General features: G+C 41.1%; 1 protein-coding gene across 1 annotated transcript; it reads left to right on the top strand.

Moving 5' to 3' along the window:
* The first annotated feature begins 30,157 nt into the window (after window positions 1–30,157).
* Window positions 30,158–64,268, top strand: LOC130863632 (ubiquitin carboxyl-terminal hydrolase 38-like). Its single transcript, XM_057753789.1, is given in 11 exon segments — window positions 30,158–31,839; window positions 33,344–33,431; window positions 33,433–33,474; window positions 38,537–38,666; window positions 41,008–41,109; window positions 46,644–46,802; window positions 49,584–49,777; window positions 55,054–55,147; window positions 57,522–57,628; window positions 59,237–60,602; window positions 63,119–64,268. Coding segments are annotated over 11 exon segments (3,240 nt in total). The 5' UTR covers window positions 30,158–31,043; the 3' UTR covers window positions 63,281–64,268.
* Window positions 64,269–64,851: the final 583 nt, after the last annotated feature.

Raw genomic sequence — 64,851 nt, 5'->3', positions numbered from 1 at the left:
TCTGGGCTCTTGGTCTTGCCATAGTTAGGGTCTGCATTGATGTCCATGGTCCATGTTGCCACCAGAGGGCACAGGGATGCCTAGGGTCTAGACCACAACCTTTAGTCTTAAGTGTTCAGGGAAGGTGCTACCACTGGGGCCATGCTGATCTGAGTGACCAGCACTGCCCGCTGGGGCCATGATGTCATTCAGAAGGGAAGGTGCCAAGGGCCATGTCTGGGTAAGTGGCTCTACAGCAACCAGGATCTGAGTTGATGTCCCTGGCCCCCCATTACTGCTGAGGACCATGTAGGTGCCTGGGGTCTGGTCAGCCACCTGAGACCGTGTTGGTGTCCGAGCATCATGCTACTGTCAAGGGCCGTGTCTGGGTCTGTGGTCCTACTGTGACTGAGGTCTGTGCTGATGTCCATTGCCCGTGTTACCACAAGGAGGTGGGGTATGTGTGGTGGGGGTGGGGGTAATGTCATAGGAACCAAGTATGTTGAAATCTGAGATTTGAAAGCAGTGCTGAGTTGGCCCCACTTCTCACTGGCCCTAGGATAGCTGTCCCTTCCCCCACAATCAAGAAAGATGGCCCCACCCCTAACCACAGGCAGGCACCATACCCGGGCAGCACTAGCACTGACCCTGTTAGTGGCGGTGCTGGTGAGCCGGCCCTGAGGGCATGAGAACAGCAGAACTGACCTCCTCACAAGTCTGCCATGTGGTGGCATAGGTGAAGGAAAGATGCCTTCTCCTTCCCCTTGCTACCTGAGGCAGACTAGAGAGCTGTCACCCAGGTCACAAGAGTGGGAGAACTAGCTTTTCCCCCCTCGCCAACTGTAGCATACAGGAGAGCAGACCCTGTACCCTGCCAGGGCAGCAAACTAGAGCTAACCACGTTGTCTGGATGCAAGTGAACCCTGAAAGCAGGAGAGCTAACCCTGTCCCACCCCTGAGAGAAAGGGCCCTGCCCCTTGCCCTGGGCAAGACAGTGGATGGCCCTTGGTGGTGTGAGTGTGGGTGAGTAGCACCCAAGGGCCCTGAGAGCAAGAGAACTGGCCCTGCTCCTTGTTGCAGGCTGCACTGGGCGGACTGGCCAAGGCAGTGCTGGAAAGCTCACCTCGGTGGTGACAACTGGGGAAAGCTGGGAGTTGGCCCACACCATCTCCACCTCTTCTATGAACTATTGGAGCATGTGAAGGGGACGAGCCTACAGATCGAAAACAGCAGCATCTCCGTGACACAGGAAAACGGGATATCCAAGAGGAGCCCCAGTGAGAGCCCACACCAGCGTGTAGTAGAAAACAGAGGCTAAAGAGAGTCTAAAGAGAAAAATTTCACAATTTTTTTTGCCTGAAAACAAGAATCTTATTAGGTAATTGATGGAGAGTTACTTTTATTTAATAAAGAAACTGCCTTGGCCCATTTATAGGCCAGCCCTTAGGTGGGTGGAGTAAACAGACAGAATGCTGGGAGAAAGAAGTCGAGTAAGGAGTCGCCATGATTCTCCCACTCCAGACTGACGCAGGTTAAGATCTTTTCCTGGTAAGCCAGCTCGTGATACTACACAAAATATTAGAAATGGGTTAGATCAATATGTAAGAGCTAGCCAATAAGAGACTAGAACTAATGGGCCAGGCAGTGATTAAAAAAATACAGTTTCCGTGTAATTATTTCGGGGCATAAGCTAGCCATGTGGGCAGCTGGGTGCCGGGGACGCAGCCCCGCTCCTCATATTACAACAGAGTGGTGCCCAACGTGGGGCTCAAACCCACGACCCTGAGATTAAGAGTCACATGCTCTACCGAGTTTCCGTGTAATTATTTCGGGGCATAAGCTAGCCATGTGGGCGGCTGGGTGCCGGGGACGCAGCCCCGCTCCTCATATTACAACAGTTAATATCATCATCACTAAGGCTAAAAAGGCACGGTTGCTTGGTGGTGGGTGTGCAGGTGCATACACACATGTAGCATTCATGTGGGTTTTACTTGCTGTAAGTAAAATTAAGTCCTGTAGATTTTGGTAAAGAAAGCCCAGTTAGTGGTGGCCTGAGTCCATTTTCATCCCATTCTGTTCTGCAGTGGCGTGTTGTTTTTCTTCAACTCTACAAACGTTCATCAAGCACTCACTAAATGCCAGATGCTGTGCTTGGAGCTGGGAATACAAAGGTGAACAGAAACAAATATTACCCTTCCCCTTTTGTTCTCCCAGAATGGGACAGAGCACCACAAATCTAATAATCATAAAAGAAGTAGAAAACATCAAGTAGAAAGGTGAGGGACACAGTGCTGTAAGAAGGCCAATTTGCCAAAAACATCAATTTGCAGAAAACCAATTTGCCAAAAGTCAATTTTCCAAATCACTGAATTTCCTAACAGACAACTCTGAAAGTCAATTTGCCAAAAAGCCAGTTTCTAGAAAACCAGTTTGATGAGAAGTAGTCTGCCAGATCATTCTTACACCAAAAGATCAGTCACTGAACTGCTGACGACTTTTGAGGAATTCATTTCATAGTGTTGACGCATTTGTGACTGCTCTTTAAGCCGGAGTTTGACTGTGTGTCTGGAATGAACGTCAGTTTCATGTTTTCACACTCTCCTGCTGCCCAAGGAAACGGCATTCCAATGTGAGCGTCTCTTTCACTGCAGCTCACCATCTGGGGTCTGGCTCCTGCCAGCTATTGACACTGCCAGAAGGGCAGCTGCCCCAGCCATCCTGGATCAGGATGATGAACTAATCTGCAGATTGAATGTGGCTAAATTGTTGCCAGCAGATTGGTTATTTGTGAAACTGACTCTGAACTGTTTCTCAGTGAAAATGCCTGAAGCCTGTGTTCTGAGGGCCCACAACAGACGTCTTAGACACAAGAAGGCTTCATTAATGGAAAAATAATAGCTGAACTCAGATGTGAAAAATACATAAATCCGAACAGTGGTGGCATATACCTTTAATCCCAGCACTCAGGAGGCAGAGGCAGGCTGATCTCTGAGTTCAAGGTCAGTCTGGAGTGAGTTCCAAGACAGCCAGGGCTACACAGAGAAACCCTGTCTTGAAAATCAAAACAAAACAAAGTACATAGAAACAACCAGAAGAAAGGAACACAGGACAATGTCCAAACAAAAGCAATAACATAAGAAACGACAGTTTGGTAGGGGAATCACTGCAGTAAGATCTGCAGAAGAGACACTGGGTAGAGAAGAATATGCACTAGGAGCAGATCCAGCCAGAGGCTGTGACAGCTCCTGTCTTCTAAGGTTGGAATCCTTGATGTATTTTAAGTAGGAAAATGACACCGTCGGTTTTATGTTTTGAAAAGATCACTACTATAGATTTTAAGTGTGTGCTTATATAGGCTAATCTCTCACCTACAATTTATTTATTTTGATAGTCTAGGAGAGAGATGCCAGTATTCAGGCAAGAGGATATGGACAAGACAGAACAAATTATATTAAATCACCTGCCAGTTCGGAGGAAGCAAAAATCACATTGGTTATGGAGGGCTGCACACGTGGGTGAGGACTGGGAGTGGTGGATGGTTCCTGTAGTCTGGTTTGCACAGCACTGAAGACTGGGAGTGGTGGATGGTTCCTGTAGTCTGGTTTGCACAGCACTGAAGACTGGGAGTGGTGGATGGTTCCTGTATTCTGGTTTGCACAGCACTGAAGACTGGGAGTGGTGGACGGTTCCTGTATTCTGGTTTGCACAGCACTGAAGACTGGGAGTGGTGGACGGTTCCTGTATTCTGGTTTGCACTGCACTGAAGACTGGGAGTGGTGGATGGTTCCTGTAGTCTGGTTTGCACTGCATTGAAATACTGTTGCTAAGAGAACTCTGGAAGAAAACCAGGCTTCAACAGTATTTTAAACAATAAATTGCCACATACATTCTTATTTTATCTAACTTTTAGAATACCTTCTCTCAAATTTTAAGTTATTGAAAGATTAAATGTGAATTTGGTCAAAGATGGTTGATACAATGTAGTTCTTCCTCTCTACTTGTATTCAATAAACTAATTCTTTCTAGGGTTTCTTTTATTTGCTGACAATTTCATACATGTATAAAATGCATCTTGATCGTATCTACTGCAAACTCCCCCTCCCTGACACTGCCCATCATCCCCATGCTTTCCTTTTACCATAGCCCACTAAATACAATTGGTGCCCCTACCTGCTAGAGTGTTAGCTAATCCTGTGGCCGTGCTCTTTGCTGGTTGTCACAGCTGTCGTGAGTCACACCCGACACCTCCCATCTCCCTGCTCTTAGGTTCTTCCCACCCTCTTTCCCATGATGCTCTCTGCTGTGTGAGGGTTGACATAGCCATCCATTTAGGGTTGAGTTGCTCTTAGTACTGCAACTTTGAAATGTTGTCCATTATAGAAAGGAGCTTCCCTGGCCAGGATTGAGAGCAGCACTAATCTGGGGGTATAAACACAGATGTCTGGAAGGCAGTTTGACAACATACCCATTTAGCAAAACAACAGTAATAGCTTCCCTGGTAGAGTCTATGACCTCATGAGTCATAGACTTTTGGCCAGGTTTATAATTTCAGGCATGAATTCTTTCCCATGGAACAGGCCTCAAATCTTACTTTAAAAAAAAAAAGTTCCTTGACACATTGGTGATTCAGGTGAGCATTGTTTAATTTCCAGGTGTTTGTGACCTTTCTGAATTTAGTGCTGCTGTTGAATTCTAATTTTAACCATGGTGACACAATAAGATACATGGGGTTATTCTGATTCTTTTGTATCTGTTGAGGTTTCCTTTATTATCCAGTATGTGGTCAATTTTTGAGAAGGTTCCATGGAGTGCTGAGAAGTACATTCTTTTATGTTTAGATGGAATGTTCTATAGATGTCTTTTAAGTCCATTTGAGTCAAAACATGTTAGTTCTCTTATTTGTCTATTAAGTTTCTGTCTGTATGACCTGTGCAGTGTTGAAGTCTCCCACCATTAGTGTGTGGGGTTTAATGTGTGATGTTAAGTTTTGGTAGTGTTTCTTTTGCATATGAGGGGAAGAAATAAAGGAAGAAATTAAAGACTTCTATAAATTCAATGAAAATGACCACATAACATACCCAAATTTAGGGGACACAATAAAAGCAATATTAAGACGAAAGTTCATGACACTAAATAGCTACATAAAGAAGTTGGGAAAACATCCCACAATAGTGAGCTAACAGAACACCTGAAAACTCTAGAACAAAAAGAAGCAAACTCACCTACAAGGACTAAATGGCAGGAAATAATCAAACTGAGAGCTGAAATTCTATTCAGTTCCATCTCTGCACCTACCTAAGATCTTCCCTATCAACAGGCCAAGGCAGTTTCTTTATTCATTAATGGTAATTACAGCACATAGAGAGGACTCCCAAATCACCATCTTCAATTTCTTTCCTTCAACATTTAAAGTTCTTATCATACAAGTCTTCCACTTGTTTGGTTAGAGTTACTCCAAGATATTTTATGTTATTTGTGGCTATTGTGAAGGGTGATGTTTCTCTGATTTCTTTCTCAGCCCATTTATCATCTGTGTGAAGGAGGGCTACTGATTTTTTTTTTTAGTTAATCTTGTTACATTACTGAAGGTGTTTATGAGTTGTAGAAGTTTCCTGGTAGAATTTTTGGGGGTCATTTATATAAACTATAATATCATCAGCAAATAGTGAGAATTTAACTTCTTCTTTTTTGGTTTGTATCCCCTTGATCTCCTTTTGTTGTCTTATTGCTCTAACTAGAACCTCAAGTACTATATCAAATTGATATGGAGAGTAGACAAACTTGTCTTGTTCCTGATTTCAGTGAAATCAATTTGAGTTTCTCTCCATTTAGTTTGATGTTGGCTGTTGGTTTGTTGTATATTTTCTTTATTATGTTTAATTATGTTCCTTGCATCCCTGCTCTCTCCAAGATCTTTATGATGAAGGGGTGCTGTATTTTTTTAAGAATATTTTAAAGATTTATTTATTATGTATACAACATTCTGCCTCAATGTATGCCCACACGCCAGAGGAGGGCGCCAGATCCCAGTACAGATGGTTGTGAGCCACCATGTGGTTGATGAGAATTAAACTCAGCATCTCTGGAAGAGCAGCCAGTGCTTGTAACTTCTGAGCCATCTCTCCAGCCCCGGGGTGCTCTATTTTATCAAAAGCTTTTTCAGCATCTAATGAGATGATCATGTAGGTTTTTTTCTAATTTGCTTATGTGGAAGATTATATTGATTTATTTTTGTATGTTAAACCATCCCAGCATCTCTGGGATGACGCCTATTTGGTCATGGTGGATGATTTTCCTGATGTGTTCTTGGATTCAGTTTGCCAGTATTCTATTGAGTATTTTTGCATAAATGTTCATGAGTGACATTGATCTGTAATTCACTTTCTTTATGTGGTTTGGTTATCAGGGTAATTGTAGCTTCGTAAGAAGAGTTTGGCAATGTTCCTTATGTTTCCATAGTGTGGAACAATTTGAAGAGTATTGGTATTAGTTCTTCTTTAAAAATCTTATAGAATTCTGTACTGAAACCATCTGGTCCTGGACTTTTTTGGTTGGGAGACTTTTGATGATTGTTTGTATTTCTTTAGCAGTTATAGGTCTATTTAATTTGTTTACATGGTCTTAATTTAATTTTGTTAAGTGATATTTATCCAGAAAATTGTCCATTTCCTTTATGTTTTCCAATTTTATGTTGTACAGGTTTTTGAAGTATGACCTGATGATTCTCTAGATTTCCTCCATATCTGTTGTTATGTCCCCTTTTTGTTTTCAATTTTGTTAATTTGTATATTCTATCTCTGTCTTTTGGTTAGCTTGGATAAAGGTTTGTCTATTCTGTTGATTTTCTCAAAGGACCAACTCTTTGCCTCATTGATTCTTTGTATTGTTTTCTTTTCTATTTTGTGGAGAAGATGGAACTGAATGCTGGGAGGAAGAAGGGAGAATCGGGGAGATGCCATGGATCCACCACCAGAGATAGATGTGCTGGAACTTTACTGGTAGGCCACGACCTCATGGTGATAAACAGATTAATAGAAATGGGTTAAATTAAGATGTAAGAGTTAGCCAATAAGAAGTTAGAGCTAATGGGACAAGCGGCGATTTAATTAATACAATTTCTGTGTGGTTATTTTGTTTCCGGGCAGCTGGGACAAACAAGCAGGGCCCCTTTCCAACAAGACAACACCAGAAAATGGAAAGATCTCCCATGCTCTTGGGTAATCTCAGTTAAGTCATTTATCTTTTATTTTCTGCTTCTATTTTCAAGCCATCTAAAGAGGCACCGTACAGGGTCTTAATACCCTACTTTATGACATTTCCCATCCTTAATATGGAACAGGTTTTTTCTTTTAATATTACTTTACTCCTTAATGACTTCCCAGGTGTCTTACCAAGTCTGATAATTTTTCAGTTTGTCCACTGCTGGCATGATTTCTCTGTCTATGTGGTCATGGCTCACATTGGGTGCCAAATGTTTTTTGTTTGTTTGTTTGGTTGGTTGGTTTTTCGAGACAGGGTTTCTCTGTGGTTTTGGAGCGTTTGTTTGTTTTTTTAACTAAGCCTCTGTCCTTCCATTTTATCAATAAAGACTCAGGAGCCAGATGCTGGGGTGAAAACCTGCTAGCTTAGGGAGTCAGAGAAAGCACTCATCTGCCTCTTCTTCTGTTCTCATCCCAGAAAGAGAGTTTTCTCTTACCCATCTCAATAAAAAGTTCCTCCAACTGGATGTCCCTCCCTTCTACTTCCTATGTGTCTATCTGTCCTCTTGACTTATTTTTACCCACAACTGTTTTTTTCCTGTCAGCTGGCTGTTTGCTCTGCCTCTTGACCTATGGTTGATTTTATTTCCTGTTCCTTCAATAAACAATGAAATATCGAGGTTCACAGTGTGACCAAATATCCTGCAACAATTTGACCTAAAATTATATTTGGAAAAGAAATAGGCATGCTATAACCTTAATTACATAAATGATTACTATATACCACTGATCACTCAATTAGTTTTTAATCCCATTTTATTCACTAAGGACATTCATCTAAAAATCTGCAGATTGAACACTGAGTCATATTTCCAAGGATTTCAACAATCCAAATGATACTGAGCATAAAATGATTAAGCAAAAAATACCCTTTAAGGTATGACAGGAGAGATAGCTCAATGGTAAGAACACTTGCTGTGTAGCCAGACCACCTGAGTTCAAATTCCCAGCACTAATTCAAAAACCCTGCATGACCGCATGTGACTGTAAAACCCAGAGGTACAGATAGGCAAATCCCGAGAACTCACTGACCAGGAAAAATGGTGAGCTTCACTTTCAGTGTGAGATGCTGTCTCAAAAGTATAAGACTGAGAGTGACAAAGGAAGATGCTGATACCATCTGTGCTTATATACATGTACTCACAGTATTATGCATCAGTAACACACACACACACACACACACATGTACTTACACCATACAATAAAAAACAGCTTTAAATAAACTTTAAGAAAACAAACCACCCAACTGAAAATGCACCATGAATCAGGGCAGTTCTCAAAAGAGTAAGTACAAATGGCTAACGAACCTTTATTAACTGTTCAACATCATTGGCCCCTGGGGAAATGCAAGTTAAAGCCACTATGAAATTCCATGTAACTTCAGTCAGAACAACCACCACATATGCTGGTTGGGTATAGGGAAAGAGGAATGCTTAATCACTGTTGGTGTAGCGTGTGAATTTGTGTAACCACTACTGAAGTCAGTATGAATGTTTCTGAAAAAGTTAAAAATAGTTCCATGCATTTACATTTAATTTTCATTATGTTATTGTTTTTAAACATCTGAGTAATGCTCTATTGTTTAAATGGACCACATTTTTTTCATCCATTCCTCAGTTGGGGGACATCTAGATTGTTTCCAAGTCCCAGCTATGATGAATAAAGCTGCTGCGAACATAATTGAGCAAGTGTTCTTGCAGCATGGTAGAGCATAATTTGGGTTTATGCCCAGGAGTGGTGTAACTGGGTCTTGAGGTAGATCAATTCCCAGTTTTTCTGAGAGACAGTCATATTGATTTCCAAAGTGGCTGTACAAGTTTGCATTACCACCTGCAATGAAGGAGTGTTCCTCTTACTCCACATCCTCTCCAGCATAAGCTGCCACTTTTGGTTCTTAGCTATTCTGGTAGAGATAAAATAGAATCTCAGACTCATTTTGATTTGTATTTCCCTGGTGGATAAAATGTTGAACATTTAGGTGTTTCTTGGCTATTTGAAATTCTTCTCTTGAGAATTCTCTGTTTAGATCTGACCCTATATTTTAATTGGATTATTTTTTGTGTCCAGTTTCTTGAGTTCTTTATATATTTTGAAAATCATCCCTCTGTCAGAGTAAAAAATTCTCTGGTAACCCAGATGCAGAAAATGGTATGTACGCATTTAAATATGTGTTATATTAGCTGTGAAATAAAGGATAACAATGTTACAATCCACAAACCCAGGGAGGCTAGGTAACAAGGAGGGCTCAATGGGAGATGCTCAGATCTCCCTGGAAAGGGAAAATAGAAGAGATTTCATGGGTGAAACGGGAGCAGGTGGAGATGGGAACGTGAGCCGTCAGGTTGGGGATGGATGGAGACAAACAGTACTGAAAGAGATGACAAGAAAGGGGACACATTTTGGAGTCAGGTAGAAAAATGGTGCAAGGAAAATTCCCAGGAATCTAGAAAAAAGACCCCAACTAAGACTCTTATCAATAGCAGATACGGAACCTGAACTGGCCATCTCCTGTGACCAGACAAGTCTTGAAGTGAAGGGATTGGGACACCAACACAGTCATATAGCCTTTGACCTACAGTTTGTCCTGCCTATGGAATGTGCTCGGCTAAGGGTGGAACAGAGATTGTAGGAGTGGCCAGCTGGTCATGAGAGTGGGCCCACCTCTGACACTGTCTGGAGTGCCAGGACCCAGAGGCTGGAGGGCCCAGAGGCTTAGGATAGAACCAAATATGATTAGAGAAAGAAAAAAAGTCAATGTAATGATGCCTAACAATATTCTGATGTATTCATAGGTTGATGTCTAGTTCAATTGTCGTGGAGAGGTTTAATCCAATAACTGATGGAAACAGATACAGAGACTCACAGCCAAACATTAGGCTGAGTCCAGGGATTCATGCTGAAGAGAGGAGGGAAGGACTGATTGTATGAACCAAAGGAGCCAAAAGCATCACAAGAAAACCCACAGAATCAATCAACCTGCACTCATATGAACTCACAGCATCTGAACCAACAACCAGGAGCCTGCATGGGACTGACCTACGCCCTCTACATAGCTGTGCCAGTTGTGTAGCTTGGTCTACTTGCAGACTCCTAATGCTCGGAACACAGCTGTCCCTAGCACTTTTGCTGGCTTTAGGCAACCTAGTCTTCATGCTAGATTGCCTTATCCAGACTTAATGCAATGGGGGTTGAGTGCTTAGTGTGCAGCTTGATATGCCATATTTGTTGATACCATGGGAGGCCTGCCCCTTTCTGAACAGAAACAGAGGTGTAGGTGGGGGAGGGGAGAGAAGAGGAGGGAGGAGGAATCTCAAGAAGAGGAAGAAGGGGAAACTACAGTTGGGATATAAAATAAATTAATGAATTAAAAAGATAAAAATAGAACTATAATATGATCCAGCTATACCACTCCCAGGTACATATCCATATGTAAGCGGACTCCATATCCTCTTACGGAGAAACTTGTATACCCATGTTCACTGCTGCTCTATTCACAATAGTTAGGAAATGGAATCAACCTAGATATCTATCAAATGATGGGTGGAGAATGAAGATACAGTGTATATACACACAGGATTCTATTCAGCTGCAAAACAACACAATTTGGGGGAACATATAAAACAGGAAAATACACTAAATATCTTCACCAAGTAACCCAGGCCCAGAAAGAGAAACACCTCATGTTCTCCCTCATACATAAATACTGGTTTTGAAATCCGTATTTTTAAGTTAGACCATCTGTGGAGCCAAGGAAACTAGATAGTTATGAAAGGGAGAAGAGAAAGGTCTAAGAGGACAGGGACAGTAGGACACATATGATATGAAGGTAGAGGGGGAATACTGGAAGTTAAGTTGAAGTAGGCATGAAGTTGGGGAGGGGTAAGGAAGAGTGGAGGTAGGTTAACCAAAACTTAAAAACAAAAGAAAGAAGAAATGTCCTTGAAGCTGATTCAAGTAAGCAAAAGGTTATCTACAAATCATATTTTGAAAACATTTGTGATGGCCATGTAGTTCAATGAATTTATGTTTTCAGTCTGGATACCAATCTAAAGCAATTTTTCCTACCAAAGAGCCTCTGAGGTTGCAGAAAACAAGGCAATCAGGTGTGTGGCACTTGTATGTGAGAAAGTCTATATAAATTTCAAGTGATTTCCAGAAATAATAACAATGACTTAGAAGATGGTACATAATACAAGTTTCCATAAAAATAATACCACCATTCATGGCTTATTTGCAATGGATCAGAACCCTCTTAAGGAAGATGTGGAGAACTTGGGAGAGCTAAGATGAGTGCTTGTTAAGGACAAAATGGAAGTCAAACACAGTAGACCATTGTGAAGAACTGGTTCTCAATTTTGTATATCTGACTGCAGTGTACAAAAATGCCTATGTGGTGTTTGCCTAAATCATAATGCACAGGATCTCCTTTGTTACACATTGTTAAAAAGAGCTCAGGGCGGAAAGGACCTGTTGGAAGAAATGCACCACTATAGTGTGTAGTCCCAACAATAATCCTAGCCCAGGCCATTTCTCACAGATGATTCGGCAGCAAGCAACACTGAGAAATAAAGTTTTGTCTAAGATATAGGTCAGGCTTGCTCACTACTTCCTCTAAAAGCATCGGAGTGTCTAGTTCGGTGTTGAGCTCTTAGAGCACAAGCTCCTGCTGGGGCCTTGGCACCACTCCCACAGGAAGGAGAGGCAAGAGGAAGTTTCCAGCCCAGAAGATGCATCTCCTATCAGTGTGGATGGATGATTGATGAAACAGAACCTGGTTAATCTGTTACCTTGAAACACAGAAAATCAAATCTTAGACGTGACAAATTCTGTTTTTAGTTGCAATAAAGATCCCAGAGTAGACAGCCTGAGGCAAATGGCACATTATGTATGACAGGTTTTAAATTTCTACTAATTTCAAAGATTTTCATTCCACAAAATGCCTCCAACAAGAGCCTCTAAGGTGATCACTAAGGAACCACTCCTGTGCCTCCAGAGGTAAGTTAGCATTCTTTTCCCAGAGAATTTAGACAGTGTTTGGTATCTGTCAATTTATAAACTATTATTGAACCATTGTAAGATCCTTACAGACAGACAAATCAGACAGTAATAAGGTTGAGTATAAGAATAACGTGTGTCTGTGGAGAGAAAGTCAGAAAGAAGAGAGACATGCCACAGGATATGACTGAGAAAGCAAAAACTTCACGAGATGTACAGAAAACACGGAGTTAGAATTAACAAAATTGAGAAAAACAACAGTGAAACCATTTTCCCACTGGAGAGAGGAGAAGTGAAGAATGTAGCCTTCACTGTAGTGAGAACAAAGGGAAGCAGAAGTAGGATACTTGAGTTCTGAGGCACAGGAGATGTTTAGAAGAGCAATGAGAACACCGTTCATGGAGATGACCTACACCAATGGCGTAACCAGACGGTTGGCTTGACACTATTAGAACATTCTGAAATTAAACGTGTGTAACTAGCTAAACTGTGGAACTGAATTTTATGATAATTTAACCAAATTAAGTAATGTTTATGTCATGTACCTACAGATGAGCTCAAACACATCTTTCTAGAAGGCCTCTTATTCACCTTATACTTACTATACCATAAAACATTAAGGCTACTGTAGTACACATTGTTGATAAGAATCAGAAAAAAATGACTCACTTAAACTAGAATTTTTGTCTGCTACAAGTCAAGCTAAAGATGGTCAATTTATTCCTGTGAACTATCACTTTCAGATAATTTAACCAACTGGCCTACTTGTGCAGTATGGTGAGACAGAGAATTTGTTTGGGTTAGACAAACATATTATGGATTTTACACTATTAGAAGAGACAGGCTTTCTTCATCTTAATGACCAAGTACCTGTAGGTTATGCTCAAACTTTAATATGGTGTTATTATCTCTTTATCTCAAACAAACAAATAAAAGCAAAAAGGTACTTCTACCCTCTTTTCAGGAGCTCATTTGCAATAGAGAAGCTGTAATTGAACTATTGATATTTGTGATTACTGATACCTTTATTATAATCCTTTAGTGTCATCATTGCTCTCACAGAAATTTTGTCTTCAATAAACATCATGAATCCGCAGTTTTCTGAACTTTTCTTTTTTTTTTCTTGTGGTTTTATTGTTTTTAAAAATTCTTCTCTTACACATTATATCTCAACTGAAGTTTCCCCTCCCTCCACTCCTTTCAGTTCCTTCCCCCAGGTCCCTTCCTGCCCTCTCCCCCAGTTTCTTTTTTTTATTTTTTTTTATTTTTTTTCTTGCTGATTTTTTTATTAATTAATTAATTTAATTATTAAAGATTTCTGCCTCTTCCCCGCCACCACCTCCCATTCCCTCCCCCTCCCCCAATCAAGTCTTCCTTCCTCCTCAGCCCAAAGAGTAAGCAGGTTTCTCTGCCCTGTGGGAGGTCCAAGGACCACCCACCTCCATCCAGGTCTATTAAGGTGAGCATCCAAACTACCTGGGCTCCCACAAAGCCATTACATGCAATAGGATCAAGAACCCATTGCCATTGTTCTTCAGTTCTCAGTAGTCCTCATTGTCCATTATGTTCAGCGAGACCGGTTTTGTCCCATGCTTTTTCAGTCCCCGGCCAGCTGGCCTTGGTGAGTTCCCGATAGATCATCCCCATTGCCTCAGTGTGTGGGTGCACCCCTCGCTGTCCTGAGTTCCTTGCTCGTGCTCACTCTCCTTCTGCTCCTCCTTTGGATCGTGAGACTTCAGTCCAGTGCTCCAATGTTGGTCTCTGTCTCTGTCTTCTTTCATCGCCTGATAAAGGTTAATATTCAGGGGGATGCTTATATGTTTTTCTTTGGGTTCACCTTCTTATTTAGCTTCTCTAGAGTCACGAATTATAGTCTCAATGTCCTTTATTTATGGCTAGAAACCAAATATGAGTGAGTACATCCCATGTTCCTCTTTTTGGGTCTGGCTTACCTCACTCAGGATAGTGTTTTCAATTTCCGTCCATTTGTATGCAAAATTCAAGAAGTCATTGTTTTTTACTGCTGAGTAGTACTCTAATATGTATATATTCCATACTTTCTTCATCCATTCTTCCATTGAAGGACATCTAGGTTGTTTCCAGGTTCTGGCAATTACAAACAATGCTGCTATGAACATAGTTGAGCATATACTTTTGTTGTATGTTTGGGCATCTCTTGGGTATATTCCCAATAGTGGTATTGCTGGGTCAAGAGGTAGGTTGAACCCAACTTTCCTGAGAAACCGCCACACTGCTTTCCAAAGTGGTTGCACAAGTTTGCATTCCCACCAGCAATGGATGAGAGTGCCCCTTTCTCCACAACCTCTCCAGCAGAGGCTATCATTGGTGTTTTTGATTTTAGCCATTCTGACCGGTGTAAGATGGTATCTTAATGTTGTCTTGATTTGCATTTCCCTGATTGCTAAGGAAGTTGAGCATGATCTTAAGTGACTTTTGGCCATTTGAACTTCTTCTGTTGAAAAGTCTCTGTTCAGCTCAGTGCCCCATTTTATAATTGGATTGATTAACCTTTTACGGTCTAATTTCTTGAGTTCTTTGTATATTTTGGATATCAGACCTTTGTCAGTTGCGGGGTTGGTGAAGATCTTCTCCCAGTCAGTGGGTTGCCTTTCTGTCTTAGTGACAGTGTCCTTTGCTTTACAGAAGCTTCTCAGTCTCAGGAGGTCCCATTTATTCAATGATGTCCTTAGTGTTTGTGCTGCTGGGGTTGTACGTAGGAAGTGTTCTCCTGTGCCCATGTGTTGTAGAGTACTTCCCACTTTCTCTTCTATCAGATTCAGTGTGTTTGGACTGATATTGAGGTCTTTAATCCATTTGGACTTGAGTTTTGTGCATGGTGATATATATGGATCTATTTTCATTCTTCTACAGATTGACTTCCAGTTTTGCCAGCACAATTTGTTGAAGATGCTCTCTTTTTTCCATTGTATACTTTTAGCTCCTTTATCGAAAATCAGGTGTTCATAGGTTTGTGGGCTAAAGTCAGGGTCTTCTATTCTATTCCATTGGTCGACTTCTCTGTTTTTATGCCAGTACCAAGCCGTTTTCAGTACTGTAGCTCTGTAATAGAGTTTGAAGTCAGGGATGGTAATGCCTCCAGACAATCCTTTATTGTAAAAGATTGTTTTGGCTATCCTGGGTTTTTTGTTTTTCCATATAAAGTTGATTATTGTCTTCTCCAGATCTGTGAAGAATTTTGATGGGATTTTGATGGGGATTGCATTGAATCTATAGATTGCTTTTGGTAGAATTGCCATTTTTACTATGTTGATCCTCCCAATCCAAGAGCAAGGGAGGTCCTTCCATTTTCTGGTATCCTCTTCAATTTCTTTCTTCAAAGACTTAAAGTTCTTGCCAAATAGATCTTTCACTTCCTTGGTCAGAGTTACCCCAAGGTATTTTATGCTATTTGTGGCTATCGTGAAAGGTGATGCTTCTCTGATTTCCCTCTCTGCTTCCTTATCCTTAGTGTATAGGAAGGCAACTGATTTTTTGGAGTTGATTTTGTATCCTGCCACATTACCAAAGGTGTTTATCAGCTGTAGGAGTTCTTTGGTAGAGTTTTTGGGGTCGGTTATGTATACTATCATATCATCTGCAAATAATGAAAGCTTAACATCTTCCTTTCCAATATGGATCCCCTTGATCCCCTTATGTTGTCTTATTGCTATTGCTAGAACTTCAAGCACTATATTGAAGAGGTATGGAGAGAGTGGACATCCTTGTCGTGTTCCTGATTTTAGTGGGATGGCTTTGAGTTTTTCTCCATTTAATTTAATGTTAGCTGTCGGCTTGCTGTAAATAGCTTTTATTATATTTAGGTATGCCCCTTGTATCCCTAATCTCTCCAAGACCTTTATCATAAAGGAGTGTTGAATTTTGTCGAATGCTTTTTCAGCATCTAATGAAATGATCATATGGTTTTTTTCTTTCAGTTTATTTATATGGTTGATTACATTGATAGATTTGCGTATGTTGAACCAGCCCTGCATCTCTGGAATGAAGCCTACTTGATCATAATGGATAACTTTTCTAATGTGTTCTTGGATTCGGTTTGCCAGTATTTTATTGAGAATTTTTGCGTCGATGTTCATGAGTGAGATAGGCCTGTAATTCTCTTTCTTGGTTGGGTCTTTGTGTGGTTTTGGTATCAGGGTAACTGTAGCTTCATAAAAGGAATTTGGCAATGACTCTTCTGTTTCTATATTGTGAAATACATTAAGAAGTATAGGTATTAGCTCTTCTTGGAAGTTCTGGTAGAATTCTGCATTGAAACCATCTGGCCCTGGGCTTTTTTTGGAAGGGAGATTTTTGATAACTGTTTCTAATTCTTCGCGACTAACAGGTCTATTTAGATCGTTCACCTGGTCTTGGTTTAGGTTTGGTATATGGTACTTATCTAAAAAAGTGTCCATTTCTTTTGCATTTTCCAGTTTTGTGGCATACAGGCTTTTGTAGTAAGATCTAATGATTCTCTGAATTTCCTCTGTGTCTGTGGTTATGTCCCCCTTTTCATTTCTGATCTTATTTATTTGCGTGTTCTCTCTCTGTCGTTTAATTAGTTTGGATAGGGGTTTGTCAATCTTGTTGATTTTCTCCAAGAACCAACTTTTTGTTTCATTGATTCTTTGGACTGTTTTCTGTGTTTCTATTTTGTTGATTTCTGCCCTCAGTTTGATTATTTCCAGTCTTCTACTCCTCCTGGGCGCGTCTGCTTCTTTTTTTTCTAGAGCTTTCAGGTGTGCTGTTAAGTCCCCAATGTATGCTTTCTCCGTTTTCTTTAAGTGGGCACTTAGTGCTATGAACTTTCCTCTGAGCACTGCTTTCATCGTGTCCCATAGGTTTGAGTATGTTGTCTCTTTGTTTTCATTAAATTCAAGGAAGACTTTAATTTCTTTCTTAATTTCTTCCTTGACCCAGGTGTGGTTCAGTAGTTGACTGTTCAGTTTCCATGAGTTTGTCAGCTTTCTGGGGGTAGCTTTGTTGGTGGCTTCTAACTTTAATCCGTGGTGATCTGATAAGACACAGGTGGACACTGATATTTTTTTGTATCTGTGGAGGTTTCCTTTGTTTCCAAGTATGTGGTCAATTTTCGAGAAGGTTCCATGAGCTGCAGAGAAGAAGGTGTATTCTTTCCTATTTGGGTGGAGTGTTCTATAGATGTCTGTTAAGTCCATTTGATTCATTACCTCCAACAATTCTCTTAATTCTCTATTAGTTTTCTGTCTGATTGACCTGTCCATTGGTGAGAGAGGTGTGTTGAAGTCTCCTACTACTAGTGTGTGTGATTTGATGTCTGCCTTGAGTTTTAGCAATATTTCTTTTACATAAGTGGGTGCTTTTATATTAGGGGCATAGATATTCAGGATTGAGACTTCATCCTGCTGAATCGTTCCTGTTATGAGTATAAAGTGTCCCTGTCGATCTCTTCTGATTGATTTTAGTTTGAAGTCAGTTTTGTTAGAAATTAGTATGGCCACACCTGCTTTTTTCTTAGGACCATTTGCTTGAAAAACCTTTTCCCAACCCTTTACTCTGAGTAGATGGCTGTCTTTGTGGTTGAGATGAGTTTCTTGCAAACAGCAGACTGTTGGATCCTGTTTTTGTATCCAATCTCTTAGCCTGTGCCTTTTTATTGGTGAATTGAGACCATTAATATTAAGTGATATTAATGACCAGTGGTTGTTAACTCCAGTTATTCTTACTGCTTTTGGTAGAAGAGTTTGTGTGTCTCCCTTCTTTGAGTTGTGCTGTTGAAGGGTCGCTAGATGCCTGGGTTATTGTAGGCAGTGTTGGCAATGTTGGATTCCTTGGGTTGTGATTTTCCTTCTATTACTTTCTGTAGGGCTGGATTTGTGGCAACGTATTGTTTAAATTTGTTCTTATCCTGGAATGTCTTGTTTTCTCCATTGATAGTGAACGATAGCTTGGCTGGGTATAGTAGTTTGGGTTTGCATCCATGGTCTCTTAGTTTCTGTAGTACCTCTATCCAGGACCTTCTGGCTTTCATGGTTTCCATAGAGAAGTCAGGTGTAAGTCTGATCGGTTTACCTTTATAAGTTACTTGGCCTTTTTCCTTTGCAGCTCTTAATATTCTTTCTTTAATCTGTATATTTTGTGTTTTGATTATTATATGGCGAGGGGACTTTTTTTTTTGATCCAGTCTGTTTGGTGTTCTGTATGCTTCTTGAATATTCAAAGGAATATCTTTCTTTATGTTGGGGAAGTTTTCTTCCATAATTTTGTTAAAAATGTTTTCTGGACCTTTGAGCTGTGCCTCTTCTCCTTCTTCTATCCCTATTATTCTTAGGTTTGGTCTTTTTATTGTGTCCCATATTTCCTGAATGTTTTGTGATGAGAATTTGTTGGTTTTGGTGTTTTCTTTGATCAGTCCGTTTATTTTCTCTATGTTGTCTTCAGAATCTGAGATTCTTTCTTCTATCTCTTGTATTCTATTGATTATGCTTGTTTCTGTAGTCTCTGCTAGTTGACCTATATTTGCCATATCCAGCTGGTCCTCAGTTTGTGTTTTCTTCCTTGCTTCCATTTCAGTTTTCAATTCTTGGACTGTTTCCATTACCTGTTTGATCGTTTTTTCTTGGCTTCCCAGGGTATCATTTACGTATTTACTCATTTCTTCAAACTTTTTGTTATACTTCTCATCCATTTCTATGAGGGCGTTTTTTACATGTTGTTTAAGGGACTCTATTGCTTTCAAAAAGTCAGTTTTTTCCTCTTCTCCTGTGATAGGGTGTTCAAGTCCTTGTGTTGTAAGATCATTGGGTACTGGTGTTTTCATGTTGTTTTTCAGATTGTTGGGTGAATTCTTGCCTTGGCGTCTGCCCATCTCCTCTTACCGATGCTATCTATTGGGTTTGATTTAATTGTAGCGGGGCAATCTGTTCTCAGTGCAGGCTTCACTGTTTCTTGCCCGCACTATCCTGTATCCAGTGCCTCCGCCGCCCGGGCCTGCCTGCCGGTGCCTCCGCCACCTGGGCCTGCCTGCGCGCCGGTGCTTCCGCCGCCTAGGCCTGCCTGCCGGGCCTGACTGTCGGTGCCTCCGCCACCCGGGCCTGCCTGCACGCCGGTGCCTCTGCCGCCCGGACTTGCCTGCGTGCTGGTGCCTCCGCCGCCCGGGCCTGTCTGTGCGCCGGTGCTTCCGCTGCCTAGGCCTGCCTGCCGGGCCTGACTGCCGATGCCTCCGCCACCCGGGCCTGCCTGCACGCCGGTGCCTCTGCCGCCAGGACTTGCCTGCGTGCTGGTGCCTCCGCTGCCCGGGCCTGCCTGCGCGCCGTTGCTTCCGCCGCCTAGGCCTGCCTGCCGGTGCCTCCGCCGGCCGGAACTCTTTTCTGAACTTTTCTATCCGTGTGTGTGTGTGTGTGTGTGTGTGTGTGTGTGTGTGCGCGCGGCACTGGGGGTCTGAGTCCAAGGCTTCTTGCATGCTAGGTGAAGCAGTCTACCACTGAACTACATTCCTAGCCCTCAGAGTTTTCTAACCTGGTCCCAGATTCCCAGGTGGGGAGCTCGATATGTGCACCCCTTTCATTCTCCTTACCCCTAGTGATCTTCGTCATAATTACAACCCCAACTCAAACCACAACTCTGCTTCCTAAGGCAGGAAGTAAGATGGAGAGAATGAAGCAAGGAGAGAGGATATGAGGGAGAGAGATCTCAGAGAGAAGGACCGGGTCCGTGGTGTTAAAGGATTTGATTCAATAACATTCTATTGATTTTTTTTTCTCAGCCATACAAAATACTACATCACTCCATACAAAGGACTTGAGCTTCTATTGATTTTATAACCAATACAAATGGAAAACTGCATTTCCTGTAAACCTAGTAAGTCAAACTAAATATTTACATATCACGGCATATATATGTTACAATAAAGAAAATTTATAAGTAAACCTTGGCAAACATCTCTTTGAAAATTGATGTATGAGCATTTACCAAAAAGGACTTTCTTTTACAACAAAGGTCAATTTTTTTAATAAACTCTGAGTGTTCAGTGCTAGGACAGTGGTTTTTAGCTGGTTTCACTGCCCTTTGGGTGTGGACAACCCTTTCATAACAGTAGCAAAATTACAATTACGAAGTAGCAACAATATAATTTTATGGATGGGGGTCACCACAGCAGTAGGAAGGTTGAGAACCACAGAATATTTACTATCCCAAAGGTTACAAAGATATACTACACTGGGTGCTAGGTAATGTGCAAGAGAGTTGACTCTTGCCTATAAAGAGCTTTACCCTAGCACATAAGAAAGACAAATAAAACTCATAGAAATATAATTGCGGTAAATGTAGAAATACAAGACACTATGAGGATATTTTATAAAATAATTGGATATTGCATTAGTTTGGCAAAGTGTCCTCAGAAGATAGGTGAGATGGTCAGTTTTAACTGCCAGCTTGAATGGCTTAAGAAACCCCTAGGAAGGCTGGGCATGCTGCATATTTAATCCTAGCACTCGGGAGGCAGAAGCAGACAGACCTCTGGGAGCTTGAGGTCACCCTGGTCTACACAGTGAATTGCAAGACAGCCAGAGCTATGTAGAGAGACACTCCAAAAACAATTTCAGGAAAGAAACTCCTAAAGATTAGTAAAGTAAAGTATAGCTCAAACATATCTGAGGCATTTCTAAAGACTAAATCAAGAGGACTCTAACAAAGGGACCAGTGAAGTGTCGGCTTGATAATGTGTCATTACTAAGAGATGGTAAGGGATGGTAAGGGAGTGAAGCACCAGGCATGTCCCTGGAGCTTTATCTTACATCTTCCTATGCACCCTCTCTTTGGTTCTGGCATGTCATTCCATGATGATCTGACAAGGCACAGAGGGCCAAGTGAACAGACAGAAACCCCGACCTGTGACCTAACAAATCCTTCCTCCCTTGAAGTTATTTATGTCAGATATCTGTCACGGTGACAAAATAAAGCTAAACATGGAGCCCTCGGAGCTGACTCCCTGAAGGAGTTATAGGTGACATTATAGTTTGTTCCAATTTGTTTCCTCCCCCATTGTTTTGCTTGTACGTTAGCCACCAGACCCATTTCTGGTATTCGTCCAGTCAAAGGTCCTCTGTTTTCTGCTTTCATGTCACATGTGTTCCATTATACTCTTTTTCACCCCTTCCTACAATCCTTTCTTATTTTCTCTGTCTCTCCCTCCCCCATCCCCCTCACCCCCCACTCCCCCACAGAGAGAGAGAGAGAGAGAGAGAGAGAGAGAAAGAGAGAGAGAGAGAGAGGAGAAAGAGGAGGAGGCAGAGGAGGAGGAGGAAGCAGCTTACTCCATTCACACCTGATTTGGACTTTTCGATTCTGTTTTCCTCTCCAAAGAATCATCATTTAGCTTAAGCTACAGTCCTGCATTCCTCTGCTGCAATGCTGTTTCTGTGACACTCTCTCCCAACATCATTCCTCACAGATTTTAGCTCCTGGTCATAGACATGGCTTTAGAAGTAATTTCTGTCATAGTTTTCAGTTGACTTCAGTGTCTACCCAGATATGTAATATTCTGCCACCAGTGTCCTAACTTAATCTAAAGATTTTGGCCCTGCCCATCCTCAGCTCTCCTTCACCCCACCTCCAGCCACTTATTCTCATGGTCAAAATTCAACCCCTGCCATTCCCAATGACATATTAACTTGAAACACCCTATTTTCTAACCACCTTGCATCTTTCTAGCTTACTCCCTCTCATGGGAGCTACAGGAGTCGGTCTTCTGGGCCAACCAGATCTTAGGATTTATTGATTCCATCACTTTCTCACTGTTTCTCACTCGCTCATAGTCTTGCTAATGCCCTTTATAAATCAAATCATTTATAACCATCCCCTTACAGTTCCAGACTTTTTACTGCCTTCATCCTGTGCAGGAAGTCATAGAGTTGGCCTGGTCTAGCTGCTCTGAGAAGTTTGTGTCAGGATTTTCAAGTCCATGGCTTCTCTGGCACTGTGTGCTTTTCAGTTCCTGAAGAACTGAGGCACTCCCTTGGGCAGTGGAGCGTTGGGGCCACCTGTTTCTCTGCATTCATTAGAAGTAAATAAAGCATATAAAAATTTGACAGAACAGTTGGTCTTAGACATTAATCTTATGTACCTTGTATAGCTTGCAAATGTCATTGTATCCTGGCAATTACCAGTGTATTTTCTCATAAGCACATAAAAAGTTTGTTGGCTTGCAATAAACTTGCTGCAGCCTCAGGCTTGCTGTGACTTTTTGTAACCTATGCCTGGTCAAGATTCACTTCTCACTGGCCATATCAAGTAACCTTAGCCCAGTAAGTTAAGTGTCAGCACTTATAATCCTGCTTCCTCGAACTTGGCTACATCACAGATGGTTCTGTCCCACTTTCTACTTATTTCTTCTGTACTCGGATTTGTAAAGGCAAACATGGCTATATGCAAAGAAAACAGACAAGTCTCATTAACATTCATGATCTCTAACTTTGAATAGGGCCCTAAGACTGTCTAGGAATCATATGATCCACATCCAATTCCAGTTTTCATTTCTTTTAAGAACATTTATTTATGGGAAGCAGGTCCCACAGCACACCTGTGGGGAGGTCAAAAGCCAACTTTTAAGAGCCGGTTCTCTTTCCACCATGTAGGTTCCAAAGACACTGGGTGTTGAGACAAAGACTCATATAGCTCAGGATGGAATCAAATTCACTATGCAGCAGAAGATGATTCGAAACGCTTGATCCTTCTTCAGCCTCCCAAGTGCTGGGCTTACATGTGTCTAACATCACACGTGGCTCACAAACCAAATTTAAAGCCTGTTTGCTTCTCAGTCTGACTCTTCCCTGAATTTTAATGTCTTCAATTTCTAAATCTTTCAAAGTCAGTTTCTCTACTATTCCATACAACATAAACAAAAGCAAACAAAAAGCCACTTTTTACAATTATCCACAAAGAACATAAATCCTGTAGCATTAGTTATATTAATAAATGGCTTAACCTATTTGTATTTATTTTCTAACCATAATACACTGCAGTAAGTTCCTCAGTCGAGTCTGCTTGTGAGTGAGCATCACCTAGGGTGCTAAGAATTTCATACTTCTGAGATCTACCCCAGTTTCAAATTTAATTGACCTCTATTTCAGGTGATAGATCAACTGAAAATTGGCTAATTTTCAGATAAGGGCAAGAATAGTCCACAGAAGGGGAAACTGATTTCTGTTATGGACAACATTTTGTTCCCCCACAGCTAACTACCAAATCCGTATGTTGAATTTCTCCCCTCTGTGCAATCATATTTAGAAATAAAACTTTCAAAAGATAACTAAATGTGGCACTTAATCTAAAGACTAGTGTTCTTTTGTGTTTGTTCTTTTGTTTTTACTTTATTAAGTCTTTTGAATCGATTCTATTTAGCATACAAAATGGGTTTCATCACGACATTTTCACACACATACACACACACACAGAAAGAGAGAGAGAGAGAGAGAGAGAGAGAGAGAGAGAACATTTAACCATTTAACCCCCATCATCCTCCCTTGGCCCTACTCCTTTGCCCCTTCCCATCGTCCCCTTCCTCCCACGGACAGCTGCACTTCTACTTTCATGCAAACACACATGCATGCACTCTTTGAGCCCCTTCCTCTCCCCTCATAGTCCTCCTTCTACTCATATAGGAGGAAAGTAGAGTGGAAATTCTTCTTCCCCTTGCACACAAAGAGAAATGTTCATATGAAGACACACAAGGTGACAACCAGAAAGGGGTCTTCTGGCAACCTGATTTTACATTTGGAGCACTGGAGTTGTGACAGAATACATTTCAGTAGTTTAAGCCTCCCAGTGTGCGGTACGTTGTCATGGCATCCCAGTGTCTGTCTACATTATTCCTCACAATCGACAATTCCATATCACACAGAAGTAGGGCCCAGACACGCTGGAGTTTTTTTTACACAGAACTCTTGACTCTTTTTTAGCTTAATGGTGGGTAGAAACGAGAACTTTTATTCCTGGCCACCATGATTTAGTCATATGTTGTTCTTCAGCTATATATAACCAGATAAGGGCAAAAATTCAGTTAGTCCATTATCTGTGCATAGTCATGTTCACACTTGCTCTTGAAATTTGATTTAGAAAGCTCCAGCATCACCATCTCTAATTATTACAGGCTGTGGCTATATGTTAGGATGAATAACACAGGGTTCAGCAGGATCACCTAATCCTAAGCTCTGACCACTTACAAAGTGAGGCTGGATATGAGAGTGGGAGATCATTTTCTCCTTTTATTTTGAAGGCTACTACAAAGAATTACAAATATTGAGGTCCTTTGAACCCTTCTTTTCATTTCCTCTGGTGTTACACATTTTACCTAAATATAGCAGAATATGAAAATCAGGATACGGGTCTGATGTATGTACGTATAGTTACATGCCATTTCATCAAGATGCAGACCAGTCCGTCAGAGTCAACTGTGTCCTGCTCTACTCATGCCCACCCTCCTCTACCGTCCTAAACCCTAACAAACACCCACCTTTCATCTCTAAGAATATTCTTTGTGACAGTACTATATAAAAGGACCTACTGGGTGACCTTGGAGATTGCCTCTTTAGTTTGGAATAATGCCCTTGAGATCAGTCAAGTGGGTGCACCTATCAATAGTCTGCTGCTTTTTCTTGTTAATAGTCTATGTTTTGAATAAAAGTTTATTTATCCAATTTAACCATTCCATAGATTACTATTACACATAAAGCTACCGTAAGCATCTGCGTATGATTATTTTTATTTGAATACAAGTTCTCATTTCACTGATATAAATATCTTGGAGTTCAGCGACATGGCCATGTGATAACTGCACGCTTAATTTTGAGACATTTTTGAGGTTATGCATATGTCTGTGTGGAAGTGGAGGTGGGTATATGTATGTACATGTCAGGGATGGAGGTGGGTATATGTATTGCATGTGGGAGTGGAGGTGGGTATATGTATGTGCATGTCGGGGATGGAGGTGGGTATATGTATATGCATGTCGGGGATGGAGGTGGGTATATGTATTGCATGTGGGGGTGGAGGTGGGTATATGTATGTGCATGTCGGGGATAGAGGTGGGTATATGTATTGCATGTGGGGATAGAGGTGGGTATATGTATGTGCATGTCAGGGATGGAGGTGGGTATATGTATTGCATGTGGGGATGGAGGTGGGTATATGTATCTGCATGTCGGGGATGGAGGTCGGTATGTGTATTGCATGTCGGGGATGGAGGTGGGTATATGTATGTGCATGCCGGGGGTGGAGGTGGGTATGTATATTGCATGTGGGGGTGGAGGTGGGTATATGTATGTGCATGTCGGGGATGGAGGTGGGTATATGTATTGCATGTGGGGATGGAGGTGGGTATATGTATCTGTATGTCGGGGATGGAGGTGGGTATGTGTATTGCATGTCGGGGATGGAGGTGGGTATATGTATCTGCATGTCGGGGATGGAGGTCGGTATGTGTATTGCATGTCGGGGATGGAAGTGGGTATATGTATGTGCATGCCGGGGGTGGAGGTGGGTATGTGTATTGCATGTGGGGGTGGAGGTGGGTATATGTATGTGCATGTTGGGGATGGAGGTGGGTATATGTATTGCATGTGGGGATGGAGGTGGGTATATGTATCTGCATGTCGGGGATGGAGGTGGGTATGTGTATTGCATGTCGGGGATGGAGGTGGGTATATGTATGTGCATGTGGGGGTGGAGGTGGGTATGTGTATTGCATGTGGGGATGGAGGTGGGTATGTGTATGTGCATGTCGGGGATGGAGGTGGGTATATGTATGTGCATGTCGGGGATGGAGGTGGGTATATGTATGTGCATGTTGGGGGTGGAGGTGGGTATGTGTATTGCATGTGGGGGTGGAGGTGGGTATGTGTATTGCATGTGGGGATGGAGGTGGGTATGTGTATGTGCATGTCGGGGATGGAGGTGGGTATATGTATGTGCATGTCGGGGATGGAGGTGGGTATATGTATGTGCATGTTGGGGGTGGAGGTGGGTATGTGTATTGCATGTGGGGGTGGAGGTGGGTATGTGTATGTGCATGTCGGGGGTGGAGGTGGGTATGTGTATGTATGTGCATGTCGGGGGTGGAGGTGGGTATGTGTATGTATTGCATGTGGGGGTGGAGGTGGGTATGTGCACTATACACTGAGTGCACTGGATGCACACTGAGGCCACAGCCATTGGATCTGTCTGGAACTGGATGGAATTACAGGCTTCTGTGAGACAACCAATGTGGGGACTTCGATCCAAATGCTGGCAATATGCATTCTTAACTGCTGAGCCACCGCTCCAGCCACCATATTTAACTTTAAAAAGCTGCCAAAGAAGACAGATGTGGGAAGTATGCCTATAATTCTAGGACTTGAGAGGCTGAGGCAGAAAGATTACAAGTTGAGGCAAACCATGGTTTACATAACGAGACCCTATTTTAAAAACAAGAAAGGAAACTGCCAAATAACTTTTCAGAGGGGCTAAACCACTTTGTACTAACACCAATAATATAACCCTATTTTTCTGTATCCTACCCAGAACTGTCACCAATTCTAAAGTTCACGGCTCTGACAAGTGTGTTGTGGTACCTTAGTTTAATTTGCGTTGCTTTTGTGGCTAATGATACTGAATATCTTTTCCTATACTTATTTGTCGTCTGTATGCTCTTCTCTATTAAATGTTTCATATATTTTGATCACTCTTAGTTAGATTGCTTCTTTATATATCCTTTTTAGTGTTTCATATAGCCTGGACTGAGCTATATTAAAAAAGATAACACCAGCCGAGTGGTGGTGGCGCACGCCTTTAATCCCAGCACTCGGGAGGCAGAGGCAGGTGGATCTCTGTGAGTTCGAGACCAGCCTGGTCTACAAGAGCTAGTCCAGGACAGGCTCCAAAACCACAGAGAAACCCTGTCTCGAAAAACCAAAAAAAAAAAAAAAAAAAAAAAAAAAAAGATAATACCAAACTCCGGGTACTCCTGCACCTACCTCCTGAGTGTTGGTATTATAGGCATGTACCGCCATACCCAGGTTACCAAGTGCTGAGGCCCAGGGCTTAGTACACACTGGGCAAGCAAGCACTCTGCTAACTGATCCCCAGCCATAAAACTTTAAGGGGTAAGTTCAGTGGCAAAATATTTTCACATCGTCATACTGAAAGACCCTCAGTGCTGGGGAGACTCTCACTCAAGTCTCGGGATAACACGACCCCCCAGTAACTCACGAGAGACCGTCCTTGCTGCAGTCACACGAGGCTTTAATGATGAGATGAGACAGGAACCAGTGCACTGGGGCCGAGACTCATAACCCACGCGGGGGGAGAGTTCGACCCCGAGTGACCGGGAGAAGCGATTTTTAAGGGGAGAAACCACAGCCCAGTGATCCGGAATTGGCAGGGAGTGTGTCACAGAAAATTCTGAAAATAGCAGTGAAGATCACAAGGGGGCAACTCCCTGCCTCTCAGGACCACTCCCAAGGTCATAATCAGCTAGTTCTTTCTCAAGATTATTCTCAACATTACAACCTAACTTTATCTCCAGCTAGTTCCTGAAACACAGTCACTAACCGGCTAATCCTAGATTTCTGATTCTTCTCTTCCTGCTTGGATTTTTGGCTATTTTCTTCCTGCTGGGGAGGTCTGGATTTATCCAGGTCTTTCAATACAATTACCACTGCTGTTCGTTTCCAGAACTGTTTACCTAAGCAGAAATGAACACGCTCTAAACAAATATCCTGCTCTCTTCCCTACCCCTCTAGGAACCTCTTTCTGTCTCTATTGACTATTCTAGTTACCGCACATACATGGACTCACTCTGTATTTATTGCTTTGTGAATAGCTTCTTCGGTATGGCTAGTGTTCGTTCATGTACCAAAATTTCATTCTTTTAAAGCCAACTAATGTCCCTCTGTATGCATGTATCACATTTTACTTAACCACTCATATGTTCAGGAATAGTTTTCACCTGTTGGCTATTTTAAATAATGATGCCAGGAACACTGATGTATTGTTAGTCGTTGCTTTTAATCTTCCAGGTATATGCCTAGAAGTAGAATTAACTCTGTGCTTAAGTTCTTCATAAAATGGTGAATAGTGGCAAAGGCAGGCAGGCCCAGCACTTGAGAGTTGGGAGGCAGAGAATCAGGAAGTCAAGATAATCCTCAACTAAACCCTTCTGAGGGCAGCCTGGGCAAAACCAACAACCAATGTACAATGAATTTCTTTGCTGTATTTGTTTTCAAATGTTGCAGGAAAAACAAACTTTTCTCTGCGGCTTTATCTTCTACTTAAAGAAGTTTGAAAGCCATTCCTGGGTCTAGATCCAACCTCTTTTTCCCCATCTCTTCCTACAAACTGAATCTCCAGTTCCCATTCACTCCTATCACCTCTCAACTACAATCTTTAGTATTATGGAAATGGATGTGTTAAATATATTGCTGTGATCATGTCTGTAACTTAAAAGAAACACTAGAGTAAAATAGAAACAAGTTACTTCTTCTTCCTACTGGACACTATAAAGGTTTATAGAATAACCAACCATGGCTGATCTCACAGCTATATTACACAAGGTTGAAGGGAGCTATAATTAGGCAACATTTTCCAAACTAAAAGCCTATGATTAAAGTTTTTGGTTGTTTCCATACAAGGGGGTCAAATCCAGGACTTTGTCGGGTACTCTTACCACTTGGTCACACGCCCACACCTAGAATTTAAAATCTTTGGGACTTAACTTGAAAGGAACATGTATGATGACCTCACCTGTCCTTCCTTGCTGTAAAAGATCTTTAATGTAAACTTTATGGCACCGTCAAGTCCACTTTCAAAAGTGCCCTTTTATACAGGCACATATACACACTTCCATTCAACCTTACCCTCCAGGCTACTTGGGGCGCAGCTTATACACTGTGCACAGGATACAAAAGTTCAGAATGTATTTTTATCACAACCTTGTTTCGAATCATCGCTCAATGGATGAGCTACCAGTACTGTTTTTACTTTAGCAATCGTTTCATGGAGAAAATCCAGTCATTTAGGGACTGAAGCATGTCTTGACCCAACACGGTCTTTTCAAAAATTTCTGAAAACGTGTGCTTAGTCTTATACTTTTCTCACTTCCTCACCCAATGCTCTTCTCGAGTTTCCAAAACTTTCTCAGACCGAAGATTTTTAAATAAACAGGACTTCCTCAAATTTTCGTAAGCATTGTGACACAGGTCCTGATAGGGTAAAAGGTTCCTCCATTCTTGCCTTTGGCGCCGTCTTTGGCTTAAACTGAAACTACCTCCACCGTGAAAAGTCCTCTCTACCCGATTCTGTTCTAGAAACTCGGGGAAATGTTCCAGCTAAGTGCAAGTTTTGACTTCTGTTAAACGGTTTGCTTACTTTGCTCCCCCTGCCAACTGCTAACAAGGACGTAGCTTTTCTGTGTTCTTTGCCTTTAAAAGCGCATCCGGGCCCCTCCGGGGGAAGCGCTTCTCTCCGGGCAGTCGCCAGCGGCCTAACACAGACTCCCCATCCGGGGGTGCTCAGCAGTCTCTGCGTCCCCGGGTCCCTAAGTAGCAACACTGACAGAGCCGAAGTAAGGCGACAAGAAGCTGGAGAAGCGACGGCCTCCCTGGACTCCCAGACTATGACTTCGCCCTCCTCCAGAAACGCGAAAGCGGCCGCGTGATTTACTCGGCACCGCGGCGCCTGCGCGTCAGGGAAGGGGTGCGGTCTGGAGGGGAGGGGAGGAGCTAGATGGGGACGAAAGGCGGGGAAGGGGCGGGGCTAGAAGGAAAAGGGTCGAATGTAGGTAAAAAGATCGGAAGAAAGTGGGTGGGGCGAGGGCGGACCTAGCTGGGGTACCTCGCAGCTTCACTTCCTGTTTGCCGGTATTTCTGCTTCCGGGTCAAGGGTGTCCACAGCCTCCGGCTCCTCTCCCTGGCTGCTCGCGGTGCTCTCGGTGACAGCGCCACCTGACTCAGCCCGGGATGGCTTCCTTCTGCCCACCGGCGGGAGCCTGGACGCCGAGGCGCCCCTCATCGTCCGGCTCAGCCCAGAGTTCTGGGGTCCCGCCTGCTGAGATCGCCCGCGGGCCCGGCTAGGCTGCGGTGTGCGGGCCTCCGGCACCCCAGGCGAAGTGCGGGGACTGGCAGCCCTCAGGCGCCCCGGAATCGCCCGCTCCCGTCCCGGCTCGGATGGGCCCTCGCACTCGATAAATGTGGCTGCTGAGGTGGCGCTGGCGGTGGCCGGACCTGCTGCTGCTCGGCACTGAGTTCCCCCCTGCCGCGACGCTTTGCTGCCCCCCTGGGGCTGCCACCGCCAGCTCCTTTTCTACTGGACCTGGCCTTGCAGCGTGTCGACCATGGACAAGATCCTGTGATGGACTAGATGCCCAAACATCAGGGAAGAGTTGCTCCAGACACCATTCACATAACCACAAATTGATGCAAAAGCAAGAGGATTTTTATTCTGTCATGACAGGGTCCTTCAGGTTCAGGATATGAAGGACATCAATAGCTGTTACAGTTCATCTTTTAAAGCAAAAAGCCACAGAGACAAGGGGGCGGAACCTGTAGGTTGTTTTTTAACTTATTGGATTGGCTTATTCAAAAAGGCTATTACCAATAATTAGCTGGAGAGTGATTGCCAGATCAGATGAGGTAAAGGGAAACTTCTGAAGGTCACTTTGCCCCTTCCCAGGGACTAAGTCAAAACATCAGTAACTGAGTCAACACCTAAGGGTTATCATGCCCCTATTCAGGGAGATGGAAAGTTTCCAACATCTCAGTACATGCATGCATAGCTGTTATGTCCTTGGTTCCCAGGGGAGGTGGGGAAGTACTGAGAGTCATCAGAAATGGCTTTAGATTTTTCTTAAAGTTTTACATTCTCTTAGGGTTGAGGGGGCTTACAAATGCATTTAGAGTCTTTCACCTGGAGGGCCTGGTGAGTTCCTCGCATCCTCTGCCCCTCAAGCGGATGATTGTGCGGAAGGTGGTGGAGTCCGCGGAGCACTGGCTTGACGGGGCGCAGTGCGAGGCCATGTTTGACCTGACGACCCATCTCATCCTGGAGGGCCCGGACCCTTTCCAGCGACAAGTGGGCCACCAGGTGCTGGAGGCCTACGCGCGGTACCACCGGCCGGAGTTCGAGTCCTTCTTCAACAAGACCTTCGTGTTGGGCCTCCTTCAGCAGGGCTACCACTCACTGGACAGGAAGGACGTAGCCATCCTGGACTACATTCACAACGGCCTAAAGCTGATCATGAGCTGCCCGTCGGTGCTGGACCTCTTCAGCCTGCTGCAGGTGGAGGTGCTGCGCCTGGTCTGTGAGAGGCCGGAGCCGCAGCTCTGTGCCCGCCTCAGCGACCTTCTGACGGATTTCGTGCAGTGCGTCCCCAAAGGGAAACTGGCCATTACCTTCTGTCAACAGCTGGTTCGAACGATAGGGCACTTCCAGTGTGTGTCCACCCAGGAGAAGGAGCTGCGGGAGTATGTCTCCCAGGTAACAAAAGTGAGTAACTTACTACAAAATATCTGGAAGGCCGAGCCCTCCACGCTGCTACCTTCTCTGCAAGAAGTTTTTGCAAGCATCTCTTCCACAGGTAAGGGTCATTATTGCAGGAAAATATGCCTTGGAGATTCGACCCAAGGATTTGTGGAAATTCCTGGAAATCCTCCAGGAAGAGGCATTTTTGATGGAGAGCAAATCCAAACGCCTTATCCAAAACTTTATTCCACTCCACTGCCTTGTTCAGAATTGTACGCTGTAGCCGAAAGGTTGAGGAGCCTAAGTCCGAAGACCTTTGTCACTGAGCAAGTCACTTAATTACGCAGCCTCTGCTCCAGTTTCGGAATGCTTCCAGGCTGACAGCCATTATGGAAAGCTTCTAGTCATTACTGACTAATGGTCTCGTATGATGCTTACCACGTTGTTACTACTGTATGTAACTATTATCTTGTTGGAGTTGTTTTTCAGTGTTCTCATTTTTTAAAAAATCATGGGTCGTGCACAGTCCACTATAGGATTGTCTCAGCTTACTGTGTAGTGTTTCTAAAGTGTTGGCATTTTCACTCCGTAACATGTATGTAACAGGAGGTGCAGGTGGCGTGGAAATAGGTGTGAAGTATGACGTGGGCCGTTTGGCAGCCGAGGTGGATGCTTGTCTTGTCTTTATCGCCAGCTGCATCCTCAGAAACTGGAACGTTCAAAGGATTGTGCTTAACCTAAGAATTCTATGTGTCTGTCCTTGGAGGGGCTTTAAAATCTGTCAGTCAAATTGAACTTGTAAAGCTGCCCTCTTTATCTTAACCCGAAATGAGGGTCGAGTTTTAAAAGCTCATACAATGTAATACATTTATTATATACCAGGTCCATTAGCTTCCCCTCCCTGTAATTTTACTGGTAGTTTGTCATAGTTGTTAGATTTCTGTTTCACGTCTTTAAGCTGTAGTAGTGAAGCTGATCATCGTAATCCTGACATTTTTTTTTTTTTTTTTTTTTTTTTTTTTGGTTTTTCGAGACAGGGTTTCTCTGTGGTTTTGGAGCCTGTCCTGGAACTAGCTCTTGTAGACCAGGCTGGTCTCGAACTCACAGAGATCCGCCTGCCTCTGCCTCCCAAGTGCTGGGATTAAAGGCGTGCGCCACCACCGCCCGGCAATCCTGACATTTTAATGTAAGCAAAGTCAGCCCCTTCCCCTTAATTTCTACTCAAGATTTGTAAGTCTCCCTTAAAGAAGTATAGTAACTTCTATAATATTTCTTAATTATTTTAGAACCTCTGACCTAGATATTAGAATGATATATGACTGGTTGTATTATTTTTTCTAATTGCTACATGTCAAAACAGTATCTAAAACCAAAAAAAAGTACCATTAACAATGGTTATTGACTAACGTTAGCAGTAGTTCTTGTAATTCATTGTTGTCTCTCGAATGAGTGATTATTGCTATGCACTGCTAAATCTTTTCTGTGATTAACTTTCAATTCAGAGTTATAACAACTTCTTAGAGCGCCTTTCACTACAAGTGCGCGTGTCGTTTTTTTCCTTAAACTAGTTCACTTTGAGCCTCTTTGCCATGTTTACCTATCTTTCTAACTAAAACTAGATGCATCCTTTGAGCCCTCGGTCGCCTTGGCCAGCCTTATGCAGCATATTCCTCTGCAGATGATCACAGTCCTCATCCGGAGCCTGACCGCCGAATGTAAAAGACGCCAGTATGACCCAGGCTCTCTGCAGGTACTTTGTTGTGTATGCCAGATGTTAACACCCGAGAGGAGATGGTATTCTGCCTTTTTGTAGGAATAGTGAAAAACTTGGGGAAATTTCTAAAACTGAAATCATGAAATATATTGGTAGTTTCTCCAAATTAACTGAATGACTTATCTTTTTATAGCTCATCTGAAATTGTTTGGTTGGGTTTTTCTGGAATCTTTATTCCTTATCTTTTCCTGTAGACTTTCGTGTAGGGTGGTGGTTGTTATTGTTTGGTTCTGGGTTTGTTCCTTTGAACTAGGTAGGGATTTTATTTTCTTTCAACCGCCCTTGCCTCTTTGGATTTACTTTATCTTATGTGTGTGTTCTGCCCTCATATATGTATGTGTACCATATGCTTGGTGTCCGAGGAGGTTAGCTCCTGCAACTGGGGTTATGGATGGTTGTGAACCCAGTAGGTGTGTGCTAGGAATTGAACCTAGATCCTCTGCAAAGGCAACAAGTGTTCTTAGCCACTGAACCATCTCTCCAGCCTCTACCTTTGCTTCTTTGGAATTTGTTTTCTCTCCCATTTGCAAAAGTCTCCAGAACCTGTCATAAGTCAGGAAGTCCCTGCCTTGTCCTCAAACCTGCTCATTCTTCTCTGTGAAGTGCTACCCATCTGTAGTGCTTGTTCCAGCCCTTGTGTGCCTGTGTCAGGGACAGTGTTTTCTCTAATTGAGCTTTAGCCTCTGTTTCTTAGCTGCTTAATTTTGTTTCTTGAGTTTTCCTGTCTTAGCCTGTTCAGACAGGAGGTGAGGATTACAGTGGCTTCTGTCACTGTTGTTACAGTTACATGAACTGAGGTTTTTTATGTTGAGCACACAGAAAGTGCCATGCTCTCTACAACACAGACTCACCTAGCTTCTTCTTTGTGCTGTTTAACTTGTGGAACCAATTGACCTGTAACTTGTGCTTCTAATGTCTCAGATCATAAATCTAGAAGCAAGTGTAACTCCATTCTTTTCTTACTCTCTTTGACTAATATCACTAAGTCCTTTGACCTCTGTCTCTACCATTTGTGGAAATCAAACCTGTTTTGTTACAGTAGTCTTAGTCTTCTAGTTGGTCAAATGTAAATAGATTTCAAGACCATGAATAACATTCAAGTGTGAAACAGGCCAGGAGTCAGTGAAGCAATGGGAACTGGGGTGCATAAGCAACTTCTGAGAGAGAAAGATAGGCTTCAGCTCCAGGTGTCTGTCAATACAGAGAAACTTGAATCTGGCCTTGCCTCATCAGAATTTTCAAAAGAAGCCTGAAGTCAAACTGTCGGTGTAAAATTTCCTATTAATAAAGCATTGGGCCAAGTAAGACTGAAAGCTGGATGCAGTCCTCAAGCTGCCTTGTAAAAGTGAAAGTTGGTTTTATATTTCATAATTTATAATTAACTCTGTTCTGTTGCTTTTCATCATATTGCCTGTTTTAATGCTACAGTTTTAAAGCTGCATGTATTTCTCTGAGCTATAGGAATAAATACCCTTACTATAAACAATAGAATCCTAAGTACTAGATGGAAACCACACAATCACTAGAGGAGAGAGGCCAAAATACAAAGGACTGCCACAGTTAAAATTAAAGTACAACCCCAAAATTGCACTTTATATTCCAGAGTATAGTGCAGACATTGCTAACGCTGCTTGGTGATTGTTGACAGGTTTCCTGACTTTTCCTTCCAGTTCAGGGACAGAAAGCAGATCTAACCATAGATAACATTCTCAGTGCCTTTTATCCCTTACTAGCTATAGAGTATACTCAAATACTTGTCCCATGAGTGACTTCTGTCTTAATCTGTTTAGACTACTATTAAAAAAATACCTCAGACTGGGTATAAACAGCAGAAGTGTACTTCTTGTAGTCCTGATGGGTAGAAATTCTGAGATCAAGACATGGATCCTTCCACTTGTTCTTGCATGGTGGGAGGTGCAGGCGCACACACAGTTAGTATCTTCATCAGAGCACTCATCCAGTTAGAAGGGCCTTCATCGTGATTTCAGCAGGAGCCTGAGAAAGAGGCAGTGGAGATGATTATAAGATGAGAAACTAGAAGAGGACTCCAGGAAAAGGCTGATTAAATAAGTAATTAACAACAATAAAGAGCTACTATCAAGTGGATATTACTCCTTCTCCTTAGTCAATCCTCTCCTTAGACTGAGATGAGGGTTCTGGTCTCCTATGCACATGTTCTGCACTGGCAGTGCCGCCACCCACAGAGCCGAAGACAGGTGCGCACCCTACCTTATTTTCATGTGCATATTTCCACTTACACAAAAATGACTCGTCGTTTTTAACTTACTGGCATTATTTAGCAATATCTCAGATATTTTATTTGGGGGATGAGGGGAACAGGTTGAGACCCTGGTCTAGCCCAGGCTTACTCACTCTATGGTTCAGGCTGTCCTCAAACTTATGGCAGTCTTTCTGCCTTAGGCTCTTAAGTGCTGAGATTACAGATGAGCCACCATGCCCTGCTCACAGCTTTCCATTTTAGATTGCTGTGGATAGCTTTGTGCAGAACTTCCTCAGTACTAAAATTCTTCCACAGTATTCTACATTGTCAGTACTGCAATGCATTTATATTTATTATTTATTGTATTTATATTGATTTTATTTTTTACCTTGTGGGTGGCCATTTATGACTTGCAATTTTGCCATGTCATAAACAATGCTGGAGATATGTTGTTATACATTTGGGAGTGAGGGCTGCAATACTGTAGATAAAGCCCAAGGTCTTGCACATACTAGGCAAGTGCTCAACCACCATGACTTGTTCCCAGCAAGAGTAGACTCCTATAGGTCTTACTTCTTATTTTGCTTTGTTTTTTTAAAGATGAGTCTTGTTATGTATCGTTTTCTGATCTCTAACTTACAGAGCTCTGCTTGCCTCTACCTCCCAAGTGCTAGAATTAAAGGTGTGTGCCACCACACCCAACTTGGTTTTACTTTTTCTGCACCCCATCCCTCCGTGAATTGATAGTCTTGACTAAAGATCAGCTTGAGTTTCTGATCCTCCTCAAGTGCTGGGATTTATAGACACATGCCACCATGTCTGATTTATGAAGTGCTGATGATCAAACCCGAGGCTTGGTGCATGGTCAACCAACAAGCACACTACCAGCCCAACCATGTACTCTCCCCGAGCCTGTATATACTCGACAGAAATGCACATATGCCTCTTTCTTATTCTTTGTATAATGACTACAGATTTTTGTAAAAAGCAACCCTGCAATAGGTAGATGATAGAGTAACTGTTAGCAACTACTTCAATGACTTGTAGCAGTTATTGTTGTGAGAAGCCAGAAAAAGAAGAAAAGAAAGAAAATGTATGTAAGGAATGGAGGGCTCCCATGTAACAGGCAGTTAGTATGCATTGTATTTGGGATCCACACGGCACACTTTTTAGAACATTTACATCTGAAAAACAAAACAACAGTGTTGTGCGCTACTATAAACCCTTCACTTGGGAGCCTGAGACAAGAGAATTTCCACAAGTTTAAGACCAGCCAGGGCAACAGTGTGAGACCCTGTCTTGAAAGCCAAAAGAGAAAGACTGATGATGATCTTCCAGTCTTAAGATAGTTATATAAAGCCCATGTCAGTGCTTTTAACATGGTAGTGTTCTTTTGATCACAGTCTATATCCTCAGTATTTATGTATGACATTTTGTACAATCAAGGTGTTTATTGCTTGACAAACAGGATGACTCTGTGGGATAAATGTACTTGCTGTGCAAGTCTGACAACCTCAGTTCATTCCTCAGAACCCATGCTTTGTCCTCCTTGTGTCTGTCAAGGCATGCATTGACATACACATGATACCATACTCACCAGCAATAATAAATAAACTTTTTAAAAGAGAAACCCTGTCTGGAAAAAAAAAAAGATGCTAATTGCTCCCTGGGTTAATATTTGGTGGAGGGTTACATTCATGATGAATGTTTCCAGTGTTATTCATTCATTTAATCTTCAGAACAGCCCTGTAAATAAGCATATTTATAACCTAGAGATAAGAAACTAAGGAAGAGGCCGGGCGGTGGTGGCGCATGCCTTTAATCCCAGCACTTGGGAGGCAGAGGCAGGCGGATCTCTATGAGTTCGAGACCAGCCTGGTCTACAAGAGCTAGTTCCAGTACAGGCTACAAAACCACAGAGAAACCCTGTCTCAAAAAAAAAAAGAAAAAGAAACTAAGGAAGAGAAAATAAGGTGTTTAGATTCTGTCAACTAATAAATTGTGAATTGAGATTTTTTTAAACCAGTTATTCTGACTCTAGAAACCTGTAAAGTTATTTTTTTACTCTTTATTAGTATCTAATCCATCTAAATAGATTACTCCATCACTTACATCAATTACATAGCCTGGCTGCTTTCCAAAGTGTTGAACTAGTCTTTAGTGTGCTGTATATCTAGCTTTAGGGGAAAAAAAGCCGTATTACTTTATCTTTTTCCTGTTGAACTGACTTGATATAAGGAAATACGCAGTAATAGAAAATCAGGTCATTAGAATATTTACACAGTGCTTTTTATGATTGGCGGTTCTCCTTGTTGTCTTTGTGTGTAGAATTTTGAAAGAGGTAGAGACACTTGCACCAGGATTCAGAATGTAGGCTCTTTAATGGTATGTTTCACATTACACTACTTAGCAAGAAGCAAAATCTTAGTTAATATTCATGCATCTTATTTCAGACGTCTGATTTTAAACTCCTTATAACAGTTACTATTGAACGAGTGATATATATATATATTCATATATATATATATATATATATATATATATATATTCCTGTATATATATGCCTATATATATATATGTTCCTATATAGTGTCGATTTGAAATTTGACAGTTATGAGAAATGGTCATTTATAATAAAGTCTTTCATGGGAATACATTGAATAAAGAAACTGTCAGCTTACAAGACTGGAAAGTGCTTGAAGACAGGCCACAGTTTGAGTTACAAAGTGAATGGGTATCAGTTGTAACTCTTGCTGTTCCTGAATGATGTTGAAAATATTTGAAATACTGATAATTATGTCTTCCTTCACTTTTTAGAATGATTGACTGGCTATCTTGGCCATTGGCTCAGCATGTGGATACATGGGTAATTGCGCTCCTGAAAGGACTGGCAGCTGTTCAGAAGTTTACTATTTTAATAGATGTTACTTTGCTGAAAATAGAACTGGTAAGTCGAAGTGGATCAGCCCATCGGAATGCATAGATTTCCGAGTGTGTTCCTAGTTTGGGTTTTGTTTTAAATAGGTTTTAGGGGGCAAAAGCCATTGCCATGTAGGGAATAGTCAATTGAAATTAGTTTGTTCTGTTCAAACTTTTAATGTGAAAACAATCCACCTACTAGCCCTTTTTTGTTTGTTTTTCCGGGTTGTTGTTTGTTGTTGTTAATGATTATGATGGTGTTTTTATCTTCTGCTTCTCTGAGACTGTCTCACTACAGAGGTCAGACTGACATCCAACTCACAATCCTCCTGCCGTAGCCACACACATAGAAAGGTTATAGGAATTTAGCACCATGCTCGGCTCCCATGAACTCTTAAATCCAAATCATCAAACTTCTAGCACTGTGCTCTACCTAACTGCCTTCTAAGATTCTACTTCATGTTTTGCTAAACCCAAGACACAATTGATCACCACATTTTTTGTGTGGGGTTTTGGTTTTTCCATGGTGCTGTGGATCAAAGTTAGGCAACTTCCATCTGATCCACATCCTGAGCCAAATCACTCCCTCATTAAAACTTTTTAATTCCCAGGACACTGTGCTCTCTTGTCTCTTGTCTTTTGCTGGGGTATCAGTCTCCTAACTTTCTTTGGCCCACTTTCTCTCTTAATTCATGCTTAAGTGTTCTGCACCATGCAGTAATCATGGGTGCTCTATGGCTTTAAATAAAGTGTCCAACTTTATGACTGACAGATTTATATTTCATTTCATTGTTTGCCCTTGAATTCCATGTCCATTTTGTCTTAACTACTGTTCTGTTGCTATGAAGAGACACCATGACCAAAAAAACTCGTATAAATGAAAGCACTTAAGTGAGGCTTGCTTATAGTTTCAGAGGGTTAGTTCATGTTCATCATGGTAGGAAGCAAACAAGCGTGGCTCTGGAGCAGTAGCTGAGAGCTTAATGTCCTGATCTGCAGGCAGAAAGAGAGAGAAGGAGAAAGGGAAAAACACTGGGCCTGGCATGGGCTTTGAAACCTCAGAGCCCACTCCCAGTAACATTCTTCTTCCAGCAAGGCCACACTTCTTAATCCTTCTAATCCTTCTCAAGCAGTTTCACTCCCTAGTGACTAAGCCTTTGGGGCCATTCTCATTCAAACCACCACACATTTATTCGGTTATCTATACTCAGATCTTTCTCTTTATTTTCTTCTTTTCTCTTTTTGGGGGGAGGGGGTGTTTTGAAGTCAGGTGGTTGTTTTTTTTCCCCATAAAGGTTTTTATTGCAGCAAGGAAAGCTAAACCATATTCCAAAGACATAGGTGTTAACTAACTCAAGAAGTGAGTAGCCTATCTATCTATACTCAGAAATATTAAACTCAGCTTATCCACAGTCTTCCAATTTTTTCCTTCCAAACTGGTCCTCTGCCTCTTCATAGATAGCTATCTCAAAGAGCTTCCCCTCCCTTAGGCCCTAGTCTTTGACGCAACCCTTACCACTCTTTATTGACTCAACCACTGTCCTACAAATTCTAACTGCCTTTAAATAATAACCCAGAAACCTACTACCAATTTTAGCCAATTACATCACTATTATACCTTGGTCCAAAGTTGCCATCATCTCTTGTAGCACTGATTGCAGTAACTTCCTTGCTCCTGCTTTTGGTTCCTTATAAATGTTGCACAAGAGCTCCATTTGCTGTCCTTTCTTATCCCATTTCTCACTTCCAGTGACATTGTCCTCTGTGGTCTAACACATCAGTCTGGAGAACCTAGGGCCTTTGCAGTACTGTCTGCCCTGTTTATAAATGTTCTTGTTCTAAGTGTCTGTGAAGCTGATGTCCCTTCAGTTTCTACTCAGATGTTGTCTTTTTCCTGGGGCATTTTTAACCTCTATAAAATGACAAGTTCCTTTGCTACCCAATGTTTCCTGGTCACTGTGTTCTACTTCATATTTTTAGCATTATCTATGCTTATTACTTTTTGTTATCTAGTAAATGTCCTCTAACTATAAGTCATATATGACCTACAGTACCTGGAACAGTGCCAAACAATTATAGCTATTCAGTATCTATTGATAGAGTAAGCTGAATGAATAGTGACTCCGTAGTAAATATGCTTATTTACATATCTGAACATATTTTCACTTAATGGGGGACTTTTGAGAATTGTTTAGATCGTTACATTCTCTTTGACTTCAGTCCTATTATACTTCATTTCTCTCCCACAAGGTCTAATAATGTGTTAGGATAGGGCTTTAAAGGAAGAGGGAGATTCACATACATGACTGTCAGTGAGGGAAGGCTAGTGCTTTTCCTGTGAACTCTGAGAATACTCTCTCATTCTGCAGGTTTTTACTTGACTTTGGTTTCCTCTTGTGAGACCTGGTGCTCTTGCAGTTCTCTCTCATATGCTGCTTAGTTTTCAGCATTCTCCAGAGGCATTCCATTTGGTAAGTATGACACAAGCTCTCTAAATACTTGTCAAAGTAGAACTCACATTATAATGGAAAGACTGTAGGTTAGCTTTATAGTATTTCATGTAACTATAAATTCTTAACAAATTGAGTTTGTAGAATATTCTGGCAAAGAGTATATTTTCACAAAGTTTTGTGCTTCACCAAAACTGGTCCACTCGGAGCATCACCTGCAACTGGAAGTTGCTGCTGCACGGGAGCCATCGATGCAGGGGCCTTCACACATCAACAGTGCAGGATCGGTGTGGCATCAGTGCTGGCGGTGGCACTGGAAAGCACGAAGAGTTGAGTCCTCCGTCCACCAACGCCATCTTTCACAGTAGTCACAATTGTGCCTGCCACCCAAAGCAGCTGCTTGCTGGCTTTGATCTGATTGCAGCTGTCAGTTACTGCAGATGAGGAGTGACAACGTGTTTTGGGGATCCATCTGCCTCAGGAGATTTTCACGTGGTTATCTGCATTCTCCAAGGTCTGCTCATGTTTTACAAGAGTAGAAACTCAGAGCTGGGCGATGGTGGCGCACGCCTTTAATCCCAGCACTCGGGAGGCAGAGGCAGGCGGATCTCTGTGAGTTCGAGACCAGCCTGGTCTACAGAGCTAGTTCCAGGACAGGCTCCAAAAACCACAGAGAAACCCTGTCTCGAAAAAAACCAAAAAAAAAAAGAGTAGAAACTCAGCAGCAGCATGCACCACCTTAGGGACCCTAATCCACCCTGACAAGTCAGAGAAGTCATGCAGAAATGCAGACTTCATTCCTCGTGGCTGTGTTCAGCTAAAAAACTGCAGTACCACCAGCTCATACAGGCTACCCAGGGCCTCTTCCTTTGGGGGAAACCCACAAACTTTGTTTTAAGGAAACCGTGGCAATAAGTCATTTCATTTGATATCTGGATGAGTGCTTTCTGTAGTTTCTGTTCTCATTGTAGTGAAATTGATGGTGAAACCATAAGCTTGTTTATCAGATGAATCTCAATTTTTAGTTACTTTACTAGGCATATAAACAAAATGCTTCAGCAGAGAAAACATCTGTCGCTGTCTTCTGGCATCATCATGTGCAGGTCCTCTGAGAAAAAGGTTCTTTTCGAAGTTCTGGGAAATGAACTATTGCACATTGCTTTCTACATTGACTCCATTCCTTAATCTCTAGTTAATCACTTAGGCCCTGCTATAAACCTATTTGTTTTTATTGTTGTTGTTTTGAGACACAGTTTCTCTATTTAACAACCCGGGCTGTCCTAGTTCAAACTCACGGCGATCCACCTGCCTCTGCCTCCCTAGTGCTAGGAATTACAGGTTGTGTGCCACCACCACCCGGCCCTATTCTTTTCCTTGCAATTTGTTTTAAAAAAGTGCTTTCTTACATTTTGTATTTTTTTTCTCTTCCATTTCTGAAAAAAGTGAGTTAAAATAACAAATTTTTGATTTTGAAATTTTAGCTTTTGAATTAAAGTAGTTTTAAACCATCCTATTTAAGAAATATCTAGATTTGAAATTGAAAATTTTTGATCTGACTTAGTAAAGCCTGAAAATCGAAACTTAATACTGTGTAAGTACTCTACAAAGTTCAACTACAAACATCTTGGCGATCTAGTAATGAAGTGTGTGGTAGTTAAATTAGCAGTGACTCCACATGATTCAGTGAAGAATTTTGTGTGGGGGTGAGTGTGAGCGGTAGCCTGGGATGAGCATCATCAGTCATGCATTACATTTTGTGTTTAGAAATCCAAGCATAAACCAAGAAGTTCTGATGTGTATCGTTAGAGGCTAAGCTGCTTTCCATATACTTTCTGTAAAAAGAAAAATTTGTTTTACACCGATCTGTGATGCATAGTTAAAATGGAGAAACAAAAAAATGTAGTTAGTAATTTAACATGTCATATGTATTCCTCAAGTAGCAATTATGTTTAATGAGTCTTACAGTAATTTTTAAAGGCATTTAATTTGACATGTTCAAAAAAAATCTCACTCTAGGGGGACTAGAGAGATGGCTAAGTGGTTAAGAACACTTGTTGAACAACCCAGGTTTAGTTCCTAGCACCCACATAATGACTCATAAACATCTAGAACTCCTATTCCAGGAAATCTGACCTCCGGGATATGTACACATATGTACATACATGCAGGCAAAAAATTCATCTACATAAAATGAAATAGAAGGCAGCAGCCTGCTTGTGTGGCCGTCTGTGTTGGTGTGAAGGACTGTGTCTTATTTCCATGCAGGTGACAAGTGACCATTTAGGAGGTCATAGGACACAAAACTGTAAACTGGTTTTAAAGACCAAATCTGCACTAGAAGAGCTTTGGAAGAATTGAAACTATGAAATTCATTTTTAAAATTCTTAGCTTTCATCTTTCTCTCTTCACCTGTAAAGAAACACTTTAAAGTAATTTTGGATTTCAGACTAATTTAGCAAGAAAGTAACAGATTTTTACAGACTTATCACTGAGATGTGTTTAGAAATACAGAGATGAGGGCTAGAGATATTCTCAGTGATAGAGCATTCCTTTAAGATGTAGGAGTCCCTAGGAAATGTTTAGCATCCTTAGTCATCAGAGAAATGCAAATCAAAACAACTCTGAGATTCCATCTTACACCTGTAAGAATGGCCAAGATCAAAAACACTGATGACAACTTATGCTGGAGAGGTTGTGGGGAAAAGGGAACACTCCTGCATTGCTGGTGGCAATGCAAGCTGGTACAACCCCTTTGGATGTCAGTGTGGCGATTTCTCAGAAAATTAGGAAACAACCTTCCTCAAGACCCAGTAATACCACTTTTGGGTATGTATCCAAAGGATGCTCAATTGTACCACAAGGACATGTCCTCAACTATGTTCATAGCAGCTTTGTTTGTCGTAGCCAGAATCTGCAAACAACCTAAATGTCCCTCGATCGAAGAATGGATAAGGAAAATGTGGTACATTTACACAGTGGAGTACTACACAGCAGAAAAAATAACGACAGCTTGAATTTTGCAGGAATATGAGAGCTAGAAAACATTATTTTGAGTGAGGTAATCCAGACACAGAAAGACAATTATCACATGTACTCACTCATAGGTGGTTTTTAAACATAAAGCAAAGAAAGCCAGCCTACAAACCACAATTCCAGAGCACTTAGACAACAATGAGGACACTAAGAGAGACTTACAAAGATTTAATCTACATGGGAAATAGAAAAAGACAAGATCTCCTGAGTAAATTGGGAGCATGGGAACCTTGGGGGAGGATTGAAGGGGGGGAGGGAGAGGAGCAGAGAAAAATGTAGAGCTCAAAAATATCAATAAAAAACAAAAACAAACAAACAAAAAAAAGATGCAGGAGTCCCTAGGTTATATCCTGGAGGTGTGGGGGAGGAAGGAGGCAGGGGATATAAACATGATAGAAGAAGAACAAACTCATTAGAAGCCGGTAGCAGGCATGTTCAAGCTGTATGCAGCCACATGTACCCAAGGAAAGTTGTAATCAGAGCTCAGCACAAAATCATAAGCCTAAGGTGTGGAAGGGCTAGAAAGATGGCTCAGCAGTTAAGAACTTGGTTATTCTTCCAGTGGACCTAGGTTTAATTCCCAGCACCCACATAGGACTTAAAACTATAACTCCAGTTCCAGAGCATCTGACACCCTCTGGGCACCAGGCCAGGGATGCATGTGGTACATGAGCGTGCATGCAGGAAAACACCCAAATACATAAAATAAAACTTTTTTATGTGTGGAATGAGAATAATTAGAATGTTTATATATGTTTGAATTGTCTTAAGAACAATTTCAGTTAATAAAAAGTTAAATTTTAAAATCATAATTTTAAAACTAGTTTGACCTTATCAGTAACTGTAATAGAATTGAGTTTAAGAAGGTGGCATAAAAGCTACCCTATGATTTAACGCGTTTAACAGAATAAATTCAGACAGTGCAGGACAGATACTACTGTTGACTGAAGAATCTGACTGCTGACTGGGCCAGTACCTGCTATTCTTAGTACCGTTTGATGAGGCAGCCCTAATAGAACTCGGACTGCAGTTTATCAGGAGTTGGGGCTGCAGAGATGTTCTGCATACAGAACCTGAGACACTAAGATTTCAGAAGTTATACATACGTAATATCAGATTGTGATTAATAGTTTAATAATTATAATTATTAATAATAATTAATAATTTTTAAAGTATTCTATTGTAATAAGTCATTTCTGTAAAATAAAATGTTTCTTTTTATTATAATGTCTTAAATCTTTGTATGAGTTGGCTTTTAGACTGATTTTAAATGAAAGATCATTATTGTACTGCTTATCAATATTAAATATTTTCAAGATTTTTATCAGTAATGAGCACTTAAATTTTTCCAATTTTTATTTCCAGTTTCTTAAAAATAGTAGATGTTTTTGATTGGCTTTATTTTTGGAGCAGCTGTTTGTAAATAAGGATTCTGTTTAAGGTATCATTCATATGCTTATCAAATAATATAATCCTGATATCTGACCACAATTTTAGTTACATATGTAAGTTATTTCAGAGACTTTCTTGGAGTTCACATTGCTATGCAAAATATATAATTTTTTCAATTGAAAATTTTAAACTCAAACTTACACTAGATGGAGCTCTTTCACTGATTCCAGGTTGGGATTTTTAATGTTCTGTTAAATCTGGTTGGGTTGTGGTTGTAACTCAATAGTAGAGCACTTGCCTGGCATACAAAGGTGAGGCTTGAGCCTTAGTACCCCAAAACAGTTTTTTAAAAAAATTATCTAGTCAATAGAATAACCATAACATTTTTCAACTAATGGCATTTTTTAAATGCAACAATGACTGAAGCTTCTATATTACACCTAGTTGGTATTTTAGGTGGATTGTATACATGCCATGACACACGGTACAGAGGTCAAAAGACAATTTATGGAGGTTGGTTCTCTTTTTCTACCATGTGGGTTCTGGGGACTGAACTCTGGTCCTCAGGCTTGTTAGTAAACACCTTAACCTACAAAGGCAAATCACAGGCCCTTTTATTATTATTATTTTATTTATGATATGTGTATGTTTGTGTCTATATATCTGTGTTATAATGTATATGTGGAAGTCAGGACAATTTGACAGTGAGTTCTCTCCTTCCACCGTGGAGGTTCCATAGGTTGTTGGGCTTGGTGACATACACTTTATGCTGAGTGGAGGGAGAAGAGTATTAAATGAGATTACAGAGCTGAAAAAATGGTTCAGCAGTTAACAGTGCTCGCCAGAGGAGCCGAGTAGCTGACAGCCACCTGTAACTCCAGCTGCAGGAGAATTCTACCCATCCTCTGTTCTCTATAGGCACCTACACACATGTGGGAGACAGTGATTCCAGACATATATACATATAAATAATACATTTTAAACATGATTACAATCATATGACTTCATTAAGAAAACATGATTAAACATACAGAAAAGTATATGCTAATCATATAACAATTGCGTTCTGTCTGTAGGCTGGGGATGTGCTGTCAACTTATGTGAACAGAATGCTTCTTTTTTCTCTTCAGATTGTTCCTCATGTAGTGAACTTGGTTCACTCCTTCAGAACTGATGGCCTGCCTTCTATCACAGCCTTCTTATTGCAGGTAATGGAGTTGGTGCACTGTATGATGTATCACTACTCCGGATTTCCAGATCTCTATTAGCCTATTCTGGAGGCAGTAAAGGTATGATGGCTGTGTACCAGTCCTGTGAGCTGCACACACTGTAATGGACCAGTCTGGCAAATGTATTATTTTACATAATGAGCTGCTTTTAAGGTGGTGATTTCACTTGCTCAGCCTTGATACAGGGCAGAGAGGCTTGGTCCTGCCTTAACTTGGTATACCAGACATGGTTGACTCCCCAAGGGTGTGGATGGGGGTGGGATGGGGAAAGGTGGAGGGTGGGAGGGGAGGAAGGAGTAGAAACTAGGAACTAGAGCTGGTACGTAAAATGAAAAAAAAAATGAATTAGGAAAAAAAAGATGATTTCATTCTCTGTTCTTTTTTGACACCACCATTCTAAATCAGTAGGCACATTTCTTAGCTCTGTGGTGCCATCAAGTAAAATATGTTACTTTAAATTTATAAGAGCTGTTAAAGGAATTGGCTAGTGACAGTATGTTACATTGAATGTATACAGACATAAGTTTTGCATCTCAGTGTCAGAAATGTTGAACAGTTAAATCGATCTTGGAATCAAGGAAATACTTGACTGGCTCCCTCTCTATTTTTGGTTTTCTTTTGTGTTGTAGACTTTGTGAATGTCTATATTTGTTTACCTTGTTTTTCAAATTCAATAAATGGTAGGTTCAAGAAAGTGTTGCTCCTGTCTGTATTGCAAAATGGTTGACTAGAAAATCAGAGTATCATCAAAGAATTGGAAAACTTAATTCAGTCAGGCTTAATCAGAAGTTACTAAATACCAATTCTAATCGTGATATTAATGTTGGAAATACAATATACAGACCACATTGCCTTACTACCCATATGTGTAAGGGAAATTAACAATGCTTTTATATCCAGCTAATTCAGACTAAGGACTGAGTCTAAAACAAAACGCTATTAAGCCTCTGTGGTGCTGGTATGACCCTGCCCTCTTTGAAGTAGATTACATACGGAAGTTTTGCCACGGACGTGATAGGTTATTACTGTCTGCCCTCATTGCTGCCATTTTATTGACTGGCACTCTTCACTTTTTCAGTGCATCTCCAAAGGAGCTCTCAGGCTAAGGAAAGTATTTCTACCAGCTGCCAACAGCCAAAAGAAAGGGGTGGGGAGGGGCGTCTTAAAATGCTATGTCAAAGTGTTAGATTTCTGTAGTGTGAGCATTAGATGGTAATCTCAGTCTAGAAAAGCTAATCATTTAAGCATAAGTGACTTTTCTTTTTTTTTTCCTTTTCAAAGTGAATCTTTATTAATTTTGATGGTATCCATAATTTTTCTTCTCCTGTGGAAACAAGAGCAAAACCCCTTTCCCAACGTAGTACATCTCCTGGTTTCCATTGTTAGGTCAACACATCCTTGAAATATACTGGTTGATTTAATTCAGAAGTTTTTTGCATTATCCAATGTCTCTCTGCTGCTGTTGTCCCTTTCTCATTAGTGTTAAGAAAATTCAAGGTTAATAAAGCATTATGCAATCTATTTCTGGGGATATTTTTCATCCCTTTCTGTTTGTTCAGCATATCCTTTTTTTTGACTTTTCTAGGGTTCCTTATTGCCCATTGCTCTACTTGAGTGTGAAGTCATTTGCACTTCAATTTCTGTTTCATTTTCTGCTTACTACGTTATTTACTTTCTTACTAAGGAAGAAGACTATGTCATAGTGTTTTCTTTCTTTTTTGTTAAATTTTTTGTTTTGTTTTGTTTTTGTTTTTCAAAACGGGGTTTCTCTGTATAGACCTGGCTGTCCTGGAACTCGCTCAGTAGACCAGTCTGGTCTTGAACTCAGAGATCTGCCTGCCTCTGCCTCCCAAATGTGGGGATTAAAGGTGTGCAGTACTACTTGGCTGTAGTGGTGATTTTCTAGGTGGCAAAACATGAGATTGAGTTTTACTTTTCACAGTCTGAGGTCCTTATGCTAAACTGACTTGTCATTCTTACTCTAGGCCCTCATTTCTAGGGTTAGTCCTGAGTACTACTGAGTGAGCAGTGAACCAGACTTTGGATACAAGTAACTGACATGTGATTTGAATTTCTTGTTCCTTCAACTTTAAAGTATTTTAAGACAAGCATGTTATCTCATGTCTGTGATCTCAACACTTGGGATACTGAGGCAAGAGGATTATTGTGAGTTCAAGCCAAGCTTGGGCTACAGATTCAGATTTTGTCTCAAATAAATAAATAAACCTCCTTAAGATTTTAGGAGGCATTTGTTTCCCGTATCTATTACTTTTCTGCTTGTGATGAGCTTAGTGTCAAGAAGCCACGTAAAGGAGGACAGATTCTTTTGACTTTCAGTCTGAGGGCCTACTTCATCACTGTAGGGATCATGGTAGCAAGAGCAGCTCTCAGCTGTAATTCGAGAGTCATCCACCCTGAGAAGAGCAGGAAGCAGAGAAAGGTGAATATCAGCACTCAGCTAGCTTTTTCCTTTTCCTTTTGTGTTATTTAGTCCTGGGCCCCAGCCAATGGGACAGCATAGCCCACATTCAGAGTGAGTCTGTCCCCTCAGTTAAGCCAGTCTAGAGGCACCATCACGCACATACCCAGAAGTGTGCCTGATTAACTCCTCCTTGTTTTTAATTCAGTCAAGCTGACCATCAAAATTATCTGGCACCCCGAAATATAATTTAATTTTTTTAGGGTTGACCGAATGCTGTCAATAATATACAAAATGAGTAAGAACAAAAAAAAGCTTAAATGTCAGTGGGGAAAATCCTTATTATGGTATTGGCTTCTTCCTTTGAAACGTAGCTTTTACTTTACTTTTAAACTTATTTTTTCTTTTTCATTATGACCTAGGATTTTCCTAAACCCAGTGAAGAGAAGATTAAGTTGATTCTCAATCAAAGTGCCTGGACTTCTCAATCCAATGCTTTGGCGTCTTGCTTGTCTAGACTTTCTGGAAAATCTGAAACTGGGAAAACTGGTCTTATTAACCTGGGAAACACATGTTACATAAACAGTGTTTTACAAGCATTGTTTATAGCTACAGAGTAAGTTTACTTGTGAGTGTTCTGACTTAACTAGGAATGAATACATGTTGAGAAGGCAAGAATCACCCCTCCCATGGAAGTGGTATGAATGTTGACATTGCCTGTAAAAAGACTTTCTCTGTCCTCATAGCCAGCTCCCAAATAATACCACAGAGACCTCTTATTAATTAATGTTGACATTGCCCTGTAAAAAGACTTTCTCTGTCCTGATAGCCAGCTCCCAAATAACAGAGACCTCTTATTAATTATGAAAGCTCGCCTATAGCTTAGGTTGTTTGTAAACAGAGGATTTTCTGTCCCACCCAGTCCCACAGCCACTTTTAAAATAATCACTCAGAGGCTTAATATTAATTACAAACCATTTGGTCTATTGCTCAGGCCAGTTTTTGGCAAGAAGAAAACAAACTCCATATGGAGTGTCTTCAGGACCTGTCCTCCTCTCAGAAGTAGATCAGTGCTTCCAGGAGTAGATGTGTCTCACACCAAAAAAATTCTAAGTTATTAAAACATTAAATGCATATTCTATAGGTCTTTGAAGTGTTTGAAGATGCCTATCTATCTAAAATACATCTATCTAGAAAACCTAACTAACATGATCTTAAGTTTGACTATTATAAATTTGTATTTCTTATACATTACATTTTTAATTGTACTGTATAAACATAATACCTTAAACAAGAGTAGAAATACAATATAAAAAATTAACCTTAAATTTTTATTAATAAACTAAAATCCATACAAATGTAATTTTTTTCAAGATTAATAGTTGTTTATTAGATTAAAGTAGGTTTAATAATCTACCTTTTTCCCCATTTCTGTCATATTCCTCTTCTAGAAAGAAATTGACTATGACAAATAACAATTTATAATCAACCCTCTTTAAATGAAAACAAACATTTATAAACAATATTTTGAGAATTTGGAAGTAGTTCTCTAAACTACCTGCTGCTGATTGGTGGGTGCTGGTGGTCTTAAGGGATCCTGAGAAAGTTTAGAATTATGGATAAATCTTGGCTGTAGTAGTCTCTGAGGCAACATAGTCTCAGCCAGTTGCCTTGAAGCTGTTCTGAATGTTGGATCACCTGGGCATCACTCCCCTCAGAGAACTCTCAGGGACTCTTCCTTGATCAAACCATATTAACCTGGAAGTAATTCATCTCATCTTCTGTGGAAGCAAAAACAATACTAAAGCTACATATTCCAGACCCAAATTTTGAAGTCAAGAAATCATTAAAATATATATGTTGGTTTAATTTAGCAGCCCCCAAAATCAGATGTTTCTCAACAATTAGCTCATTAACACTTAAAAAAAGAAAACACAATAATACACATAATCAGACTCTGTGTATTTTCCATTTTTACATGGCTTATTATAATTTTTATTACTCTATTCCTTTTTTAAGGACCTCATTTTATTATCTTTAAATATCTTCTAACCTATGACTATGTCTATCCTTTCTCCTCTCTCTCCCAAGCCTAAGCACATTTATCAAATACAGTGTGACCCATTTAGAGGCTTTCTGCCTAGATTTGGCCTTACTGTATATATGTGTTATTTTTGAATTTTTGATCACGAGACGGATCTTAAAAGTATGATGTTAGCTGTCTATACTGCTCAGCTTAGTGAGTGATGCTGGCACATGGTGATGGGGACCTCCCCTCTGTTCTCTGAGTGTCTAATCTCTTGTCGGGGGCACCAGCGAGACTCACTGCCCCAACTCTGTACTAAGTAGTGTGCAGCTGTGTTCTTACACCACAACTGGCTTTCAAGCTCTCAGTGACTGGGAGAAGCCTCTTCATTGTGCGGTCCATAAGAGACTGTGGGAGTCCGCCATGTTGCAGCTGAGGCCCACTGTGGCCAGGGGATGCAGTTCTGTACCTAAGCCCAGAATGAGAGATATGAACTATGAAGTTGCTCTTGGCTCCATTTTTATGTGTCTAGAACCCTTTTTTAAACTTTGTTAGGTCTTATATAGAAATTCCAGCTCCATGTTGAAGCAACATATGTAAACAGGCTTTTTTCTTTTCCTCACCCAGTCCCTCAGCCACTTTTAAAATAAACTCTAAGAGGCTCAATATTAATTATAAACTGTTTGGCCTATTGATCAGGCTTATTACTAATATCTCTTATAACTTAAGTTAACCCATTTCTATTAATCTATATGTTGCCACATGACTTTATGGTGTTACTGTTCTCTAGTACGTGTTGTTCCAGAGGCTCTCTGGCATCTGCCCTGACTCTACCCTTCTCCATGTAGCTCTGCTTGGATTTCCCACCTGGCCCTTATCCTGCCTTGCTATAGACCAAAGCAGCTTCTTTTTAACCAATGGTAATAAAACATATTCACACTATACAGAGGGGAATCCCACATCACTTGTTCCTAACTAGCTCTTAAAACTTACATTAATCCATTTATATTAATCTACGTTCATCACCTCTCTTCCATATTGCACCTCCTGTTTCCTCTCTGTGTCTCCTGGCTCTGCTTCCCTGCCATGATGTTGGTTACTGACCAGATGTATAAAAGAGGCATGCTCCTTTACATTCCTGAATTTACTTTCGAATCAATTTTCTTTTGTAAGCAGGAAATCTGAAGTCAGTTTGTTGTTAGCTGAGTAGCATCCTTGTGCTGGAGGAGTAGCTCAGATGCAGCTAGAGTACATGCCTTGGGTGCATGAATCCCAGTGTTGATCCCTAGCACCTCATAAAGTCAAGCTTGGTGTTGCGCATCTATAATCCCAGCATGTGGGAGGTGGAGGCACGAGGAGCATACATTCTTGGTGATCCTCATCTATGTGGTGTGTTCAAGGCTAACCTGAACTACATGAGGCTCTATCTCAAAAAAAAAAAACTGCCCTTGCAGGTACAACATTATAGTCAACTTTTCCTTTAAAAAAATGTATTTTTCTCTTAGTGCCAATAGAGTTGAGCTGACTCCAAGATGGGAGATGTTAACACCCACCTAGAGGCATCAGGCTCTTAGGGGGCTCAGCTTTAGGTTTCTGTGTTTGTCCCTGATTATAAGAACCCGGTAGGGTTTCATTAGGTTTTGTTGTTGGTTGGTTTGTATTTGGCAACTTTTGTTGTTGTTTTGAATAAAGGTGTACTCTTAGACACAGGTGGCATTAGATCTCAGACTGAAGAATCCACATCTCACCACCAGAGGTCACCTTGCCAGCCATCTCCTACTATGCAAAGTAGGGACCAAAAGCAACTGTAACTAGAAAGCATTGTGGTGGTGACCAATAATGATATCTCAGAACAGGAAGAACTCTTAAGGAATGCATGAATTCTTATTCATGGTTTTTAAAACATACCCTCATAAAAACCAAGTGCATACATTCTCAAAAATGTCAGCAGTGTGCATTGCTCCAGATTCTTTTTCTATAATTATCCAATACAAAAACAGTTACGTATGATTAGTATGTGTCCACACACATGTTGAGAGAATCTTGTTGAAATTTTAGCACTTAAGAACTTTTCCATGTGAGAACAATACAGATCTGTTACTCTGAGTGAGTAGGACATAGCTTTTATTTATATACTTTTGCTTTAAATTTATTTGTTAATGTGGGATGGGAACATGTATGCATGTAGTGACATACATGTAGAAACCAGAAGGAGTCTACTTTCTCCTTCCACCTTTACATGGGTTCCAGGACTAGAACTCAGATCTCCAGACTTGTGTGGCAAAAGTACCTTCCCACTGAACCATCTTGCTAGCCTGACATCCCCTTACCTATACTTTTTTGCTGACCATCAGATAGTTTTGTTCATAGCGGACATTTCTCTAACCATGTGCAGATAAGGTTTTCTTTGACTAAGACATGCCAAATTACTCTCCCTTAAACACTGTAGGGGTCGGATGAGGGTTGTTCACCCTGCAGACGCATGTGGAGTCCAGATGTCTCAATGCTTCTTCACCTCATGGCACTCATGAAACCTGGGGTTCCCTGCTGCAGCGGGACTGACTGGCCAGCAGACTCCCAGAATCCACTTGTCTTTAGCCCACAGTGTTGGGTTATGGGAGAGAAGCATCTTGCCCATCTTTCACATGAGAGCTGCAGATGTGAGCTGAGGTCTTCACCTTTCCCACTGGCCATCTCCCCAGCCAGATTTGACCTTATGGGCAGTATATGATTGTACCTGTAACCTTAAACCTCTGACAGCACTTGATTTAATTGGTCTTAAATTTTTCACAATTTGGCAAATGTCATTCTTGTTTTCTTATTTTTAGAAAAGATAGGGTCTTGCCCAGCCTGACCTTAAACTCCTGATCCTCCCACATCAGCCTCTGTGGATTACAGACTACATGTGCACAGCCTGCTCACAGTTAGTTAGTCCTTGTGTTTCTATGTGAACATTGCTGACCTTTGTGGAATTTTCCCCTTTACTCAGAGCAGAATGAAATGAATGAGCTATTATTTTCTGTGTGTGTCTTTCTGTTGATGTTTTGTTTGTATACATGTCAATTTGTATAAATTCTTTATAATAATCCTGTGGTGTTTACTTTCTTCTAGTCATGCTATTCAAATTTATAGTATTTTATTACATATTTTTGTTTTAATTTTTGTATTGTCTAGAGTTTAGGCCCACAAAAAAAAATCCCTTTTTACTCTGAAGTGATTTTTTTTCTGATGTTTAACCAATTATTTCTATACTATTTTTGGAATAATTTGTCCCTTTTGTGTGTGTGTGTTTCTTCTTTTAGACTCTTGTTTTATTTGTTTGAGTAAACTCACCCTCTCCCTCCCTTCTTCCAGTATTAGCCTGGAACTCACTCGGTAGCCAGACTGGCTTCAACTCATATTTTCCCTTTGCCTACTGAGTGATGGTTTACAGGTATATGCCACCAAACCTGGCTTGCATCATACTTCTTTTATGTTTAAGATTTACTTTTATTTAAAAAAAAAAGAATAAGAAGAAAAGGAGGAAGAATAAAAGCCAGGAGGCCGTGCACACCTTTAATCCCAACACTCAGGAGGCAGAAGCAGTGGGATCTCTCTGAGTTCAGGAGGTCCAGCCTGGTCTACAAAGAAAATTGTAGGACAACTTGGGCTACACAGAGAAACCCTGTCTCGAAATAGCATATAGTCTATCCATTTATTGTCCTCCTTCACAATATTACATGTGTATTACATTACATGTAAATATTAGCTAAAGGCCACCCTGTAAGTCAGGTAACTGAGGCTAATAATTCCCAAAGCAGTTTCCTTTTAGCTTTTCTTGTAAAAAGTGCATGTGTATATGTATAACATATTTTGTTCTTTTTCAGTTTCAGAAGACAAGTGTTATCTTTAAATCTAAATGGGTGTAATTCATTAATGAAAAAATTACAACATCTTTTTGCCTTTTTGGCACATACACAAGTGAGTATCTGTAATATGTGCACATTAACTCTATGATAATGTTCTTTAAACTACACACTATAACGGGTCTTTTGAACTGCTGGAATTATTATCATCCCGAGCACACTTGTCTCATCTTCTGCTTCCCATCCCTGCAGATATACTGTTCTAAAACCTGCTATACAGAAAGTCTAGTTTCCTGTCACTAAGCAGTCTTCTTCATGAGGAAAGAATTTTAAAACTAGGCTTAGTGGCAAACACCTGTCATCCCAGCACTTGAAAGGCTGCAGTGAGCTCAGGACCTGTGTGGGCTGTGCATATATATAGCAAGACCCTGTCTCAAAAAGAGGGAGGAATGGGAAAGAAAAGATGTAAATGTGGTTGAGATTTCTTTTGGTGTGGTTTGACTTTTGTTTTGTTTTTTTAGTTTACAGAGACTTAAATATATTGATATAATAATGAACAACTAAAATAATTTTGTAGTCTAGACTTTTTTTCTCTTTGGTTTTTCAAGACAGGGTTTCTCTGTGTAGTTTGAGGTTGGTCTTGAACTCTTGTTCATCTGCCTGCCTCTGCTCTAAAGGTATGCACCAGTCACCATGCCCAGCCTTTCTCTCTTTTCTTTTATGTATCTTTCATTGTAATTACAGGTCTTTATAAATATTATTCATCTCATAAGTCCTTGCATTAACACTCTGTGGTGACCTTTTATATCTACAAATTAATTCAGGGAAATCAGCTTGAGGCAGTGACTACAGGTGATTAGAGCTGGGGTAAAGCAGGAATGATACTTGATAGCATTGAGTTCATGGCAATGCTTGTGTCCCACATGCAAGCTGAGAAATATCTCAGGGATAATGTGCTTTGAGATAGGATCACATGTGACACAAGCTAGCCTCAAACTATGTAACCAAGGCTGGCTTTGAATTCCTGATCCTCCTGCCTCTGCCTCTTAAGTGCCAGGAATACAGATCAAATATTTTTAAATGGGAAAATAAAAACAGGATCAAGAAGTGACAATCATGACTTTAGAATTGGTAATACACTCATATGTTGTTTATCTGGGAGAAATATGTTAACAAATTGACATCAGGACCAAAGGAGATGAAGACTGCCTCTTAGCCAGGTGTGGTGGCACACCCTTGTAGTCTCAGTGTACAGGAGGGGTATAACTGCCTCTTAGCCAGGTGTGGTGGCACACCCTTGTAGTCTCAGTGTACAGGAGGTGGGGCAAGAGGATCAGACAGGCAACAAAAGCGGTACTAAATCATAACCAAAACAAAGACCTCTCTCTCCTCTCCTATTGTTTTCTAGAAATTGAGTCATTTATTAGTCTTTGTTTACTTTATACATAAACATGTATGTGTGTTTATGCAGATATGTATACCTTATTTACTTATTAAACCAGAGCTATTAGGAAAGAAAACCTTAGAAAGTTTCCCTGCTCTCAAGAATGAAAGAAAGGCTTCATGGTGGAAGTGGTGGCACACGCCTTTAATCCCAGCCCTCAGCAGGATCTGTAATCTATCTGTTGATAAAAATATGTCTCCAGTTGACTGAGAAAAATGAGCTTAACTTGAAGTTGGCACCCAGCTAGGATTCTGACCTTCCTCCCTTTAAAGTTCTGTGAAACAACCCTAGCACATAACACTTTCCTGGACTGAGAGGGCGCTGCTGCTTTATGCCACAGTATTTAAGATATTGAGAGAATTCCAGGTATTCAGATCATAGTCAGGTCATTTCCTATGTCTGTGCAGTTCCTTTTTGTGAAAACATCTGGGATTTGAGCCTGATGGCCCCAGAGTCCATTTTGACTGCCTTTGTACTTCTGGGTGGGAGGGGATTATCAAGGTTCTAACAGCTATTCCAAATGCTCCCATTTCACACGTGTATGACTTATACCAGACAGAAAATTTCAGCTAAGTAGATTTAGATGGCTCCTAATGCTCTGTCACCCCCCACACACACACACACACAAACACACACACAAACACACACAAACACACACACACCACTCATCAGCATCAATCTCACACTCAGCTTTTCAAAAGAAATTAGGGACTCAAACACATGCTTGTCATGGGGGGATAAATGCCAGAGACAGAATGTTGAGTTAGAGACATCTGAGACTTTATGTAATTACCCTGCTGTCCACTTGGCTGAGCTAGTCCCTCAGCTTTTCTGGACGTCAGTACTCTGCAGAATTCATTTGTGACTAAAGGTTGCTTAACATAAAAGTTTCACTGCCCCTGAGTTTGCACCCATGCCTGGCGTGTCTCCGTGCAAATGGAGTGCTGTAGAGCTGTAAGCCGTCTTTATTAAGGGTCATGTTGCAGGTTCAGTTACTGCTGTGCTGTAAGAGTCACTGTCTTGCATTTTTCTTTCTGCTGTCAAGAGGGAAGCGTATGCACCTCGGATATTTTTTGAGGCTTCCAGACCTCCATGGTTTACTCCCAGGTCGCAGCAAGACTGCTCTGAGTACCTCAGGTTTCTGCTGGACAGGTACAGAGTATTTTAAACTTCCTTTAAACTGTGTCTTCTTAGTACTTTAGTGCCACTTCATGCCGATTTTAGCTTTAAAGCACACTTTTTCAGAATTGATCTTTAAAATAACCTTGTGTTACTGTGTGTTTTTAAGGTTTTTCTTTGGTTTTAATTTGGTTTTTGTTTTGGATGCTTTCACTTTAAAGTACCTGTTGAAACATAGTAGAAGATTCATAAGGGACCCTAAAAAATCTGTTGAGTCCTCCCATTTTTTTCACTACATTTCTATGGGAACTCAGCTTCTCTTCACATATTTCATCTTTAAAAAACAGATATCAAGCCGGGCGGTGGTGACGCACGCCTTTAATCCCAGCACTTGGGAGGCAGAGGCAGGAGGATCTCTGTGAGTTCGAGACCAGCCTGGTCTACAAGAGCTAGTTCCAGGACAGGCTCCAAAACCACAGAGAAACCCTGTCTCGAAAAATCCAAAAAAAAAAATAATAAAATAAAAAACAGATATCAGTAAGAAAGGTTGCAGTACAGCTACCAATATCCAGCTGTCTTCTATGCAGCTAGATGCTTACAAAGTGTGAAGGAGGGCCATTCATTTAAAAATGCTGCATATTGATATGTAATGAATTCATGTTTAAATATTGTTTTATATATATATTCTGTTTTTATATACTAAATATATATACACATACGTGTGTACATATACATATATACATTTAACCAACATATATATGCACACATATATATGTGTGTGTGTTGGTTACTTTTCTAACACTTGATAAAATACCACGGCCAAAATCAACTTTAAGGGAAAAGGTAATTTTGGCTCACAATTGCAGAGCATACAGTCTGTCAGTTTTGGCTCACAATTGCAGAGAGGCAGAGAAGGTATGGCAGCAGGAATTTAAGGTCAGCCTGGCAGTTGGGAAGCAGAGTGAACACAGGAGGTGGGGCCAGGCTAGAAAGACTTCAGAGCTGAGGCAGTATACTCCAGCAAGGAAGGCTACACCTCCTAAATGTTCCATGACCTTCCAGAACAGCACCAACTTGGGGTGCTGGTTCCTTAGGGTTTGTTTTGGTTTTGGTTTTTTTAATGACTATAAAGAGACCCTGAGACCAAAACCTTTTAAGAGCCAATTTATACTTTTAAGGGTTTGGTAAGTTATAGTGTCTTTTTACCACTTAATAATAAAACATATATCAGTGCATTTCTCTGTCTTTGTTCCTCTCTGTAGTATGACTGAGTAGTAAAGTTAGCCGGGCTCAGCTTGCACAGCCTGCCTTCTTTCCTACAGTCAGTGGTTTCTTAGTGCTAGGCTGCCAAGACATCAGGCACATGGAGAGGTGTGTGAGACAGCGCAGCAGCCATTGTGGTTGGCTCCAGTGGGACGTGGGCGATAAGACAGCAGTGCAGGGGCAGCAAAGTGAACGTAGAGTGCCGGGTAGTCTACGGCTTTGCTGGACTCTGCCGTTCATGCTCTTGATGAAAAGAGGAGAAAACAACTTTAAATTGAGCTTTTTACTGGATTAAATTAACATATTTCTATAAGCCATCAAAATCTCAAAATATAAGTAGCATTAAACTTGGCTATGTGGTGATGTACCCCCCTGCAGGCTCCATGAAGAAGAAAAGATCTTACGCGGGCAGTCCTCACATGAGCCTTCAGAAGGTCCAGGCTGTGCTGACACTTCTTTACAGGAAGTGGCCAGTAAGGCAGCTGCAGCCACGGGGTCTCCTGGCACCAGTGCCGGTGGGGAGAAGACTTTAGTAGAGAGGATGTTTGGAGGGAAGCTGCGGACCCATGTCTGCTGCCTGAACTGCAGGAGCACCTCAGAGAAGCTGGAGGCCTTCACGGACCTCTCGCTGGCCTTTCGCCCTGCCCCTTCTGTGGAAGACGTGTCTTTTCAAAATCCAGCTTCCTTACCCAGTGCTCAAGATGATGGCCTAATGCAAACCAGTGTGGCTGACCCAGAGGAAGAGCCAGTAGGTTATAACCTGGCTACAGCTGCTTTCGTCTGTGACTCGATTGTGAATGAGAGAGTAGTTGGCAGTCCTCCTGTTGAATTTCACTGTGCAGAAAACAATTCTGTCCCTAGTGAGACTGCAAAGATTCTCATCAGTAAGGATGTGCCTCAGAATCCAGGAGGTGAAGCCACACCTTCGGTAACTGACTTACTAAACTATTTTCTGGCTCCAGAGATTCTGACTGGTGACAACCAATACTATTGTGAAAAGTGTGCCTCTCTGCAGAATGCTGAGAAAACTATGCAAATCACAGAGGAGCCCGAGTACCTTATTCTTACCCTCCTGAGGTTCTCATATGACCAGAAGTGCCATGTGAGAAGGAAAATCCTAGACAATGTGTCACTGCCACTGGTTTTGGAGTTGCCAGTTAGAAGAACTGCTTCCTTCTCTTCCTTGGCAGAAAGTTGGTCTGTAGATGTTGACTTCACTGATATTAATGAGAACCTAGCTAAAAAATTAAAGCCTTCTGCGACTGAAGAAGCTTTCTGCCCCACACTAGTGCCCTACCTATTAAGTTCTGTTGTTGTGCACTCTGGGGTGTCCTCTGAAAGTGGACATTACTATTCTTATGCCAGAAACATCACAGGTACTGAGTCTTCATACCAGATGTGCCCCGAGTCTGAACATCTGGCATTAGCCCCCTCCCAGAGTTGTTTACTAGGGGGAGAAAGCTCCAGTGCAGTCATTGAACAGGACTTGGAAAATAAGGAAATGTCACAAGAGTGGTTTTTATTTAATGACAGCAGGGTGACATTTACTTCGTTTCAGTCAGTCCAGAAAATCACAAGTAGGTTTCCAAAAGACACAGCTTACGTGCTTTTGTACAAAAAACAGAACAGTGCTAATGGCTTATGCAGCGACAATCCAGCCAGTGGTGTCTGGGTCAATGGAGACCCACCACTACAGAAAGAGCTAATGGACGCCATAACAAAGGACAACAAACTGTATTTACAGGTAAGTTGCAAATACAAGTGTCGTTTCTGGAGAGCATAAATAATAGGAAGTTAGTTTGATGCTCTGATTTTACACGAACACATTTTCCAGGGATACTGAAGCTTAAGTCTGGATTTATATCTTTCAGCTTGTTGTAAATGTAGTGTGGAAGGTGCCAATTATATGAATATAGAAGGCTGTTTGCCTTCAGAGCTCTGTCTCGGGTGTTTATTAGAGAAGATTATAAAATCATGCCATACAGAAACAGTTTGATGGAATGTAAATGCCCTGCTTCCCCTGTCCCTGAGTTCCACTGCAGGGAAAACCTGCTAACTTTTCTGTTTTTATTTACTATGGGGAGCGGTGCACGCTTGGAAGTCAGGGACAGCTCTGTAGAGCCAGTTATCTCCTCCTCCCTCTCAGGGGGTCTGTTGAACTAAGACCGTAGGCCCACAGAGCAGACACTCCGAATCACCTCACCATCCCACAGCTCAGTTTGATGCCAATTCCTGCAGGCTCTGTCCTGTAGTGTTTTAAGGAACATTTCTTGGCATTCAAATGGATCAGATGAACTAAAATGAGCATGTGAAGGGTATCTGTTCTTCAAGGGTCCGCCACAGAGCCAAGGCTGATAGAACATGTATGGAAAGTAGAAGCTGTGGACTAACATTTCATGAGAGACAAATTCATCTATGAATATTTTTTAATAAACTATTTCCTTTATTTGATTGTGAAATTTTCAAACTTGTGTCAGCAAAAAGAGCCAGCAGAAGCTAGGAGTGGTGGTGGTTTTCGTGTGCCTGCAATCCAGCACTAAGGAACTGCAGGCAGGAAGATTGCGAGTTGGAGACAGGCATATGCCACATAAAGAAACCCAGTCCCCAAAACAAAAAAAGGATCAGCACTAATTCACAGATGAAATTATAGGAATAATGAGTGGCTAGTTCAAATAATTCTATGAGCTTAAAGGTAACTTTTTAAAAGTTTTCTGTTTTAAGTTCATAGAACCCATAAAATATTAGAAGGGAATAAATGAGCCATTAACAGATTTTTATGGAAAAATTTTTTCAGAGGCTTTCAAATTTACTGAACTATAAAATACCCAAAGGGTGATACATGATAAATTTTAGAGGGGTATGGCAATGTTTTAGAGTGTTGTAAGCATTAATTGACTTTATAAAATAATTAGAATTTTAGAACTGGACTGTGCCCATTCTCGTGGCTTCATATCCAGGTGAAAAAGCAGGACATGTCCATCTCCCTGGCCTTGTGTCGCTTGACATTGTGAATCACCACAGTGTTTAGAGGTTGAAGAGGGAGAAGGAAGAGCAGAGGGAGAGTCTACACACCAACTGTACACTAGTGCAAAGCCCACACACCCTTCCCTTGTAAACAGATTAGCAGTGTGAGGAGGGTAGCCATCATTGAACTGGCAAGCGTGTTTTATGGCCACAGCTGCTCCTACTTGGAATGCAGTCCAGATCCTTGTGTTCTGGCTTACCCATTCCCTCTGGCCACATGGCATTTGAGCGTAAGTAGCCCTTCTTTTCCCTGTTCTTTTAGGGTCCAGTTTTACACGCTGCCCGATGACTGCCATTATCTATTCACAATTGCTCTTTGTAAAACTGAATAATGACCTTTTTACAATTTTTTTTGCATGAGTGTGTGTGTATATATATTCACATGTGGAAATGAGAACAGTTTATGGGAGTCATCATCACTTTGCCATGTGGATTCCAAAAATACTCCAGGCCAGCTCACCTTCCCAGTAACTACTGTTCTAAAATAAGAGTATTAGGATTTATTCAGCACCTAATATTTACTTGGCACATAGACAGATATCTCTGATTTCCTGGTAAGCACTCTATTAAACTAGTAGGAAAGAGTCCTAAGTCGCACTGTAAGAAGATAGCTTCATTTTATTTATCAGTGTTCCTTGAGATTTGCCTGACTCCTTAAGTAGACTAAGGGAGCAGTAGCAAAAATCCGGGCCTTTAGTAGTGTTGCGCTCAGACAGTTCCAAAACGCATCATAGCTGTTAAAGACTGCCATCGGATTAGGAAGTTTACCAGGAGTTTCCCCTTCCTTAGTTGTTAGGTAAAATAAATAGTAGCAGTGATTTTCGGGGTCTGTCACTCTACAACTAACGACAGGAATTTGCCCTCTGCCTTGTTTCCTCCAAAGGTGGTTGTGTACGTCGTTTGTGTGCCTAAGTGATAACTACTTAAAAAAATGATGTTAGTTTTTATTTCATCATTTTTGATTTTTGATTTTTCGAGACAGGGTTTTTCTGTGTAGCCTTCGCTGTCCTGGAACCCTCTGTAGACCAGGCTGGCCTAGAACTCAGAGGTCCACCTGCCTCTGCTTCCCTAGTGCTGGGATTAAAGGCGTGCGCCACTATGCCTGAATTGATGTCAGTATTTTCAAATGAAGGGTACTTGGTAAAGACTAAGATGGTTTTAGAAGATTTGTATATGTGCTGTATTCATCCATTGTATACAGCTTTTTAATTTCATAAACATTACTTTTAATTTTAGGAACAAGTGTTGAATGCTCGAGCCCGGGCCCTACAAGCTGCATCTGCTTCATGTTCATTTCGGCCCAATGGATTTGATGACAATGATCCACCGGGGAGCTGTGGGCCAACTGGTGGAGGGGGTGGAGGGGGATTTAATACAGTTGGCAGACTCGTATTTTGACCCTGAGAGAATTGAAAATGCATCTGGTCACAAATCATCCAGTACTATGGCTGTTAAAATGTCAGGCTGTAACGGATAGCATATCTATCTTTTATTTTTCTTTTCATTAGACCCAAATACTTTAAGAAAACACACTCAGTGTTTTTATTTTCTTGAAATACAAAATGCATCATGGAAAAAAAAATCTACCTCTTAAACTTCCATTTGCATTTATGGTTAGACACGCTTGACCAAAAATGTTGAGAGGAAAAAAGCATACCTGGTCCCTAATTAAGCTGCATTATATTGGTAGAAGGATTTAAATGGTGGATTTTCGGTTTTACTGAACAAAAATAATCCAGTTAGCATTCTTTATAAAAGAATTGATGCTAGAATATATATCATTTTAAGAAAAATGAAAATCTTTGTTTTTGGTAGAATTACCCCATTATTAAAGTCAAGTCTTTGGAACCAGTAAAGATGACCAGTCTCTGGAGGCAATAAACTTCAGCTGCCAGACTTGGGGCCTTCTGCGCATGCTGTCCTCAGCATCACTCTTGGTTTCAAGAACTAGTGTCTTTTAAAGGATTATTTACACACACATGGTGAATGAATTTACAGAAGGTGCATGACCCTGTAAGGGCAGTGTTTTTAACCTGACTTTCTAGTATTTCCAGTTGTCCAAGGACTTTAAAATCCTGTTTTAGGGAGTGTATCTCTTGTGTGTTTCACAGGAGTTGAGTCCTGTATGTGCCTTGCAGTACTGTAATTCAGACATAGGTATCTTTGGCTGCAGAAAGTTTTCTAAAACAAAATGTTAGGAAGTAAATTTTGTGCTAACATTAAAATTATAATTTTTAAAGGTATTAGATTTTTTCAGAAGTAAAATCTGATGATTCTAAAGCAGTGAGTGTAATGGTAAATTTCTAACTCTTAGAAAAATTCAGAGGAAATAAAGCTAGTTTAAGTAAAAGATCTTCAATTGATTTGTTACTGAATCCTCAAAACATTAAACATTGATAATAAGTTTAGAGTTGTATATTTGGGATTTTTTTCTTTATGTGAGACTCATGCCTTATAGTCTCTGCTTCAGAGAGTACTCAAATGCCTCACCCCATTATTCCTACCGCCTTACCTCGCCATCCCTACCCCCTCACCTCGCCATCCCTACTGTTCTTTTTTGGTTCTGGAGTGTTTTTTGTATGGGGGAGGGAGGGTTCTTTTTATTTTATTTTGGCCTGGAAACTGGAAACATGTCAGTCCTCCTGGGTCTTGATTATACAGTACTCAAGCGTTGTCCCAAATACCCTTTTTCCGGGCTCTTTTAACACATCCATGGCCATGTATTGTTCTGAATATTGATCATGTGTTTATTTTGAAAACACTTTAAGGAAATAATGACCTTGGGTGACTTGAGGTTTATCTTTTTCCCAGCTTTTGTGGCAGTGAATAACTCCTCATCTTCATCCTGCTGCTCCCACCCTCCCTGTTTCCAGTCACCAGGGAGACTCTGAACACAGCCTGTTAGAGCTGGCTTCCTCCAGGCCCGACAGTGCTTTCCCGAGTTGGCACAGGCTGAATGGTGACTACAA

This window comes from Chionomys nivalis, chromosome 21 (assembly GCF_950005125.1).
Source record: "Chionomys nivalis chromosome 21, mChiNiv1.1, whole genome shotgun sequence".
NCBI lineage: Eukaryota > Metazoa > Chordata > Mammalia > Rodentia > Cricetidae > Chionomys > Chionomys nivalis.
The sequence above is the reverse complement of the archived record's forward strand: the minus strand, read 5'-3'. Positions and strand labels throughout refer to the sequence as shown.